The sequence below is a fragment of the Setaria viridis genome, chromosome 2 (genome assembly GCF_005286985.2).
Source record: "Setaria viridis chromosome 2, Setaria_viridis_v4.0, whole genome shotgun sequence".
NCBI classification, from domain to species: Eukaryota; Viridiplantae; Streptophyta; class Magnoliopsida; order Poales; family Poaceae; genus Setaria; species Setaria viridis.
This window is the reverse complement of record NC_048264.2, coordinates 19,539,657-19,611,745: the sequence shown is the minus strand read 5'-3', so window position 1 is coordinate 19,611,745 and position 72,089 is coordinate 19,539,657. Positions and strand designations below refer to the sequence as shown.

At 44.4% G+C, this 72,089-nt stretch overlaps 1 protein-coding gene across 1 annotated transcript; it reads left to right on the top strand.

The window, feature by feature from the left end:
* The first annotated feature begins 35,021 nt into the window (after window positions 1-35,021).
* LOC117843484 (auxin transport protein BIG) lies at window positions 35,022-57,075 on the top strand. The gene is made up of 14 exons (XM_034724089.2): window positions 35,022-35,422; window positions 39,041-39,147; window positions 39,352-39,517; window positions 39,594-45,619; window positions 45,729-46,340; window positions 46,444-46,624; window positions 47,183-47,417; window positions 47,524-52,071; window positions 52,177-52,399; window positions 52,520-52,918; window positions 53,405-53,548; window positions 53,723-54,748; window positions 54,896-55,399; window positions 56,104-57,075. Exons 1-14 carry the CDS (start codon window positions 35,206-35,208, stop codon window positions 56,914-56,916), a joined length of 15,201 nt encoding a protein of 5,066 aa, XP_034579980.1. The 5' UTR covers window positions 35,022-35,205; the 3' UTR covers window positions 56,917-57,075.
* The last annotated feature ends 15,014 nt before the right edge of the window (window positions 57,076-72,089 follow it).

The following is a 72,089-nucleotide window of genomic DNA, read 5'->3' as shown; positions in this document are numbered from 1 at the left end:
GCCGATGTCTTATCCAAAATGGGCTCAACTCATGCAGAAGTTCCAGCAGGAATTTTCGTCCATGAACTGCGCAAGCCGTCCATATCCGAACAAATCACAGCACCAGCAGTCCTGACTGCTGACGTCTCTCGTGAAGTCATGATGATAGAAGTCAACTGGAGGACGCCCTTCATTGACTACATCAAAGATCACCAGCTACCATCCGACAAAAATAAAGCTGAGCAAATCTCCCGGCGAGTAAAAAATTACGTTCTAGTCGGAGACAAGCTCTACAGGAAAGGTGCATCGTCTAGAGTACTCATGAAGTGTGTCACCAGAGAAGACAACCAAGAAATCCTAGAGGAAATTCACAGAGGAATCTGTGGCAACCATGCCTCCTCGAGGACACTAGTTGGCAAGGCTTTCAGAGTAGGCTTCTACTGGCCAATGGCTCTGGCAGACGCTAAACAACTAGTTTAGAAATACTAAGGTTGTCAATTCTTCACAAAACAGCAACATGTACCGGCCTACAAGCTAGTCACAATACCTCCAACATGGCCATTTGCCTGCTGGGGGCTCGACATGATAGGGCCGTTACCAACTGCGCCAGGAGGATTCAACCGAGTACTCGTGGCAATCGACAAATTCACGAGGTGGATCGAGGTCAAACCAGTCACTTGCCCCAAGGTAGACTGGGTCCTCGACTTCTTGGATGAAATCGTACATCGCTACGGTTTTCCCAACAGGATTATCACAGACCTAGGGTCAAACTTCAATAATCACGACTTTTGGGAATGTTGCGAGAATAGCGGCATCGACGTCCGCTATGTCTCAGTCTCTCATCCGCGAGCCAATGGACAAGTTGAGCGTGCTAATGGCATGATACTCGGTGCCTTGAAGAAAAGACTACATGACGTTGGCAACACCAAAGGCGGCAAATGGCTCAAAGAGTTACCCAATGTTTTGTGGGGCCTACGTACCCAACCGTACAAGACTACTGGGCTATCGCCCTATTTCCTCTTATATGGCTCGGAAGCCATCATACCCGTTGACATCATGTGGCAATCATCATCTGTTGAACAATATGACGAAGAACTGGCAAAAGAAACAAGGCGAACAGACATAGACAGTCTAGAAGAAACAAGATGCGCAGCACTAGTGCAATCTGCCAGATACCTTGACGGTTTAAGGCGTTACCACGACCGCAACGTCAAAGAAAGATCTTTCAACTCGGGCGATATGGTCCTTAAGCGTATCCAAGACACGTCAGGGTTGCATAAACTCAATTCACCATGGGAAGGTCCTTACATCGTATCAAAGGTTATGGGACCTGGATCTTACAGACTCCAAGAGCTTTCAGGAGAATAAGTACCAAACTCTTGGAATATAGAACATCTTTGTCGCTATTACCCATAGCAGCATCTGAGTAATCGCTTCAAGGCAATAACTCATGATGACTACTCGGGCTAACTGCCCGACTACCGAATTCAAGATACCTCAACTTTGACAAGAGTTATCAACTCAACAAGGATCACTGCCCTGGTACAAAATTTCCGTAAAGTATTTCTTTACTAAACTGAAGATACATCAGGTTACATATGAGTACAAGTACTCGGAATACACGAAGACTACAAGCAACTGCCTACTGGCTGGCTGCATTTAAGCCTTAGGCTTTTACTATATCACAAGGCCACTCAGGTCTGCCGACTACAATGGGAAGGGCCCACACGCAAGGAAGCTGCGCAAAACGCAGCCATATCCAGGTCCTCTACCCAAGGCAACACCTGGAACTCCAGCATTGCCACTGCCTTGACAGCGGCAACGATGAATCCGGCACGACGCGCCTAGAGGGAACCAAGGCTGCTTTTTTCCTAGCCTTGCGGAGCCAATCCACTCTACGGCCACACCTCCACCTCTAAGAGAGCGGGATAAAGACCGCGGCACTCATCACCCATCACCCGTGAGTTCCAGTGCGTACTCCACTGGATCACGAGCTGCAAGATGAGGCGTGCGACGAAACCTCCTACGAGGATTCTTCTAGCATCGCGGCTATCCCTACGAGCGTAGGAATCTGTGGAGGGAAGGTGGCCTCAATATACGAGGAATCTTCTAGCACCGGTGCACTCTTTGATGGCTCTCTGCACTCAAACAACAACAACCGAAGGCAATCCATTGTCACTCAGAAACTTGGTTTGGTTCGCTCTCCAACTGGCTCTATTTATAGCCAAAAGATACAACTACCACCTGCCCAAGAGTTACTATGCGCCCGTGATCAATGAGTTTGACGACTCCTGACTCTGCCCACGTGATGGTACTTATGCCACAAAGTACAAAAGAGTACAGTACACCTGTGCATCCACAAAGGACAAAGGAGTACAGTACACCCGTGTCCCTCAAAAGAAGAGTACTTGACAGCGTTACGACTACTCGACACTCGGAACTACTCCAAGCCAAGCACGGCCTACGCTCACACCATTATCTCGGGGGCTTGGACTACTCCGACCCTCTGCTCAGGGGTCGGGCGCACCCGATCCCGGGACTCAGGGTCGGGCGAGGCGGAGCTCCTCCCCCAAAGGGTCAGGCTTAGCCGACCCCAGGACTCAGAGTCGGGCGAGGTGGAGTTCCCCCCCCCCCAAAGGATCGGGCTCAGCCGACCCCAGGACTCAGAGTCGAGCGAGGTGGAGTCCCCCCCCCCAAAGGGTCGGGCTCAGCCGACCTCGGGATTTTGGGTCGGACAATGTCTGAGTAAACCTACTTTTCGCAAGATCATTCCAAGCAACAAAAGCAATGGGCAAGTATTCATTTATAAAAATATTGTTCCAAGTACTCGACACAGATTCAAGAGTACATACAAAACTCAAGGCTCTTCTAGAGAGACAAACTCCAACATCTTCGACGCAATAGGCTCCGCCTCCTCGAGTTACTGCGCATATGCTTCTTCTATGCAGTTGCGAGGCACGCCGTCACCAGCAACCGCCAAGTCTGCCCTTGGGTAGTAGGACTTCACGACTACAGGAACCTGTTTGCAGATAGCCTTGCAGAGTCCCGCCACTTTACTCGAGGCAGCCTTCAATCGCTCGACTAGTGATTGCGGCCCTGCGCCTTCTTCCACGGGGGCTATGGCGTTCACCAAGTCTTCAGCTGCTACAGTCAGCTCCTGGAGTTCACCTCGAAGTTTTCCCATGGTCTGGGCATGATCTCTGCATGCCACCATGGCCATGGCAAGCATCACGCCATTTTGCATCTTCCGGTCCCGCTGATGCTCACAAGCAGCCTGTGCTTCCGTCAGCGCGGCCTGAAGACGTTCAGCTTCATCCGCCACTTGGTCGTGCATGTTTCTCCAGTCAAGAACTTGGCTCCTTGCAGCCGCCTCTTGCTTCTTGAGCTCTACAAGACAAAACAAGTTCAACAACAGCCGGCTACAATTGGACATACTCGGAGTATGCAAAGTACTTACCTTGATACTTTTTGTTCAACGACTTGTAGCGGCTCTCCAGTTTTTGCTGCAGGACCGCGTGATCCGTACGTTCCACAGCAAAAGACTTCGCTCCAACCTCGTGAACCCTCAGAGCTTCTGTCAGTCGGGCACACTCCTGCTCCAGTTGATGACTTCGTTCCTGAAAAGGTCCGAGTATGCAATGGTGAATTAAAAGCCTCACAACTACTCGGTCCATGTGACAACTCAAAAAAGAAATTCACCTGGAAGCTCCAAAAAACATCGATGGCCTTCTAGATCTCCAAGTCAGATGGTAGGCTGATCACCGGTCTTCGAGTACTCTCTACAAGATGAGGAGCTATACCCAAAACGGCACCTACAACATTTATCATCGGTCAACTGCTTGCTACGACTACAATAACAAGACTACAGACACATACCTGGAGCAGTCACCTCTTTGGCTTTTTCAACACCTACTACGGCCAGAGATCCACCAGTGGATGTTGATAAGGCAGCATTTCCTGAACCCGATGCAGTGGCAGGAACTTCCACCGAACGGATGACATCTTGAAGCATCGACATTGTAGCTCCAAGACGACCGGCGTCAAATTTGGGTACCTCCTCAACAATTAAATCCTCAAAAGGAGCAGATAATGTAGCCGGGGGATCCGACCCTACCCCTGTCTCCACAGGGATAGTTTCCTCTGCATCCCTGCATCAAGAAAAGTCATTATACAACTTCAAGACAACTTAAAGATATACACTGGCTAAGCAAGCTCACCGAGTAGAGCGTGGCGGAAATCGCACACGTTTCTTCTCGACAACAAGTGGCCGAGTAATTGGCGCCGCAGGAACAGCCACCGGCACCATCTTCTTGCCAAGACCTGTAAAGCAAAGGTCAAGCCTACAATTCCACTCGGACTAACGAAACCAGCCGGGGTAGAACACTTACCACTGGCGATCACACTGGACAGCAAAGAACCAGTAGCGAGTACTGGCGACACTTCCTTTACAACACCCGCTGATCCAGCAGGCAACCCCAGGATCGCCTGGTCAGCAACGGGCGGCATGACAGCCGACGGAGCCGGCGCGGATAACTCGGGGGCTACTTCAGCTTCTGTTGATGGCACCTTCTCTGGCACCATGTCAACAGATACATTACCGACGTCCGGGTCAGTTACGACTACTTCTCCAGAAGCAGCCTCATCATCACCAAGGGCCACGTCGACAGCCTTTACGAACAGGACGAATCAACCATAACAATATCAAGTTCACAATTATCAGCTACAGATAAGTTCACGACTACACACCTTGGTTCCCCGAGGCTTCTCAGGGGTTGAAGCAGATTTAGCCGCAGACATCTTGCGGACTACTCTGCGCTTCTTGGCAGGAGGAGAGGGTTCATCCTCTGACTCCTTGACAACAGTTTCTGATTCTTCTTCCGACTGCGCCAAGTAGCCAGCAAGAACTCGAGACTACAAAAAAACAAGTCGATACTAACAGCAAATATCACACAAGTGAAAAAGTACAAGTGCAAAGACATACCACTTCTAGCTCGTACCAAGCGTCATACTGACGAAGAGCCACAAGGATTACTTGTACTCCCTGATAGTTCCTGAAGAACTTGGCCAGCAACACCTCGACATCATCATCGGATATATCCTCATCGGACATACGCGATGGATCCTTGAGACCTGTGTACTCACTTCCCAAGTGAGCACGTTGTTGAAGCGGCTGGACCCTTCTCTACAGAAAGCTGGCCGCCACATTGATTCCAGTCAAACCGAGTGCCTTCAACTCGGTAATCTGCTGCATCAGGAGATCGAGCTCGGGGGTGTCTTCGGGTTCGCTCACCCAATTTTCTGCGTGCTTGGGCGCGTGACCAGTCACCACAGGCAAGCGAGGATTATGGTTCCCAATGTAGAACCACCTTTTCTTCCACTCCCCATGGGAGTCAGTCAAGTTGTACTTGATGTATGCGCCTGAGTTCCTGAGTTGAAACCCGGCGCCTCCAAAGACTTCTGTTCTATGAGCACTTGGCTATGGCTTACAGCAGAACAGTTTCCTAAACAACTTGAGACTTGGACGAATTCCCAAATACACTTCGTAGAGGTGTACAAATATTGACATATGCAGTACACCATTGGGGTTCAAATGCACAAGTTGAAGCTTATAATAGTCGAGAATACCTCTAAAGAAGTCGGAGGTGGGCACTGCCAACCCCCTCTCCACAAAGTGCGCGAGCATCACGGTCTCGCCTAGATACTCCTAAAATTGCCACGCATTTGGAAATGCGGGGCGCCGCTCCAGAATCTCTTTCGGCTATAGAAGCTTCGCATCGACTAGTGCTTGCACGGCTTCCTCCTTCATCACTGAATGTTGCCACGTTGCCCCAGGTGGCGGTGGCGCAGTCTGGTTCGTTGGCCCCACCTTCGGCGCCGGCAGCACCAGCTCCTTCCCCTTCTTGGATTTTGCCTTGCCCGTCGCCGGAGCCTTGCCCTGGATCTTCTCGGGTTTCTTGCCCATCTTCTTGGTGCGCATTCGACGGACTCAACCTCAAGCTAGAATGGCACTCTCACTCGGATCTTTATCAAGGGGCAGCAATGGCGGCGGCGGCGCAAATGTGGAGCAGGAGGACGGAGGAGGCAGACAATCAGATCTGATTACCGTGCGGGGTAAAAACAACCAAAAGGGGGCCTTCCAGTTTTTTCTCCGCCAGCTCCGGTTTCCACGCGTCGGTTGCGCAACGGACAGATTAATTGCAGATTAATCGCCTTAAACACTCAACGGCTACTCTTTTCAACAGACTGCTGACCACTTCAACGACAGAGATCGCCTAAGTGCTCGGGGGCTGCGGGTACCGTACCCGTTGGCTGGTTTTTTCTTTTTCAAAGACTGCTGAGGGTAAAATAGACAAAAGATTGGTTTGACCCTAAGCCTGACTCTTCGACTCAACCTAAGGCTCGGGGGCTAATCCATATGGAGTGCGATTGACATCGCACTACCATATAAAATCTCAGAACAGAAGCAACTCGAAGCAACAAAAAGAGTACCTTCCAGCCACGTGACAGTACTCGAGCACTTCGGTCTGCAAACTCTATGACCAGTTACTCGGATAGTGCCCGCAGCGCCCAAGACTAAGGCGCACGACTACAAAGTACTCGGGGGCTTGTCGGGCATGCACCCCAGGCCCACGAGTAGACCTTGGACGGCCCACTCAGGGGCGTACTCGGACATGATCAGAACAAGGGATAGGCGTATCCCACTCGGACTAGTCAAAGTATGTTTATGGAAAACTACTCGGGCCTTACCGAGTAGAACTCTATAATAGTACCCGACTAGGACTCAAGACTTGTAAACCTGCCCTCCCGTGTATATAAGGGTGGGCAGGGACCCCCCCCCCTCAACAACAACTCCAGTTCATCAATACAAACCAACACACAGGACGTAGGGTATTACGCGATCTGGCGGCCCGAACCTGTCTAAATCGTGTTCCTTGCGTCACCATTGATTCCTTGATTCTCGACGGTCCTTACCGCACAAAAGACCTCCTAGGGTACCCCCTAGGCGGGTTGCCGGTCTAAAACACCGACAGCAGTAGCTTAATCATGGCAAGGTTAAGTTGATGGTAAAGTTTCAACTCCGTAGCTTGCTGTTTGAAGATTGAAATAAAATTTGGGAGATGAACCAAATTAAATGGAAGAAAGAACCTTATGTTAAGGTAATAGCCTTTTTTGAAAGAGGTACAAAAGAACATTCAGAAATAGGATAACTTTTCGATCTAAAGTTTAATAAAGTTAAGTATTTATATGTACACAATCACCATCAAGTCAACCCCGAGTTTTATACCATAACACACCATACCTTATGCAGATAAAGAAGGTATAGAACCTTGTCTAGGTGAATGTGGTCATGATGTAATTTATAATTTAGTGCTAATTCGTGTTTTGCATCCTATTAGAAAGCTTGGAAATTAAACTGGATGCATTTGCATTTCGTGTAGAGCTGAACCTTGCTGACGAAACGTACGAGCTTCACCCGGTGTCAGAAGAAGGAGCCGTAGCTGATCTGCAGCAAGTCGGAGCCCAGCCCATACCGGAGCAAGCCAAGGATCAGTTCGCTAACTTCCCATGTGAAGGCAAGCCCCGGAGCATAAATTCCTATATTTAACTACTTGCAATATATTTGGTTGCTTGATTGTGCATTGATGTTTTTAGGAATTGATTGAAACTGTAGATGCATGAATTAGTACCCTTTGATTTGAACACTAGTATGATAGGCCGAGTAGTTGCAATGCTTAATAGGACTCAATAAAAGTCGAGTGATTGACTGTCACTCGCGAGTTATAGGAGTTGTTTGCTTTCCTTTTGTTACAGCTATAAGGACGATGGACGGGGCAGGGCTCTGTGAACTATTTTGGTGGTCAGTGGATTGCCCCATCTGTCTACATAAAATTAGACTAAGGTCGAGATGTGATAGTGTTCATGATCAAGTGTTGAAAGTACTAATCTCATACCTAGTATGGGATGGGAAAGCCTAGTACCTGATTGAATCGGAACATGAGCGGATCGTTCCACTATCTCTGGAATGGAGTTCCCTTGCGGCTGCATGTGGGGACAAGTGCGGTCATAGAACGGCAGAGGTCAGGTCTATGGAGCCTTGTACCAAGGGAAGTGGGCCCGACACGGGTCTGGGAATTGATGGGGACGACTGACAAATGAAGCGACCCTTCGCGGTGCGCATATGTCGTGGGATTAGGTTCGTCATGCATGGTTAAGAAATTCGAATCGATTCGTCTGCCTCTCAAAGTTTGGGACTACTTGATCGCTATGCTACACTGAGTAAGAATGAAAGATGATGATGATCTAATATTGTTACCTATATTAATTGCTTGGAAAATATGCATGGTTTAGTATAAAAGCTAACTTAGAATGGTAAACAACAATAGAACCTGTGGCTAAAATGTTGAAAGTAAGGACCTACACTAGTCGCTTTTGGCAAAAACAAACCCCAGAGCCAAAAAGCTTGCATGTCTAGGTGTTGGTGGAGTAGTACCACTAGTCGGTTAAGTCTTGTTGAATGTAGTCACTCAGCCTTGTTGTGGCACATCCTTTTCAGGTGATGTTGATACCCCTGAGCTCGCTGCAAGTGGGACTTAGCCTCCCCAACTTCCTCCTAGTTGGACGGTTGAGTGGGATCCCTCCTCGGACGACGAGGACCGGGATCATTAATATCATGATCAGCTTTGTCATGATATCCTGCAATGATGTTTAGCTTCCGCTCAGTTATTTCTGTTATTTGAGAACTCTGCAAACTTGCTTGAATTTTGAGCTTGAGGTTGTAATAATTGGATGCACTTGTTTAATTGAGATGGACTATTGTAATCTCTGTAACCACTCGCCTTCATGCGAGTCTTGCTTTCTCCATCTTGAGATAAGTGGTTTATCGGATGAAATCCGACAGACGACCAAGTTGATTTCTTTAAAGTACATGATCGCATGTTAAGCGGTTTAAGTGTGCTTTAGCCAAGTTAATTTGGGCGGTTCCGCCATAGAAAAATCCCGCAAGAATATCCAGATTGTCCAAGAACAGAGTGAGGCTGCACGCCGTGCGGCACAGTTGGAGAAAGACATTACTGAGGAGCGCCGCCGCACTGCTGACTTTTTGAAGAAATATCAAGATGCCGTTGAGTCCTTTCAAATTGAAAGGCATGATTTTGAAGTGGAGTGGAGCCATCTGGTGACGCGCAATAAGTCCTTGCAGCAAAAACTGGAGGGTGAGTACTTGTACTCATATCTTGTTGATCATAATTGTGTATTCTATCGGTCTCTCTGACCGCATTGTCATTGTTCTTTATAGAGCTAAAGAGTCAAGAAGCCAAACTTAGCAATTAAGTGCTAGACTGGAGTTACTGTGTCCTTGAGTAGGACAAGTAGAGTTACTGTGTAATCACGGATGCGGTTGATGAGGACACCACGAGTACATCTACACCAGCAGCACCTCAGGCGCCTCCAGTTGCTCCTCCACCTCACGCGCCTACAGTTGATCATCCAGTTGGGCCAATCACTCGGGCCCATGCGAGAGAATTAAACTTCATCATGGTGTTAAGGAATGAAGGCCCAGCGGAATAAGAAGATGGCCCAATAGGGCAGCCTAGGTTAGAGTTGGGCGCGCGCGACCCCTCCGGACTCCAGGGGCTGCGCCCCCTTTATTTAGTCGAAGTCCCTTTTGTTTAAGACTTGAGTTTTGTTTACATCTAGCTTTAGCTACTCTCGAACACGCGCAAATACGCGCTGTCCTTGTGTGATTCAGAACTCCACCTTCGAGTGATATTTAGATTGCTCACCTCTTTTTCTTGTTCGTTCTTCGATTGCGGACAGGAATTGATCTTCGTGATCAGGCTGATCTTGCGCTAGCAAGGTTGGTAACCACAGGAAGTTGGTTCAGCGATTGCATTGGCGCTTCGGGTTCGCTCGTCGTAGTCGGATCGTGAGGGTCTACTTCCACCAAGTCGAATTTATCTCCACTCACCAAAAGATCGGGCACTCCGACTCTATCAAGTGGTATCAGGTTTCCAGGTTGATCGGTGAGTTTATCGAGTGTTTTTCCCCTTCCTATAGTCCACAAAAACCAAACAAAAATTTCTTTTCAGGTTAGATCTTTGTCCCAGCAACCCTTTTTGAGCCTTGCACCTTCTTTCAATACTTTGCATTGTTGAATTTGTGTGCCTACTCGTTCAATTCTTGCTGGTTACTTGTGTTTAATCTCTTGTTTCTCGTTTTTCTTCTAACCCTAGTTCTCGCTGCCGCCGTTCCGCTGCTCGCCAACCCTACCATGTCACGCCCACCGTCCCCCCCTCGCGACAACCGCGCCGCGCCATCCCACCCCTCCGATCGCCCCCTCCCCTGTCCAAAAAAAAAGATAGAAAGCAATCAAAAAAAAGGAAAGTGCAAAAAAAAAGGAAAGAAGCAAAAAAAATCCAATAGGGAGACGGAAGGTGATCCAGTTTTGTTTCGGTGGAAACTCCTTGCGCGCGCCGTGAACCCTCCTGGGTCACGACCCTCCGGGGCAACTCCGCACCCCCCCCCCACGCATACCGCGCCCTTCCCCACACATCCCGTGCCAGCTTTTCATATCCGTATCTCTCTTTCTTGGTACATTTTTCTGAGGTTCGCCTTACTCTAGAGAGAGAGAGAGAGAAAGTGTGTGCCGCAATTTGCTGTTTGAGATCCTCTATGTTCATATTATCCGTTTTGGGGCACCCTCTGTGAAAAAAAAATAGAAAAACAAAAGAGGTGCGCCCTCTCCACCTTGGCCGTTTCTTTACCTCTGTTCTTTCGGTTTCCCCTGTTACCAGCAACTCTTGTTACGTGTTTGGCACTATATTTCAACTTTGCATTATTGTTTGATTGTGCTAATCCTTCATTTGAGTGCAGCCTTCCCAAAACTCCACATAGTTCTACGACGAGCAGATTTTGTTTCTCCAGGCAATCGCTTCTCCAATCTTTCACGAGTTCCACCGGTTGGTTGCAGTTCACCCCTGTGTGCGTGGTAAGAACGGATAAGAATTTGATAACAGCACTAGTGTGAGCGCCTTGTGAGCCGTTGCACCCCTGTTTTGTCGTCGTTTTTGTTCTTGTCCTTGCGCTAACCATGGCAGATGATGTCGACGCGGGGACTAACCAGCTGCAGGGCATACGGGTACAAGTTGAAGGGCTTGTCACGGACATTTAGACGATTCATGAACGGCTGGACTCGACGACCGAGCGGTGCGATCAGCTAGACCTTGCACAGGCGGCCGCTAAGGCCACCCTCAACACAGTTGTGGCACGCCTCGATGCATTGCACACAACAGTCAAAGAGTTGCAGCAGGGTTATGGTGGTGACACGGACCAGGATGATGGCGACCGCCGAGGCCGTGCCCGCCGCATGCCACGCCGTCCCGGTAATGATTCCTTTTCCAAGATTAAATTTAAAATTCCACCTTTTAATGGCAAATATGATCCTGCTGCATATCTTGATTGGGAATTAGAAGTTGAACAGAAATTTTCATGACATGACATTCTTGCTAATTCTCAAGTTAAAGCTGCTATTAGTGAATTTACTGATTTTGCTTTAATTTGGTGGCGTGAATATAAACACAAACATCCCAATACCATTCCCACCACTTGGGATCAATTAAAAGCTGCTATGCGCCACAAATTTGTGCCTTCTTATTATGCCCGAGATTTGCTTAATAAAATGCAATGTTTTCAGCAAGGTTCCAAATTTGTTGAGGAATATTTCTAGGAATTACAAATAGGCATGATTCGTTGTGGGTTATTGGAGGAAAACGACGCTGCTATGGCACGTTTTCGTGGTGGTTTGAACCACGAAATTCAGGATATACTTGATTATAAGGACTACACAGATATGACAACATTATTTGAATATGCTTGCAAAGCTGAACGTGAAGTGCAGGGACGCCGCTCGAAGACATTTTCTAACTCTTTTGCAGGAAAGACCAGAGCCATTTTTTCACTAAGATTGATTTGCGTAGTGGCTACCATCAGATTCGCATGAAATTAGGTGATGAATGGAAAACGGCTTTTAAAACGAAATTTGGGTTATATGAATGGTTGGTTATGCCGTTTGGTTTGACAAATGCTCCCAGCACATTTATGCGTTTGATGAATGAAGTTCTGAGGCCCTTCATAGGATTGTTTGTAGTTGTCTATTTTGATGATATCCTCATTTACAGCAAGTCTATGGAAGAGCATTTAGATCATTTGCGTGCTGTTTTTGATGCATTGCGTGCGGCCCATTTATTTGCTAACCTCGAAAAATGCATGTTTTGCACACAACGTGTCTCGTTTCTTGGCTATGTTGTTACTCCACAGGGCATTGAGGTGGATAGCAACAAGATCGATGCCATTCGGGTGTGGCCTACACCGACGACGGTCACACAAATTCGAAGCTTTCTTGGTCTTGCAGGTTTCTACCGCCGGTTTGTTCGTGATTTTAGCTCCATTGTAGCGCCTCTACATGAGCTTACAAAGAAGGATGTTCCCTTTGCTTGGAGTGATTCGCAAGAGGTTGCGTTCAGCACCTTGAAAGATAAGTTAACCGATGCTCCTATCTTGCAATTGCCTGATTTTACTAAAGTGTTTGAGCTTGAATGCGATGCTAGTGGTATTGGGCTAGGTGTTGTTTTATTACAAGAAGGAAAACCGGTTGCTTACTTTAGCGAGAAATTAAGTGGTGCTAGCTTGAATTATTCTACTTATGATAAGGAGCTTTATGCTTTAGTGCGCACTTTGCATACTTGGCAGCACTACCTTTGGCATCACGAGTTTATAATTCATTCTGATCATGAGGCTTTAAAACATATTCGTACCCAAACAAACCTGAACCGTCGTCATGCTAAATGGGTAGAATTCATTGAGTCTTTCCCTTACATTATTAAACACAAGAGCGGGAAGGAAAATGTCATTACTGATGCTTTGTCTCATCGCTATACCATGCTGTTACAGGACGGGTTCCTGTTTCACGCTAACAAGCTGTGTGTTCCAGCTAGCTCGGTTCGTCATTTGTTGTTACAGGAAGCGCATGGAGGTGGTCTCATGGGGCACTTTAGCATCTACAAGACGCATGAAGTGCTGGCTGCCCACTTCTTTTGGCCCCGGATGCGCGTTGATGTTGAGCGCCTTGTTGCACGCTGCACTACTTGCCAGAAAGCTAAGTCACGATTGAACAACCATGGTTTGTACATGCCTTTGCCTGTTCCTACTTCCCCTTGGCTTGATATTTCTATGGACTTTGTTTTGGGATTGCCTAGAACAAAGAAGGGGAGGGACAGTATTTTTGTGGTTGTTGATCGTTTCTCCAAAATGGCTCATTTTATACCTTGTCATAAGACTGATGATGCTAGCAATGTTGCTGAATTGTTCTTTCGTGAGATTATTCGTTTGCATGGTATTCCAAATACAATAGTCTCTGATCGTGATGCTAAGTTTCTCAGTCATTTTTGGAGATCACTGTGGAATAAAATGGGAACTAAATTGCTGTTTAGCACCACTTGTCACCCTTAGACTGATGGACAAACTGAGGTGGTTAATCGAACCTTGTCCACTATGCTTAGGGCTGTTTTAGATACACACTTGAAACGTTGGGAAGATTGCTTGCCTCATGTTGAGTTTGCTTATAATCATGCAACGCATTCTTCTACAAAGATGTGTCCTTTTCAGATTGTTTATGGTTATATTCCTCGGGCGCCTATTGATTTGTTTGCACTTGATGCTGAGGACGCCCCACACATAGATGCCGCTGCACATGTTGATCAAATGATTAGCTTGCATGAGCAAACTCAACAAAACATTGCTACTGCTAATGCTAAATATCAGGTTGCGGGTAGTAAAGGGAGAAAACATGTTACTTTTGCACCGGGTGATCTGGTTTGGTTGCATTTGAGAAAGGATCGTTTTCCTACTTTACGTCGTTCTAAATTGATGCCACGTGCTGCTGGTCCTTTTAAAGTGCTAACCAAGATTAATGATAATGCTTATATCCTTGACCTACCTGCGGAGTTTGGTGTTTCCACGAGTTTTAATGTTGCAGATTTGAAACCGTATGTGGGCGAAGATGAGGAGTTGCCATCGAGGACGACTTCAGTTCAAGAAGGGGAGGATGATGAGGACACCACGAGTACATCTACACCAGCAGCACCTCAGGCGCCTCCAGTTGCTCCTCCACCTCACGCGCCTACAATTGATCATACAGTTGGGCCAATCACTCGGGCCCATGCGAGAGAATTAAACTTCATCATGGTGTTAAGGAACGAAGGCCCAGCGGAATAAGAAGATGGCCCAATAGGGCAACCTAGGTGGGGCGCCTAGGGTTGGGCGCGCGCGACCCCTCCGGACTCCAGGGGCTGCGCCCCCTTTATTTAGTCGGAGTCCCTTTTGTTTACGACTTGAGTTTTGCTTACATCTAGCTTTAGCTACTCTCGAACACGCGCAAATACGCGTTGTCCTTGTGTGATTCAGAACTCCACCTTCGAGTGATATTTAGATTGCTCGCCTCTTTTTCTTGTTCGTTCTTCGATTACGGACAGGAATTGATCTTCGTGATTAGGCTGATCTTGCGCTAGCAAGGTTGGTAACCACAGGAAGTTGGTTCAGCGATTGCATTGGCGCTTCGGGTTCGCTCGTCGTAGTCGGATCATGAGGGTCTACTTCCACCAAGTCGAATTTATCTCCACTCACCGAAAGATCGGGCACTCCGACTCTATCAGCGGTATTCTTCTTGGCCTTCCGACTATAAGTAGTCCCCCCAGTTGCCGTTGCTGAGACATGGATCCGATTATAGCGATGGTTGGCCTTAGGTTGCTTCTCTTTAACAATAGCAAATTTCCAATGAGCGCCCCTGTGCTAGAAGATTCCTCATAGTGAGTTTCCACATTCCCTCCACAAATCTCCTCGCTAGGAGAGATAACTGTGATGCTAGAAGAATCCTCATAGGAGGATTTGCCGTGTGCTCGATCTTTTCCCCTGCTCTCTAGTAGTAACCATGCTGGAGCTCGTGAGTGAAGGATGATGAGTTTTACGGTCTTTATCCAGTTGTCTGGTCGAGGATGGAGGCGTGGTGCCAACTGCTCACTCTCTCTATGTACTTGAAGTCCAGTTTCGAGTACTTGCAGGAGGGAGAGCGTGTTGATGGAGGGCAGCAGATCTGGAGTACGTGGAGCCCCAGTCTCCACCTATGCCACCGCTGAGGAGAGGAGAAGGGCACAACTACCTAGAGCGCAACTTCCTTGCGTGCATTTCCCGCCACTTGGCGGTTGTTCCTCCTGAACTGCAAGTAGTCACCAAGTTCAAGTGTATCCTTGTGATATGATAAAAGCCTGGGACTTCTGTTGTAACTACCAGTAGGCAGTTGCTTGCAGTCGTTGTTGTGCACTTATGTTGTACTCTGAACACTCCGACTTCTTAGAGTGGAGTTATCTGTTGTAATCCTGCAAAATTTCGTTAATATGAAAGTTCATGTAACAAATGAGATGAGTAGTTTTGTGTACTCTTTAACTGTCTGTTGTGACAAGCTGATGCTTATGGAACTAAGTAGTTCATGAAAACTTGTTAGCCAAGAAATAGCTCAAATTGCGGCTATAAGCCACTGTATGAATTGTAGAGAACTCGTATAGACTTATGTTGACGAGTCAGAAACAGAGCGCTGGGGCTCATAGAGCTGAATAGCTCAAGTTGCAGCTGACTCGTCTTTGCGAGCCACTAGACTTGTTGAAACAAGTTGAAGTCAGAGTGTAGAGGCTCATTGAGTTGAATAGCTTAAGTTACAGCTGACCCACTTTTGCGAGCCACTAGACTTGTTGAAAACAAGTTGAAGTCAGAGCACAGAGGCTCGTAGGGCTGAGTATCTCAAGTTGCAGCTGACTCGCCTATGCGAGCCGCAAGTCTTGTTGAATCAAGTTGAAGTCAGAGCACAGAGGCTCATAGAGTTGAGTAGCTCAAGTTGCAGCTGACCCACCTTTGCGAGCCGCTAGACTTGTTGAAAGCAAGTCGAAGTCAGAGCGCAGAGGCTCATAGAGCTGAATAGCTCAAGTTGCAACTGACTCGCCTTTGAGAGCCACTAGATATAGGCAAAGATGAGTAATCATTGGTTGCCGATAGGAAATTTATTAATCAGAAATGAAAGATTGAGGCCGGTGGCCTGAGTACAGTGCTGTTTAGTCTGCTGACTATGGGTAGTAGCAACATAGGTGCTCAAAGTTCCATGAGTTTGCGATTTTTTCACCAGAGAGTTGTTGTAGCCTGTACGATCCTGGTCCTGTGACTTTGGACACAATGTAAGGCCCTTCCTATGGTGAGTTGAGTTTGTGTAGCCCTGTTGTGTCTTGAATGTGCTTGAGGACCATGTCGCTAATGTTGAAAGAACGCTATTTGATGTTGTGATCATGATAATGACGTAGTCCTTAAAGGTATCTTGCTGACTGTACGAGTGATGCACAGTGTGATTCTTCCAAGCTATCGAGGTCTAAGCACCAAGTTTCCTCTGCTGCCCCTTCGTCGTATTGCTTGACCGCAGGGGATCTCCACATGATGTCAGCAGGAAGTATGGCTTCTAACCCATAGACAAGGAAGTAGGGCGACTACCTAGTAGGCTTGCACGGTTGAGTACGTAGCCCCTAGAGAACGTTGGGTAGTTTTTTGAGCCACTTGCCTCCTTTGGTGTTACTAATGTCGTGCAGCCTTTTCTTGAGAGCTTCAAGTAACATGCCGTTGGCATGCTCAACCTGGTCATTGCCTCTTCGGTGAGCGACGGAGACACATCGAACGTCGATTCCGCTATTCTCGCAGTACTCCCAGAATTCGTGATTATTGAAATTTGAGCCAAGGTCTGTGATAATCCTATTTGGAAAACCATAGCGGTGAACTATTTCATCCAGGAAGTCGAAAACCCTGTCAGCCTTGGAGCAGGTGACTAGTTTCACCTCGATCCATTTGGTGAATTTATCAATGGCAACGAGTACTCGATTGAATCCTCCTAGGGTTGTTGGGAGCAGACCAATCATGTCAAGCCCCCAGCATGAGAAAGGCCATGTTGGAGGTATGGTGATGAGTTTGTAGGTAAGGACATGTTGTTGTTGGCAAAAAACTAGCAGCCTTGACATCTGCGGACAAGTTCCGCTACATCTGCTAGTGCAGTTGGCAAATAAGATTCTGCTCAAAAAGCTTTGCCTACTATTGTTCTTGAGGATGCGTGATTCCTACCGATTCCTTTATGTATTTCCTCCAAGATGTCCTTGCCGTCTTCGCGAGTGACACACTTCATGAATACTCCCGATGATGCTCCTCTTCTGTAGAGTTTGTCGCCGACTAGAACGTAGCTTTTTTCTTGCTGTGAGACTTGTTCTGCCTGCATCTTGTTGGAAGGTACCTTGTGCTCTTTAATGAAGTCGATAAAAGGAGTCCTCTAGTCTACCTCGATCATCATGATCTCCCGGTCAGGTTCTAGTGGACCCTTACTGGTGGTTGCTAGATTTATTTGTTCTGTTATAGATGGCTTGCAAAGTTCGTGAACAAAGATGTCTGCTAGGACCTCAGCGCGTGTTGAACCCATTTTGGATAAAACATCGGTAGCAACATTGTTGTTGCGGACCACATGGTGAAACTCGAGCCCTGAAAACTTGTTCTCTAGTTTGCAGACTTCCCTGCAGTATGCGTCCATATTTTCCTTATTGCGGTCCCATTCATCATTCACTTGATTGATGACTACTAATGAATCACCATATACTAGTAATCTTTTGATGCCTAGTGAAATTGCTAAGCGAAGACCGTGTAGAAGTGCTTCATACTCAGCTTCGTTATTTGACGTTTCCCAAAAGATTGAAGAACATACTTGAGATGTTCGCCTTTTGGGGATATTAAGAATACTCCCGTACCGGCTCCTTCAAGCTTGAGTGATCCATCAAAATACATGACCCAATGTTCAAGGCGTTCAACTGGTGTAGGTAATTGGTTTTCCCTCCACTCAGCCATGAAGTCGACTAAAGCTTGGGACTTAATTGTTGTTCTAGGTTGAAACTTTAAGGATAATGCTCCAAGTTCTACTACCCATTTTGAGATTCTTCCCATGGCGTCCCGATTGTGGGGGATCTCGCCAAGTGGGAAATCCGTGATGATGGATATGCTGTGTTCCTGGAAGTAGTGTTGAAATTTCCGCGAAGTGAGTAGTATGGCGTATAGTAGCTTCTGAACCGGCGGGTACTGTGTCTTGGAGTTCGAGAGTACTTCACTGACAAAATATACGGGTCTCTGGACTTTGTAGACGTGGCCTGGTTAAGATCTTTGGACTACTATTGTTGTGCTGACAACATGAGTAGTTGCAGCGATGTACAAGAGAAAGTCTTCATTTGGTGTTGGAGCTGTGCGGATCGGTGGCTTTGACAGAAAGTCTTTCAGCTATAACAGAGCCTTGTCCGCCTCCTCTGTCCATTGAAACTTGTCTTGTCATTTGAATAATTTGAATAAAGGTGGACCCCATTCTCCAAGTCTTGATATGAATCTGTTTAGGGCCGCCATGCAGCCTGTGAGCTTCTGCACATCTTTTACGCTAGATGGGGCTTGCATATTAGTAATGGCCCAGATTTTCTCAGGATTTGCTTTGATGCCCCGATGGCTGATGATGAACCCAAGTAGTTTCCCTGATGGTACGCCTAAAACGCATTTGGTAGGATTGAGTTTCCATCGGAATGCTTGCAGGCTTGTGAAAGTTTCTTTCAAGTCTGCGATCAGATCATCTGGATTTCTAGTTTTGACTACTACATCGTCCACGTAGGCTTCTACGTTGCAGTGTAGTTGTTTCTTAAAGCACATTTGAATTGTGCGTTGATACGTCACACCTGTTGTAACGACCTTGGTTAATCAGCCAAGTTAATCATAGACGAGTCCCTAATCTAGCTAACTCAGCTTTTCCTGAGCTCGAGCGCCTAGCGTCCGGTTCTCAGCCCCAACCCCTAAAAACCCAACCACAACTGCCGGTTCTTTCTCAGTCCCAAAGACAACGTTCCTTCCAATCTTAGAGCTGTGAAGAACCCAAGACTGAATGGTGGACCACGATCTTTTTCCCCGGTTCTCGCGAGACCAACGCGCCTGAGCAGCATGCACCTGCTTCAGAGCTCCCCCGCCGCGTAGCTCAACTTCTCCGCCGCCCGCCGCCTCGCCCAATCGCCAGCCGCGACAGGATGGATCAGCGCGCCCTCCTCCCCAATCGCAGCGGAAGCCCCCTGCAACCCTTTCTGCCTCGCCTCGTCTCGCTCGCGCCCTCGCCGACCGCGCCAAGGTGCCCCGTCGCCGCCGTGGCAGAGTTTTTGCCGCTGCTGCGTCAGACCGCCTCGCGACCCTCACACATCATCTCGCCCGGATCCCCGGCTGCAAGCCCTGATGCCTTCCGGTTTTTCCGCCTCTCCAAAGTCGCGCCACCCACGAGCTCGCTCCACGACGATACCGCCCTAGCCAACCACGACTCCGGCAAAGACAACTCCTTTTTCCGCCTCGCCAGTAATGTGCCCCGGCAAGCCGTTGTTTTGCGCTCGCTCACACCGCTGCTCGCCCTGTCACCTCGCTTGCAGCGCCTGCCTTCCTGTCACACGCCCATCAAGTCGCCGCCCACAATCCGCCGCACGATGCGACCAGACCATGCTCACCTTCGCCAAATCTAAATCCCGGCAAAGCCGCGCCTGCGCCGGCCTTGTCTCCAGTGCCCAATGACCAAAGACCCTGTCTCCGAAGCTCTGTTCCGCCACCCATCGCTGCTCAATCGCTGCCAAGGCAGCGCACTCCATCCCTTTTCTTCCCGGTCTTCGTGCTGCTCAAACTCTCTCTCTCTTCCGCGCAGCTATAAAAAGGAGTACCAGAGTCCCACCGGAGTTTCCTTCGCCATCGCTGTTTCGTCGCCCCATACTCTGCTCGCACTTGAGCACTGCCGCTTGAGCTCTTGAGAAGTTCCCCTCTCCGCTCAAACCCGCTTCTCCCCAACTCACCAGCCGCTTGTTCCTCCGTGCTGTGCTAGAGCTTTCTTGTTGTCCACAAGAAGCACCGCCTCCGCCGGAGTACCGCTGAACCTCGTCGCTGCTCAAGCCTTAGCGCTTTAATCTTTCCGCCCAAGTCTATTCCTTCCCGACCCCAAAACTTCACCAGTAGACCTGAAGGTAAGCTGCCGACCCCTTCCCGGTTCGCCCGACCCCTTTTTCCGTCTCGCCCGACGCTGTCTGCTCCGCCGACCCTTATCCACCTCGCCCGAGGGCTCGGCTGTATCTTTTTCCTTGACCTGAGGGTATCTGTGTAAAATATCGGGGACTTCTCTGTGTTAAGTCTGAGGACCCCGGCACAATTATTCCTTAAGTTTAAGGGTCAGATCATAAGTTTATCCCCATCCGACCCTTTTATCCTGTTCTCCACCGACTGAAGTTGAACTTCCCCCACCTTTCCTATAGCTTTGCTACAAGTGTATGAGCCAAAACTTACAAGTGTTGTTGGAATAACCGTCTAAATGCTAACCCCTGCATTGCATTCGTGTAGAGTTACATCTCGCTGACAGCACCTACAAGTTACATCCGGCGCCTGAAGACGGAGCAGTAGCAGAGCCGTCGATCACAGAAGCCAAAGCAGAACCCGCTGAGGACCAGTTCACCTCCACCCCGCTTGAAGGCAAGCCCCGGAGCATGAACCCAACTTTCTAAACTTGCCCATGCCATCCTTCTTATGAATGTGCATTTACGTATAGGAGTTATTTGCAACCATAGATGCATGACTAGTTCCTTTTATCTGAACACTAGTCTGTTGGGTTCGAGTAGTTGCAATGCTTAATAGGACTCGGTAAAAGTCGAGTGATTTCCTGTCACTCATGAGTTATAGGAATTGGTTGTTTTTCTTCTGTTTACAACTATAAGGACGATGGACGGGGCAGGGTTTTGATGAAATCCTTTGGTGGTCGGCTGATCGCCCCGTCTGTTTACTGAATCTGTTAAGGCCCAACAGTGGTGGTGTTCGTGATCAAGTTTTTGAAAGTACTAATCTCATACCCATTATGGGATGGGGAAGCGTAGTACCTGATTGAACCTAGACGTGAGCGGTTTGATCCACTGTCTCTGGAATGAAGTTCCCCTACGGCCGCATGTGGTGGCAAGTGTGGTCACAGAACGGCAGAGGCCGGGTCTGTGGAACCTTGCACCAAGGGAAGTGGGCCCGACACGGGTTAGGGAATTGATGGGGATGGCTAACACAGGAAGCGACCATCAGTGGTGCGTGGATGTCGTGAGGTTAGGTTCACCATGCATGGTTAAACAACTCAAATCAATTCGTCTGTCTCTCACAGTTTGAGACTGCTTGATCGCTATGCTACACAGAGTAAAGAAGGAGTCTGATGATGACATGGTCTTGATGTTAAGATTATATACATAATGTTGGATCTACGCTTGCTTAGTGTAAGTTGCCAATGTAGACTAGTTAATGAACTTAGAATCTGAGCTAAAACTTTGAAAGTAAGGACCTAACATAGTTGCTTTTGGCAAACAAAACCCCTCAGCCAAAGAGCCTTGCATGTCTAGAAGTGGTGAAGTAGTTTTTCACCGGTCGGTTAAGTCTTGTTGAGCTTAGAAGCTCAGCCTTGTTTGTGGCGTCTCTTTTCAGGTGAAGTGGAAACTTCCGAGCTTGCTGCTGGCACTTGGCCACCCTAGCTCCCTCCTGGGTGGACGGTCGAGTGGGATCCTTCCTCGGACGGTGGGGAATGGGATCATTGATGTCCTGTCTGGCCTCACCAGGGACATCCGACCCCGACGCTAGCTTCCGCTATGTTTTTGCCTTCCGTTGTTTCTTTCGGACCCTGTAAAACTCTGATTTCAACCAGTGTGTAATGAATTGTTAATCTAATGGTGGATCTGTTGTATTCTCTGGAACCACTCACCTTCGTGTGAGCTATGCTAACTCGGTCCTGTTAAGTGGTTAAATCGAATGAGATCCGACGGATCGTCGAGTTAACTTAATTAAAGCATGAGATTCGCGTGTTAAGCGACTTAACCGTGCTTTAATCAAGTAAATCTGAGGTGTTCCTCCACAGCTGCGTTCTTCAACCCAAAGGACATTGTCTTGTAGCAAAATGCTCCGAAAGGGGTGATGAACGCGGTCTTGGCTTGATCTTCTTCCTTGAGTGCTATCTGGTGATATCTCAAGTAACAATCAAGGAAACACAGTAGTGCGCATCCGGTTGTGGAGTCGACTACTTGGTCCATTCTAGGAAGTCCAAAGAGATCTTTGAGGCAATATTTGTTGAGTTCTGTGTAGTCGACACACATCCTCCACTCGTTGTTCTTCTTTCGAACTAAAACTGGGTTGGCTAGCCAATCAGGGTGAAAAACTTCCTTTATGAAGCCTGCCGCAAGTAATTTGGCTATCTCTTTTTCAATTGCGTCTCTTCTGTCTTGAGCGAATCTTTGTAGTCACTACCTTTTTGGAGTAGCTTTAGGATCGATGTTGAGTGAGTGCTCGATCAGTTCCTTGGGCACACCTAGCATGTCGGCTGGTTTCCACGCGAAGATGTCTCAGATTGGCCGAAGGAAACCGATGAGCGCACTTTCCTATTTAGGATCGAGCCCTATTCCGATCAGGGCTGTTTTGGATGAGACGCCAGTCTCGAGGTCAATGGTTTTGAAATCCTTGTTGTTTGCTGGCCTGACTTTAGTAGCTCCCGACTTATTCTCTGGAATTTCTAGTTCTGCCGGGGTAACCTTCTTTAACGCGGTCAACACCTGTTGCACGTGTTGGGATACGAGTTAGACTACGCTAGCACAAAAAAAAAATTTCTACCATGTAAACTAGGAAAACTGTCGTATATGGATCACAGGATTACCACTCGACGCACTAGTGCGGAAGATGTAGAATTGCGTCGGGGCAGCGAAGTCGATCAGCGTAGTCGAACACGTAGTCGATCACATCGACGTCGAGCAGCTCCTCAGCAGCTCGTCCACGTACAGCGAGGTCATCCTCGTGCCGCGGCTCGTCGTGGCTCGTCGAAGTGCTACAAGTGCAACACCACCAAGGTATCCACATGTGCAGGGAGGAACCGTTGCAAGCCGGACTGCTACGTCCGCGAGTTGCAACAGGCGAGGGCGTGGGAGGCGCGGCAGCTGTGGTTCGGCCAAAAGGATTAGACCCTAGGGTGCCCCCACCCCTCTATTTATAGATGTTCCTAACAGGCCTCTGGGTCCGAGGCCCGTTAGTATTTCTAAACCTGATCCAATTCAGATCACATTCGAATTGGGCTTCCAACCCCTTAAGTGTGTGACCCTATGGGTTTGGATACATATAGACATGGCCCGAGTACTCCTACCCAGCCTAATAATTGGTAGTGGCCTCTAGCAAGACGTGCCAACTCCTATACGCACACGAAGATCATATCAGACGAACCGTCACAACATCACGTACATGCTATTCCCTCTGCCTCACAATATTTGGTCTAGCTCCAAGCCGACCGCTCTTTCTCGATCCTGTGATTCGGAATCCCTCTGTAGGTTAACTCTTAACCATACGTAGCATGGCCATGCATTTCCGGATCCGATCACTTTGGGGCCCAGAGATATCACTCTCAATCAAAGAGGGGCAAATCCCATCTTGATCGACCATGCCTCACAGCATGCTTCTTGACAAACCCGAAAGCTACCTTTTTAACCACCCTGTTATGGTGTAGCGTTTGATAGCCATTAAGTAAGTCGATCCACATCTTGAGTACATGCGACAATCTCAGGTCTAGGGACAAAGCGTACACGTTGTGTAAAGAGAGAACCACTTCTCGTGTTGGGTCAGTCCTAGCACATGTCTCTACATACACCTACATTATTAGTTTGACATCTCCATATCCATGACTTGTGAAACATAGTCATCAACTAATACATGTACTAGTCTAATATTCATGTGTGTCCTCACATGAACTCCGACTAGGGACAACTTTAGAATAATCATACAAGTAAAGAGTTTCACATACAATTCACATAACTACAAATCAATTCAAGTAGCCTTTAATGGAACATCATTATCTCTATGATTGCTTCTAGGGCATACCTCCAACAGTCTCCCACTTGCACTAGAGTCAATCTAGAAGGTATCTAATACCCATAGCTCTTACATGCGCATCATGCTTAGCTTGCGGGAGAGGTTTTGTCAAAGGATCGGAAATATTTAGATCCGTGTGTATTTTGCATATCTTGATCTCACCCCGATTAACGAATTCTCGAATGAGATGAAATTGCCGCATTACGTGTTTGTTCTTCTCGTGGTTCCTTGGCTCCTTTGCTTGCGCAATTGCCCTATTATTATCACAGTAGAGATTCAATGGGCTGGACGCATTCGGGAACACACCAAGCTCAATAAGGAAATTCCTTATCCAAACACCCTCCTCTGCGGCTTCCGAAGCCGTGATGTACTCGACTTCTATCGTAGAATCGGCCACCGTCTCCTGCTTGGAACTCTTCCAACTAACAGCACCACCGTTTAGTGTAAACACAAATCCTGATTGTGACTTTGAATCATCTCTATCGGTTTGGAAACTAGCATCGGTGTAACCTGTTATAACGAGCTCCTCCTCACCTCCATAGATGAGGAACATATCTTTAGTCCTTCTTAAGTACTTAAGAATGTTTTTCACCGCTGTCCAGTGACTCTCACCTGGATCAGACTGGGGTCTGCTTGTCATACTTAGTGCATATGAAACATCTGGGTGAATACTTATCATTGCATACATGATAGATCTAATAGCCGAAGCATATGGCACTCTACTCATGCGATCCCGCTCATTAGCAATTGAAGGACACTGAGTCTTGCTGAGATGTATGCCCTGTGACATAAGCAAGAACCCTTTCTTCACCTCTTCCATGCTGAACCGCTTCAACACTTTGTCAATGTACATACCTTGGCTTAATCCTATAAGCCTTCTTGATCTATCTCTATAGATCTTAATGCCCAAAATATATGCCGCTTCCCCTAAGTCCTTCATCGAAAAACTATTTTTCATTGAAGTCTTTACGGACTCAAGAATAGGAATGTTATTTCCAATCAGCAATATGTCATCCACATATAAAATTAGAAATACTATAGAGCTCCCACTTTCTTTCTTGTAAACACAAGACTCTTCTTCGTTCTTGGTGAAGCCAAACCCTTTGACCACTTCATCAAAACGAATGTTCCAACTCCTAGATGCTTCCTTCAATCCATAAATGGATCTCTGAAGCTTGCATACCTTTCAAGCATTTTTCGGATCAACAGAACCCTCGGGCTGTATCATGTACACGTCCTCAGTTAGGTTTCCATTCAGGAAAGCTGTCTTGACATCCATCTGCCATATCTCATAATCAAAATATGCAGCTATAGCTAGAATAATTCGAATGGACTTAAGCATCACTACGGGCGAGAAGGTCTTGTCGTAATCAACTCCTTGAACTTGTTGAAAACATTTTGCGATAAGTCGTGCTTTATGAATGTGAACATTTCCATCCATGTTCTTTTTCTTCTTATAGATCCACTTACACTCTATGGCTTTAACACCATCAGGCGGGTCAACCAAGTTTCAAACTTAATTGTCTCCCATGGACTCTATTTCGGATTGCATGGCACTCTGCTATTTTTCAGAGTCTAGGTCCATCATTGCTTCTGCATATGTCGCAGGCTCATCATTGTCCAACAATAATATTTTCTGCATTTCGTGGAGCCTTGCCGACCTTCGTGGTTGTGGCGGTGCTTCTCTTGCCATGGGTATATCAACTTGTTCTGCTACGTTAGCATCACTCATAGATTCTTGCCCGATCGGCTCATCTCAAATTTCTTCAAGATGCACTGTCTTTCCACTATTTTCTCCTTTGAGAAACTCTTTATCTAGGAAAACCTCGTTCCGAGCGACAAACACTTTGCCCTCTGACCGGTTGTAGAAATAATATCCTAAAGTTTCCTTTGGATATCCCACGAAAATGTACTTATCCGACTTGGGTGTGATCTTATCCGACTGAAGTCGCTTGACAAACACTTCACATCCCCAAATCTATAGAAAAGACAAACTGGGAACTTTTCCAGTCCACATCTCATATGGTGTCTTAACTACGGATTTAGACAATACCCTATTAAGTGTGAAAGCTGCTGTTTCCAGAGCGTATCCCCAAAACGATAACGGTAGGTCCGACTAGCTCATCATTGATCGAACCATGTCTAACAAAGTTCGATTACGTTGCTCGGATACACCGTTTCTCTAAGGTGTTCCAGGCGGCATAAGCTGTGGAACAGTTCCACAGCTCTTTAGATGATTGCTAAACTCGTGGCTCAAATACTCACCTCCGCGATCAGATCGTAAGGCCTTAATTTTCTTGCCACGCTAATTTTCAACTTCATTCTGAAATTCCTTGAACTTTTCAAAGGTTTCAGACTTGTGCCTTATCAAGTAGACGTAGCCATATCTACTAAAATCATCAGTGAAAGTTATGAAGTATTGGAATCCTCCTCTAGCCATCGTGCTCATTGGTCCACATACATCGCTATGTATAAGTTCCAACAAGTCTACTGCTCTCTCAGGAAAACCTATGAAAGATGTCTTGGTCATTTTGCCTAGCAAGCAAGCCTCACATGTCTTGTATGATTCAAAATAAAACAAAGTTAAAAGTCCATCAAAATGGAGCTTCTTCATGCGCTTTTCACTTATATGACCCAAACGACAATGCCACAAGTAGGTACGACTCAAATCATTAGGCCGAGGCCTTTTAGCACTTACGTTACAGACAAGTGAACCATTAAGATTTAAAAACAAACAATCCATTCACAATGGGTGCAAAAGCCATAAACATATCATTCTTAGAGATCACAAAACCATTGTTTTCACTCGCAAATGAATAACCATCCTTCATCAAGCATGAAGGAGACATAACGTTTCGACTTAAACTAGGAACGAAATAAGAATTATTCAACTCCATAATAAATCCTGACGGGAAGTGGAGTTGCATCATCCCAACGATCAACCCCACGCGGAAATCAACCTCTCCTCTTTCCACGCTTCTACTTCTTATCATTCCCTGCATCGAATTGCAAATATGAGCAACCGATCCGATATCAAATACCCAAGGATTAATAATTGTATCAGCGAGAAATATGTTGTCTATAACATTAATAACAAGCGTACCTGAGGTGGAAGTACTCTTACTTCCGCCATTCTTCAACGAAGCTAGGTACTGCTTACAATTTCTCTTCCAGTGACCAAGTCTATGACAATAAAAGCACTCTTTGTCTAGAGCAGGTCTAGGTCCAGCTTTAACCTTGGGCGCTAGATTTGGCTTGGACATTCCAGCCTTGCCCTTCTTCTTCCAAGAATTGCCCTTCTTCTTAAAGCTAGCCTTGTTCTATATAGCCATCAGATGGCTACTACTAGCGTTTTTCTTAATGTCAGCCTCTGCTGTTTTAAGCATACCACACAGTTCATTCAGACCCTTCTCCATCCCATGCATATGGTAGTTCGAGATGAAGTTCCCATAGCTGGACGGAAGAGATAAAAGAATGAAATCAGTGGTCAACTCTTGGCCCAGTGGGAAGCCCAGCTTCTCTAACCGTTGAGTGTAACCAACCATCTTGATTACGTGTGGTCCTACTGCTGCCCCTTCTGCTAGTTTGCTCTCCACAAAGGCCTTAGACACATTGAACCTTTCAGTCCTAGCATGTTTTTGAAACATGTCTCTAAGCGCCACAATCATATCGTGCGCCTTATAGTTTGTTTCGAACTGCATCTGCAGCTCAGGTTCCATGCAAGCAAGCATAAGGCAGCTTACTTCAAGGTTAGCATCACATGCTTTCCTGTAAGCATTCTTAATAGCAGCAGGTGCATCATCCGCAGGTTCTTCTGGTAATGGGTTGTCTAGAACATCTTCCTTTTTCTCAGCCCTAAGAACAATTCTCAAGTTACGGATCCAATCCGAGTAGTTTGTTCCATTCAACTTGTCCTTCTCAAGGACCGAACGCAAAGCAAATGGTGTGGTGCTGCTAGGTGTCATTTAATCTACAACAAAAGTAATGCAAAATACACTAAGACAAACGTATCCATGAAAGAGCAAATCACATTAAACTATTTAACACAATCTACTCCCACTAAAATCAATATCCCTCTATTGACACTTAGTGATTCAGCATCCACAACTAACAAGTCTACTAATGAGCTTTAGCATCACCGCTAGCAAACAAGGTAGATCGGTGAGCAACTTCTTGCTAATCATATCACATATGACTCCTGTTGTTGGGTGACATCTCCATATGTCGGCGTCCAACCTTTATGCCCAAAGATTCTTAACCGTTAAGGTAATCTTGTTAAGCAAACCAACCCCTATGCATGTAAGTGTCCAACACAAACCCGTCTAGTCAAAACTAGTGGCACCCTAATTTCATAGACCCACCACCAATTGTACAAGACATGGGACAGTGCAAGTTTTAGTTGGGAGGGCATACTAACTTAAACTTTGGTAGGGATCGTTCTACTTCTAACATCACAGCATGCAAGAAGTAAAATATAAAGATTAACATGCACACAGTTGTGACACAGTATGGCCCGTTTTCTTATGGTGATCTCCATCTCCATCGAACCTATTTACCATGGTGATCTCTATCTTCATGTTCCATGTGCGCCATCCTCTTGGTGATGAGTCCTCCAATAACTAGAACATGCTATTGCATCTAATAGTTAGTAATGAAGATTACATAGTTGTTTGGATCATCACAGATTGGTACGCAGACCATTAAATACATTAAAGTGACAACACATATGGTTCCAGCCGTGTTGCCGTACGCGCGACACGCAAGTCACGAATGAGTTACACACATGCATCACACACACAAGGGGGCCATACTAATCACAAGATCCATACATCCTGCAAAACAGAGTTAGACGTTCTAACATTCCAAACTTCAAAGGCCCATAACTCCATCTTCCAAGCCGAATTTGGGAAATCTAATTTCGTCAAAAACGGCGAAGCGGTTGAATTTCATGTGTAACTTTTTTTAGATCAATTTTCATATAAAATTCGTCCCGATCCGAGATCATACCGAAAAGTTACGGCTATTTTAGCGAAGCACACGCATATGGCAAAATTCCGACCCGGTAGTAGATCCAATCTACTATTGCACATCTCATGCGCCTGGCGTATGAACTTGGATTTCGATTCGACCAATCATATTGATCTTTGCTCGCTGCAATTGGCATTACGTGTATCACTTAACTCCGATGGCAGAAATCCGACCGGTAGGAGTATGTCGTTACACGACCATTGCAGCAAGAACACGAAAACAGGCCATAGATCAATCTGAAAACTCGCATATCTCCTTATACACACATCCCTAATCCAAAACAAAACAGCTACGGCTCTGATACCACTGTACGGATACAAGGTAGGGTACGCTAGCGCAAATCAAAATTTTTCTACCGCGTAAACCAAGAAAACTGCCATATATGGATCACGGGATTACCACTCCACGCACTAGTGCGGAAGATGTAGAATCGCGTCGGGGCAGTGAAGTCGATCAGCGTAGTCAAACACATGGTCGATTACGTCGACGTCGAGCAGCACCTCAGCAGCTCGTCCACGTGCAGCAAGGTCGTCCTCGTGCCGCGGCTTGTCATCGGCTCGTCGCGGCTCGTTTTGCTAAAACTAAATTTACCATGATTCCTTTTGCTGGTAATGCTGATCCTGAGGCTTATTTAGATTGGGAACTTGCTGTTGAACAAAAATTTAATTCTCATTTAGTTCCTGCTGAGCATACAGTTAGGCTTGCTACTAGTGAATTTACTGGTTTTGCTCTCTTTTGGTGAAATGATCTTTGCAATAATAATAATGCCAATGATGTACCTTAGACTTGGAATGTTTTAAAACAACGTATGAAATCTCGTTTTGTTCCTCCTTCTTACCAACATGATTTGCGTATGAAACTGCAAACTTTAAAATAAGGTGAAAAAGGAGTAGAAAAATATTATCAGGAATTGCTCATTGGTCTAGCACATTGTGATATACATAAGGATGATGAAGAACTTGTGCTAGATTCTTTGGTGGTTTGAATCGTGATATACAGGATATTCTTGATTACAAAGATTGGAACATGTTCAACCAATTGTATCATCTTGGTCTTAAAGCTGAAAGAGAAGTACAGGGACGTCGTCAACAACACACTTTTAGGTCCAACCCTGTAAGATCTTTTCCGCAACAATGTTCCGACGTCGACAAGCCTAAGGCTTCTGTTGCCCAGCTGCCATCGACACCATTTGCTACTACACATGCTTCCGAGGTGAGCAATTTGTCTCCCGTGTCGTTCCAACCGCAGAAGAAAGCTATGGCCCCTGGTGTTGTAGGGATACGAGGTAGGCTACGCTAGCGCAAATCAAAAAAAATTTACCGCGTAAACCAGGAAAACTACCGTATATGGATCACGGGATTACCACTCGACGTACTGGTGCGGAAGATGTAGAATCGCGTCGGGGCAGTGAAGTCGATCAGCGTAGTCAAACACGTAGTCGACGTCGAGCAGCACCTCAGCAGCTTGTCAACGTGCAACAAGGTCGTCCTCGTGCCGTGTCTCGTCGTTTGCTCGTTAGCGGCTCGTCGTGGCGCGTCGACGGCTCGTCCAAGTGCTGCAGGTGCAACACCTCCAAGGTATCCACACGTGCAGGGAGGAAGCGTCGCAAGCCGGACTGCTAGGTCCGCGAGTTGCAACAGGCGAGGGCGGGGGAGGCACGGTAGATGTGTTTCAGCCAAAAGGTGTAAACCCTAGGGCGCCCCCACCCCTCTATTTATAGAGGTTCCTGACGGGCCTCTGGGTCCGAGGCCCATTAGTACTTCTAAACCTAATCCAACTCGGATCACATCCGAATTGGGCTTCCAGCCCCTTAAGTGTGTCACCATATGGGTTCGGATACGTATAGACATGGTCCGAGTACTCCTACTCGGCCCAATAGTCGGTAGCGGCCTCTAGCAAGACGTGCCAACTCCTATACGCACAAGAAGATCATATCAGACGAACCATCACAACATTATGTACATGTTATTCCCTTTGCCTCACGATATTTGGTCTAGCTTCAAGTCGACCGCTCTTTCTCGATCCTGTGATTCGGAATCCCTTTGTAGGTTAACTCTTAACCATACGTAGCATGGCCATGCATTTTCAAATCCGATCACTCGAGGGGCCTAGAGATATCACTCTCAATTAGAGAGGGACAAATCCCATCTTGATTGACCATGTCTCACAGCATGCTTCTTTACAAACTCGAAAGCTACCTTTTTAACTACCCTGTCACGGTGTAGCGTTTGATAGCCCCTAAGTAAGTCGATCCACATCTTGAGTATATGCGACAATCTCAGGTCTAAGGACAAAGCGTACACGTTGTGTAAAGAGAGAACTACTTCTCGTGTTGGGTCAGTCCTAGCACATGTCTCCACATGTGCCCATATTATTAGTTTAACATCTCCATGTCCATGACCTGTGAAACATAATCATCAACTAATACATGTGCTAGTCTAATATTCATGTGTGTCCTCACATGAACTCCGACTAGGGACAACTTTTAGAATAACCATACAAGTAAAGAGTTTCAAATACAATTCACATAATTGCAGATCAAGACAAGTAGCCTTTAATGGATATTTAATGAACACAATATAAATCATGGATACAAATAGAATATCATCATCTCTATGATTACCTCTAGGGCATACCTTCAACAGTTTATACATGCCTCTTCCTATTCCAAGTGCACCTTAGGAAGATATTTCTATGGACTTTGTTTTAGGACTGCCTAAAACAACGAATGGGAGAGATAGTGTCTTTGTTGTAGTGGACATATTTTCTAAGATGGCTCATTTCATACCATGCCATAAGAGTGATGATGCTACACATGTTGCTGATTTGTTCTTTCGTGAGATTGTTCGCTTGCATGGTGTGCCAAATACCATTATTTCTAATCATGATGCAAAATTTCTTAGCCATTTTTGGAGAACTTTGTGGGCTAAGTTGAGTACTAAGCTTTTATTTTCCACTACATGTCATCCACAAACTATTTGGCAAACTGAAGTTGTGAATAAAACTTTATCTAACATGCTTAGGGCTGTTTTAAAAAAGAACATAAAAATGTTGGAAGAGTGCTTGCCTCATGTTGATTTTGCTTACAATCGTTCACAACATTCTACTACCAAGAAAGGCCCTTTTGAGATTGTTTACGAGCTTTTGCCTCGTGCTCCTATTGATATGTTGCCTCTTCCAACCTCAGAGCAAGTGAATTTTGATGCACAAAAATGTGCAAAACTGATCTTAAAATTGCATGAAACTACTAAAGAGAATATAGAGTGCATGAATGCAAAGTACAAACTTGCTGGTAGCGAAGGAAAGAAACATGTTATTTTTGAACCTGGTGATCTAGTTTGGCTACATTTGTGAAAGGATAGGTTCCCTGATTTGAGAAAATCTAAGATGCTACCTAGACCTGATGGTCCTTTCAAAGTGTTGGAAAGGATTAATGATAATGCATATAAACTTGAGCTACCTGCAGATTTTGGGATTAGTCCCACATTTAACATTGCAGATTTGAAGTCATATTTGGGAGTCGATGATGAAGCCATTGACAGCTCCACGCATCTGCATGTTCATGCACCTTGGGAGATGATGCAGACATCCCTTCCACTGATACAACCATGCCTATTTCACAGCAAAGATCAATGACTCGAGCTCATGCATGACAACTCAACTATTAGGTAAAGTCGTTTCTCGCTGTCCAAACAAGTTATCCTCTCAATGGGGTGCTACTAAAGACTTGTGATGATTTTCTTATGCTTAGAAACTTGGGACATGAACAGGAGAAGAGGAGGAGCAGCCACAACAACCAAGAACGTCCACAGGCACTCCGTTTGGAGATGTTCGGACCTTCCAGCACAAACACTATGGACCACTCCGTTTTGAGACGTTCGGACCTCCCGAGACAGCGCTAGATTCAATCCACCATATCTTCTTAAGGGTGTTTGAGGCCCATGAGTACTTGTTGGAAAGCTCCTGAAGTCTACTTTCAGATGTATCAAGGAACACCATTAGATTCAATCGGAGTCACCCAGAAAATATAGAGAGACGTTCGGACCTCTAATCATGGGTTGACAGTCTTGTATCAAGTTAAGCCCACTAGGGGCCCATTCTATGTTAGGGTTTACACCCTCCCACGCCTCCTGGCTGTCTCCCATGTATAAATACATGTTCCAGCTGCTAGGAGAAGTTGGATTTTGTTTAGATTTGAGTTAGCTTCTTGCAACTAGTCTGTAAAACGCGTGTGTCGGCTAGACCACCCAATTTGCTTGATTCGAGGACCCAAACTTGTGATTCGGATCCAACCTTTCGGCTTCTATTTCGTGAGTATTTGCTTGTCATTTGTTCTTGCTTGTTCTCGGTTGCTAGCAGGTTGAGAGGTGTTCTTGGCACGGCAAGAACATCCCAATTGGAGACGGTGTACCTGTTGCTAAGGCGTAGCCCCTTGTGGTTTTGTAGTCGGACAGCCAACATCGAATCCACCCCTAAATCGAAGTTATCCCTCCTATCATCAAAGATCAGGAACTAACCCCAGTGGGTTCTATCAGGAGATTTAGATGCAGGCTGAGAAGCTAAGATGAGGACGAGCTCAGTAGTAGCCGAGTGGAGATGACCAACACTGTTAGCATCAATTGCATACTTTTGGATCCAACAAGGAGACGCCAATGAAGCTCATGAACCTACAACTGCAAGATGCAATTGTGATGTCCTCGACAAATCTTGTGAAGATGCACAATCAAACTCCCGCTGCCAAATTCGAGCGGCACCGGCGGGCGAGTAGTGATGAGCGAGCAGTAGCGGCAACATGTGGCAGAGTGGCGGTCGATGAGGTGTGGGCGCAGACAAGCTCATCGACCGTGGCACGAGGGTGCTCACGCGCTGGTGAAGCATGCAGTGGGCCACACAGAAGTTGATGGGGCAGGATTGGAGGAAGACTTGAAGAGGCACATTGGGAGCTCGTCGGGCTAGCAGACACATGCAACGAGGAAGAAAAGTGCTATCGTCGGAGGGGATCTCGACGGCACGAAGGAGAGCGCCGGGTGAGCACACATGACATAGGTGTGGGTGTGGGAGAGGAGCGAGCGGCGACGGCGCGGGTGAGCAGCGAGCTGCGTTGGCGCAAGTAGATGGTCGTGTCTCGCACGGGAGAGGGGCGATGGCCCGATAGTTGTCGTTTTGTTTTCAAACCTCCTCATCTAATTATTTTTTTTACAACGGTATTGGACCAAACCGTTTGTAATTTTAGTGTGCTAACCACTTATCAAACAAATTTTTAGCTCACCGGTGGAAAATAATTAGAGTGTATTTTACCTGTGTTTAAGCTCTAAAACCTGCCATCCAAACAGCCCCTTAGTGTAGTTTTTTTTTTACTTCATGACTTGCGAATTACTATGGTACACACGTCTTCTTCTATTTCATGTCATCTTCTTTGTTCCAACTGGTAGCACAACTTACGACTAAATAACAGGATATGAACCGGTGGTGTGAGAAGATGATCATGTAGCCATGTAACCCAAATTGTCCACTAGCCTTCAATTGTGATTTATATTTTTGAAGGAATGTATAAGCAAATCATTTAAGACTTCGGGAGAATTTCTGGAACATGAATCAAAATTAGTACAAAACAACTTCTTGCTCTTGTGAGGAAAAAAAAGAAATTTCAAAAAAACATCAACATCTACAGTTTAAATATAAAAGAATGTATTTATATTTTATAATATATCAAATATTCATTTTTTTTTTTCTGAAAAATGATTTTCCTGAAACACAAAGTGTCCTTAGGTATATAGAGAAATAACGTGTTTAATAGGGACGATATAGCAAAATTCGAAAAAAAAGATCGCCACGAACCGACTTATCACGAAGAGCCACTAATCACACGTAGATCGATCCAAATCAAACCCGAGTCCTTACTCCTAAAGGAAGACAAAGCTGAAAAAACCAGTGCAATAAATAAAATACATAAAAGCACCTCGCAGCATCGCCTTCCTTCCCACGCTCATCCTCTCTCAGTCTCTCTCTTCCCCCTCCCCCTTCTCTCTCTTCTTTCTCTCTCAAAAACGACAACACATGTAGCACAAAACCCTCCCTCCTGACCTCCTCATCACAAGGTTCGAGGGCGATCGATCCGACGACCGCTCCTCTCTAGGCACCCCCGCCGATCGGAGATCCCTCGCCATGGCGGCGGCGGCGGAGATCTCGGCGATGCTAAACCACCTCGCCGCCTCTGCGGAGCGGGACCCGCCGGCGCGCCGCCTCCGCTCGCCCACGGCACGCCCCGGGCTCGAGGCCCTTGCGGGGGCCCTCGCGGCCGGTCCGCCGACAGACCCAGCCGCCGCCCGCGCTGTCCTTTCTGCCGCCCGGGCCGTGGTGTCCGCAGTCCTACCCACCTCAGGTGAGCTCCTCCGATCCCGCCTCTCCCGTCTTGGATGGTCCCCCATGGGCCATGAGTGTTCGCGTTGCTGTATTATCGCGGGTTGTGATCTTGTATTTTTATAAGCTAGGGCTGCTAGATGTGCTGCTGCTGGTGGCTTGTGTTGTCTGATCCTAAGATTGCTGCTTGTTAGAGAGTAAGATAGGTATCACCTTGCCTTGTGGCAGTAGTTCCTCTACAGGGACGGTTACAGCTACGGCAAAGAATCAGACCGTTTGATTGGTGTCTGATAGCTTCCATAGTTCCATGTCTCATAACCTTTGTCAAAGTTGCCGCTATAGCTTCCATAGTTCCATCTTCCATGTCTCATCACCTTGTTCAAGTTGCTGTGTTCATGTGGCTTTAGGTGTTTTGTTTCCCTTCCATATTTTGTGCACTGGATTGTTAGATCTATATATACAATTGTTTGAGAGTTTCCCTTATAGCTCTGGCTTTTGTTTACTTAATTGTTGCATCAATCTTCAGTCTGGGTCAGCAAGGTTTATCCATCCTGAACATCATCCCTGTTTCATGTACCAGGCTGTGCTCCACTCTGCATTCTGTTTCAGTCCATTATGTTTGTGATGCGAGGTTTATAGGTTTTCTTGTTCTTTTGGTCCTACTATGGTTATCTTGTTGCCACGAGGTCATGAACGTTTGTGCTTTCTCTGTGCATTTTTGAGTTGGTTTAGCTAGTTTAGGCACCGGAGAATTTTATATACACTTCTGCACTTCAAATTCATGCACTCATGTATGGATTGGGTTCACTGCTTCACTATATACTTCATTCCCTGTGGCTAATGATGTATCGTTATTTTCTTTTATCTAATGTTGGACTGATTGCTGCTTTGTTACCAGTATCGGTTCTCAGTGGTATCATGTCTGAATTGCATGATAGGATGATTGGTAGTCCATGGGATTGACAACAGATTTTCTTCACTGATCTTAATAATTTGGTAGAAGATGCAATGGTGATTTGTAGTTCCCATTTCCTGCCAAATATGGATCTAGGTGTCTGTATTTTGGAACAATGTGGAAACAAGAGTATGTAAGAATCATATATGAATGGATGTTCCCTGCACATGCACACTACCTATTTACTAGTTCTGGCTAACAGCTGTAATTTTCTGGTTGCTGTTTGGTTTCAGAATGATACTCTTAATTCTACATTTCACTTTCAATGTGTTTGTAATTTATAGGAATGAGCAAAGCAATAAGTTTCCCTGTTGTCTGGGTTAAGTTCCTTCTTCCTTGTAGTGCTGTGTGTTAGGTGATAGTTTTCTTCAGACTGAAATATTGTTCTTAGGGAGTAAGGTGGTCCCAACAACCAGTGTATCTGTTATATGTCAAACAAGAGCATGGTTCGTAAGGCATCGCCTAGGCGATGAGGCGCTCACTGGGGGCAAGGTGTCCCTGACGCCTAGCCAAAATAGGGAAGAAGAGAGGGAAGAGGGGGGCACGGAGAAGAAAGGAAGAGCAAGGAGGTGAACTGGTGGGCGGCACGGCTCTCGTTCCTCCTTCCCCATCCTCGCCAGTTCAGGCGCCATCGCTGCCACAGCTCCGCCCACTGATTCCAGAGCAATTGCTGGCGCAGATCTGCCCCTGCTCAGCTGCGGTGGTTGCGATCTGGAAGGGGGTGGCAGTGGGGCTCCGTTTTAGTAGGGGGAAGAGGCTGATTCATGGCCATGCTCGTCGCTACTTCTGTGGGGTTGTAATGTTCGGGGACGGGGTGCAGACAGAAGATTGAGAGGATAGGGTACTGGAGGTGGGAGGGGAAAGGTTGTTTATGGGCTGTTGTCTTGAGTTGGGCTTTAGTAGACTAGTGGGCTCATCTATTGTTGTGGTTATGGCCTATTAATAGACTTATTTTTCCTTTTATTCTCTAATTTATCTATGAGTATGGCGTTCGGCCGTCTGCCTTGCCCGCCTTACCGCCTCGCCTTAAGCACCGAGGTAATAAGAGGGTGGTGGGTTGCCACGGCTCGCCTTAACGCTTTAAGAACCATGAACAAGAGTAATGAATTAGTTTATCAGGTTTCTCTTGTCCCAATGTGATCTCGATCATCTAGAAACCCTAGTCCTTCAAACATTCTCATTCATCCACTTATCTAATTAGGAGAAAACTTTTGAGATTTGAATTGAACCTGGCATTTGCCTTGTTTACTTAGTGGGTTTCCTTCTCTTTCTGCTAGATTTTCCTTTAGTGAGAGGGGGGGGGGGGGGTCTGGGTTTTGTGTTTTAGATATTTCTCTGCCCCTCCTGAGAACACATGCTGATTTATTGCATTCCTTTACCTTATTTTGAGCGTCTGGATAGGTGCGTTCTTAATTCGGTGCTCTTCAGCATAAAGTATCTTGCTGCTTCTGGAGGCCTTGTTTTTGTTGTCTGTGTTGCACTTAGTATTTACTGTGACCTTAGACAGGGTTTCTTATGGAGATCTTGGTGCACTCCCTCAAGATACTACCTCCGTCCCAAATTACTATTCGTTTTGGCTGTTAGGTGCATAGCTTTTGACATGCACCTAGATATATACTTATGTCTAGATACATAGCAAAAGTTATGTATCTAGAGAAGCCAAAACGAATAGTATTTTGGGATGGAGGGAGTAGGAAGCAATTTCTATTGCATTCCATGTCACTCCATTGGTACTAAGCATGCCCATAGTGACCTCCTCAATGGCACTGAAAGCATTAGCTTCAACTCCTTCGTGATGCATGTGTTGAATAAATAAAATGGTAGAACTTGTCATGCCTTTGATGTAAAGTTGATGAGGGACATCAAATATAACCAAATGGTTCATGAACATTCAAGTGTGTCAAAATCCAAACTGAATTTTGCTATCAAGAATTAGAAGACAAGTCCCACCCTTCTACTATGAAAAGATACACTCATCTCTAGACACTTCAAGAATTAGTTGCAAATTTGGTTTTCACTACTACTACACTAGTGTGATCAAGAAGTATCTTGAAGCTTAATTGTCTATTAGCTATACATGAGTTGTTACCTAGTTGTCATATGTGAGTTGTTATCTAGTTGTCATATTAATTGTGTAAGGCTTATGAGCCTATAAATAGAGGCAAGTCTCAAGTTTGTAAGGTGGTTTTGATGTACCCACTATAGTTATGAATAGAACATGTTGTTCTACCCTTTAGATCTTGGACTAGATCTTGTACCCTAAGGGCTTTGGATTAAGCTCTTGCTATCTGTGGATTCGGATTCGACCTTTTGGTCTATTTGTCTCTGGAATGATATCTAGCTCAGCACGTTGAAGTGGTTCCTTCAATACTTTGTGCTGTTTCTACCTATTAGCACATTGGAGAGGTTCCTCCAATACTTGTGCTGTATCTATCTATTCGTAGCAGCAATGTGGAGCTGTTCCTCCACATTAGTGTGCTGCATCAAAAGTTGTCTCTAAGAAATCTTTTTTTCTTGCCTATTTGGAGTACTCATTTACACTTCAATAGATAATAACTAATAGATTTTCTACAATATTATGCCCCCCTTTCCTTTAACTATTAGAAGGAGGTCTAGTGTAGCTCTAAAATAAAAGGGTTATGTTGAGGAAATTAGGATTTGATCTGTTTCTCTTTTTCTTATCAGTGGAAGAAGTGGAGTCAATAGCTGTGGAGATTGTGGAGAGATCTTTGGAATTCTGTCTCTTGCATCTAGAAAAATCGTCATATGCGTGTGATGACTTTAGCTTAGTGGTAAGTTCTCCTCACTTGGTTTTAATTTGTGGGGGGTGATCATTTGGAGTTTCTGACTTATCAAAGTTTACTAGATGTTTTCCTAAGATGATCTTATATGTTGTCACCGTTGTGTTTCCATCTTGGTTGAGCCAGCGTTCTGCAAAGATACTTGCACGTCACGTAGCATTCTTTATTTGTTAATTTGGTTTTGCATATTTGCAGAATGAAGTTGCCTGTTTTGTGGAATTTATTCTGCTTAAAGGTACTCACAATAAGGCATACTCATTGGAACCCTGCGTTATAAATGACATCATTGAGCAGTGGACATCTGTCCAAGTTGAAGCTGAGCGCTTGAGCCCACAAGAGAAATATTTCTGCTATCTAAAAGGTAAACTCCTGGGGCCTTTGCTATGCGAAAAGAATCAATGTTTTATGTCCATTTGACGACTTATCTCTATTACCAGGATTCAACTGCTCGAAAAGTGGAGATGATCTTAAACGGTTTCGTTTAGCCTTGTTACCAGAATACTTGCGGCAAGATTACGTTATTTCAGAGAATACCCAATCATGCAGTGTGGTATCTCCAAATAGCATGGTGCCATTAGCGCAGCATTTTGCAGCTGTTCATTTATGTTGTATACCACGCCTTCTTACACTAGTGGGGAAGCTATGCCAGTCTCCTGCTTTGGAAATGGTTGAAGATGTAAACATTAACTTGAGGTTGTCTTTTACCCAAAGAATTTTGAAGTTAGTCTGTGGTCTCACTATGGAGTTTCCCCCTGATGCTTCTGATGCCATGATGTTATCATCAGTAGCAAGATGTGCTGATAGTCTTCCAGCCTTGTTCAGACTGAAGTTCAAGTTCTCAAATCATGACAGAGTCTTCTGTGTAGATGGTGTTGGCACTATCTTGCTGCAGATACTTGAAGAATTTCTACAGCTAATGCAAATTATCGTTTGCAACAGTGATATCTGTTGTACAGTTCAAGTATGCGTACTTTCATCCATGCTGGAAATCTTCAGTCCTAATATATGGAGATATGAAAGATCTGGTACTTGCTTGGTGCCTCCTTTAGCTTACTCTCCTCGTGTCGTTCAATTTGTGCTGAAACTTCTTAAAGACACCAAACGATGGACAAGGCGTGTTGACAGGGACAAACCTGAAAAAGATGCTTTCTATTATTCATTCAATCATGAGTTAAATGATCTGTCTTGTCATGTCCGTTCAGAGGAGGTACCATTGCTGAAGAAATATACATGTGAGGAGTATCTACAATTTATCTTCCCTTCAGGAGAACAATGGTTGAATGGTTTAGTTCATCTGACTTTTTTCCTCCACGATGAAGGAGTGAAATCAGTGACAAGTGAGAAGCCACAGCTGAGTTGCACAAAACAACCTATTGTTTCAGAATTGGAATCTGTGGCTAGTCACGAGGAAGAAGCACTTTTTGGGAATCTTTTTGCTGAAGTACGTCCTGCAGGAATAACCGAAAGTGTTGAGCAGCCAACATCTCTAGGGAGCGATCTATCAAACAGCCAGCAGGGGCCTATTCAGTTAGCTGCCGACCTGATATGCTTTATGAAAGCATCCATATTCTCTCCAGAATGGTCCAGGGCTATATACATGGATGCTTGCAGAAAATTTAACACCTGTCACCTAGATCAATTTCTTTCAATACTGAAGTGCCAAGCTTGTTTCCCTGACGAAAGCAGCACTGGAAATACGATGTCTTCTGAAAATAAATTACTGCACATCAATGCAGCTTGTTTTGAACTCCTACAAATGTTTCTTGTTTGTGATGAATGTCCTGCTTCCTTAAGGGAAGACCTTGTGGAGAAAGTGTTTAATGTTGACAATGGGAAGTACACCTATAACCACTATGCACTTGCTTTAGTTGCGCATGCTATGACTTATGCAGCAAACTCAGGATTTAGTCTGGGAAGAAAGATTTTTGTTCAGTATGTTACTTATCTTTTGGAGAAGGCAAATGATACATCATCCAGCTCATTAAATGTTAGTGATTTCTGTGCAAGTCTCCCTTGTGCTTTTCATCTTGAAATTCTTTTGGCAACATTTCATTTAACGACAGAGTCAGAAAAGGCTGATTTGGTCAAAATTGTACTCTCTTCCCTAGAGAAAATGAAAAAGCCTCCATCTGGAGTATCTGTGACTGGACTGACAAGATGGGCATTGCTCCTATCAAGACTTTTGCTTGTTCTGCGACATATGTTGCTGTACCCGTTAACACATCCATCATGGCTGTTTATGAGGATGAGATCCAGATTGAGGGATATCCAGTTGAATCAGGGCCAGTCACATTCCATGAATGATTGCTTGCCATCCCTTGCCACTGTTATTGTGGAGGAAATGCTTGATGATTCTGTCAAAAAGAGTGCTATGGCCAGTGATTTGCTCCCTCACTTAATTGATATGACTCCAACTCATGCTGACTCCTATTTTGATAAGGCTGCTGTTGAAACTTTGGGCTTGAGCTTGGCTGATTTGGGTGCAACTATGTCACAAATCCTTAATTCTTGGAATGGTAGGAGCGCTGAAGTTGCTGATGATCTCATTGTGGAAAGATATATATTTTTTATTTGCTGGAATACTCTATCTGTTACAGGCTGTCACGGCAATGGTTCTCTTCTGAATGATTATTACTTGAAGCCTGAACTTGGCAATGTCAACGTCTTCCTAGCATTTGCTCTCAGTATCAGCAATGGTGCTTCATCTCATGCTGGTATCGATCTGCCTGCATTAATATTTGAACTCCTAGAGTTGTTGCACTCTGATATTCTTGGTTCTAGTAAGCTGGAGAGTTGGGATTTCCCAAGGAAAGGAGCTTGGCTTTCTTTTATTCTCTCACTCATTAATGCGGATCTTCAGAGGCAGCAGGTAGGTGCAGAAACTGAGGTGGATTCACATAGAAAACATGAGGTTCAGGGTGAGGAGCTATTTACTCATGGAAATAGTTTGTCTATATACCTAACCAAGAACATTGGACGCTGTTTGGATACCTTGTCTTCTCTTTTGGAGGTCTACCTTCATACTTTTAAGAAAGCATACCTGTCATTTCTTTACAGTGGAAAGCCTTCCTTGGATAATTCTTACCCTTCCCTGCTGCTCAAGCATTCTGTCTTTGACAAATCCAAGCACCACCTTCTTTTTGAGAAATCTGGTTCATATTTGGAAATGCTGGAACCCATATACCAGCTTTCATCAAGAATAGATGGAGTCACCACAAAGCTAGGTGAAGGTCAGGAAAATTATTTTTCCCTTAAGTGCTTGTTGCATGGATTTCCATCAGCTTACCCTTCTAGCAACAGTGCCCTCCTTTCTTGCATTCTGGTGATAAATGAGATCATGCAGACCTTTAATGGTTATACAAAGGTTGCGCTACCAGGAGACAGAGACAGAGTTGATGAGGGTATTATTTCCAAACTGCTTAGTATGGTGATGGCTGTTAGATCAGATCAAACATTCAAACCTATTCATGGAGAGTGTGATAATATATTTATGAGTCTAATTAACAACAGGGATGATCTTGCTAAGTACAGCGATCTGTTTGTTCTGAAGCAGCTAGAAGGATTCCTGGCTGACATAAACTCGAATGAGAGCATGGATAGCAGGATGAAAGAGATTTTAGTTTCTACAATTGTTGATCTAGTGGAAGACCTTAGATCTAAAAGAGAGGTGTTTAAATTCTTCCTTGGTGATGATGCAGAAGGAGCTCCTGATGAAGCAAGCCGTATTTTTGCATCTGAGCATGCTGATATGTCAGTCTTTCTTGATGTTTTGGATTGCAAATCTGAGCAGGTTAATTTGAAGATTCTGCATTTGTTGACTGATATATTGCGCAATGGTTGCTGTCCTGGTCTTAAGCAGAAGTTGCAAAACAAATTTATTGGAATGGATGTGCCCTGCTTTTCGTCATGGTTAGAATTTGTAATATTGGGACCTTCTGTAAAAGTTGAAAGCACAAATGGCACTGCTGGTCCTGCAACCCGAGAACTAGCAGTGGATTTTTTTACGAATCTCATCTGTCCTTCACCTGAAGCAGTGACCAAAGAACTTCAACATCACCTATTCAACTCTATGCTACTGTTACTTGATAGAGCATTTTTGTCACATGACCTCCAGACTGCTAAAGCATATTTCCATTTTCTTGTTCAACTATCAAGTGAGGAATCACACTTCAAGCACTTGTTTGAAAACACTCTGATACTGATGGAGACAATGGTTGAGGACAAGGGTAAGCTGCACACTTTGAAGTTTCTGTTTTCTTTTGTGGAGGCAGTGTTCGGCGATACTGGACTAAATAGAAGTGCTCTTAAGAGACTTTCATCAAAAACTTCTGGCAGCAGTTTTGGATCAGGATCTCTCATCCCAAAGCAGTTGAAAAATTCAGAAAACCTTGTTATCCGCACGAATCAAGTAAGTAATCCTGCTGTAGATTGTGATGCTAGCTCTGGTGAGGAAGATGAAGATGATGCTACTTCTGATGGGGAATTAGGGAGTATTGATAGAGATGAGGAAGATGACGGAGACAGTGATAGAGCTCTAGCGTCAAAAGTGTGCACATTTACATCCAGTGGCAGTAATTTCATGGAACAGCATTGGTACTTCTGCTATACTTGTGACCTGACAGTTTCGAAAGGCTGCTGTTCTGTTTGTGCCAAGGTGTGTCATCGAGGGCATCGTGTTGTTTACTCTAGATCAAGCCGTTTCTTCTGTGACTGTGGAGCTGGAGGTGTGAGAGGAAGCAGCTGTCAGTGTTTGAAACCTCGGAAATTTACTGGCAGCTCAACTGTACCACCAGCAGCTAGCAGCTTCCACCCCATACTAGCTTATCATGAGGATGTGGAGCAGGTTGCAGATAGCAGCTCTGATTTTGAAGATGATATCTCTACTGATGCTGATAGTTCCATGAAGCTATCTGTGCCTAATGAATTCAGCAGTGGGCTTCCTTTATTTCTTAAAAATCTGGATATTGAGGTTAAGGTGCTTGAAATCTGCAAAAAATTGCTGCCTGCTATACTTGACCGAAGGGAGTTGAATCTTTCAAAAGACAGAAAGGTTTTGTTGGGAGGTGATGTGCTGGTGTCACATTCCTCTGACATCTTCCAACTAAAGAAAGCTTTTAAAAGTGGATCACTTGACCTGAAGATAAAAGCCGATTATCCAAACTCTAGGGAGCTTAAGTCACATCTTGCTAATGGTTCGCTTGCTAAATTATTGCTCAGTATCAGCACTAGAGGTAAGCTTGCTGTTGGAGAAGGTGATAAAGTTGCTATATTTGACGTGGGACAAATTATTGGACAGCCTACTGCATCACCTATTACAGCAGACAAAACCAATGTGAAGCCCCTCTCCAGAAACATTGTTCGCTTTGAAATTGTCCATTTAGTTTTCAATCCATTGGTGGACCATTACCTTGCCGTTTCTGGATATGAGGACTGCCAAGTGCTAACATTAAATAGTCGTGGTGAAGTAACTGACCGCCTTGCCATAGAACTTGCTCTGCAAGGAGCATATATTCGACGTGTGGAGTGGGTTCCGGGTTCTCAAGTACAACTCATGGTAGTAACAAATTTGTTTGTGAAGATATATGATCTCTCACAAGACAACATCAGCCCCATGCATTATTTTACTGTAGCTGATGATATAATAGTTGATGCGACCCTTGTCCCCTCCTCGATGGGGAAATTGGTGCTGCTTGTTCTTTCTGAAGGGGGCCTTTTGTATAGGCTGAATGTTACATTGGAGGGTGATGTTGGTGCAAAAATATTGGCTGAAACAGTCTTGGTCAAAGATGCCGTATCCATGCATAAAGGTTTGTCATTGTACTTCTCATCAACGTACAGGCTTCTATTTGTATCTCATCAAGATGGTACAACCTTCATGGGCTGCTTGAATGCTGATTCTTCGTCGATAACGGAATTGTCATATATATGTGAGGAAGATCATGATGGTAAATCCAAGCCAGCCGGGCTCTACCGTTGGAGAGAGCTATTAGCTGGCAGTGGAATCCTTACCTGCCTATCAAAATCTAAATCAAATGCTCCTTTTGCGGTGTCGTTGGGTCCTCATGAATTGGTTGCACAAAATATGAGGCACGGTATTGGTACAAATTCCTCAGTGGTTGGTGTTGCTGCCTATAAGCCTTTGTCTAAAGATAAAACACATTGCCTTATTTTGTATGATGATGGCAGCCTTCATATTTACTCTCATACACCTAATGGAGGTGAAAGTTCGACAATCCTTGCAGCAGAGCAAACAAAGAAGTTGGGCAGCAGCATCCTCAGCAGTAGAGCTTACACTGGCATAAAACCAGAATTTCCACTTGATTTCTTTGAGAAGACAACTTGCATTACAAGTGATGTTAAATATAATAGCGAAACAACCAAGAGTGGCGATTCTGAAAGCATTAAGCAAAGATTGACATCAGATGATGGGTATTTAGAGAGTCTGACATCTGCTGGCTTCAAGGTAGGGTGTTCTGTTTTGTTCATACTGTGATTTTTTCCATCATCCATGTAGTGTCCCTAAACCAATTGATGTTGAATGACTTATATGCACTCCATTTTTTTTGTTGTAGGTGACTATTTCAAATCCTAACCCAGATATAGTCATGGTTGGTTGCCGGATCCATGTGGGCAATACATCTGCTAGCAACATTCCTTCTGAGATCACAATTTTTCATAGAGTCATTAAGCTGGATGAAGGCATGAGATCATGGTATGATATTCCATTTACTACTGCTGAATCACTTTTGGCAGATGAAGAATTCACAATTTCTGTTGGGCGGACGTTCGATGGTTCATCTATACCTAGGATAGATTCTATTGAAGTTTATGGTCGAGCTAAAGATGAATTTGGATGGAAAGAGAAAATGGATGCTGCGCTTGATATGGAAGCACTGGGTGGTAGTTCTACTGGTGGAAGATCAGGAAAGAGACCCCAAATTGTGCAGGCTGCTCCTATCCAAGAGCAAGTTTTGGCAGATGCCCTCAGGATTCTCTCACGCATATACCTGCTATGCCCACCAAGTTGCTTTACTGACATGGCTGATGCAGGCATGGAACTTAATAATCTAAAATGCAGAGCTTTATTGGAAACCATCTTTCAAAGTGACAGGGAACCTCTGCTACATTCTGCTGCATGCCGTGTCCTTCAGGCTGTGTTCCCAAAGAAGGACATGTACTATCATGTAATACCAATTTTCATTGCCTACTGATCTTAACACTTATGGGTCAATGGTTTCCTTCTGCTCCACTATTTTTTGGATGACCCTATGGCTTCTGTTTATACAGGTTAAGGACATGATGCGCCTTCTAGGGGTAATAAAATCACTCCCAGCAATTACTTCAAGAATTGGAGTTGGAGGTGCTGCATCTAGCTGGGTGATAAAAGAATTTATAGCCCAGATCCATACAGTTTCCAAAGTTGCATTACACAGGAAATCAAACCTGGCCTCTTTTCTCGAAACTCATGGTATTAATTATACTTTTGACTCGTTGAACCAAATGTATCGTTTGACTCTTACATGTTGACTTTTAGAAGGATTGAATATTCAATTGCTGACTGGGCCGTTGATTTCTCTCACCTTTTGAATGGTGCCTCAAGGAGTGGATATTGTACTCCCCCCGTCCTGAAATCTAAGGCATTTTGGTTCGTCCTAAGTCAAACTTCGCTAAGTTTGACCAAATTTATAGAAAAAGGCAATGATATTTATGATGTCAAATGAGCATAATTAGATCCATTATGAAATACACTTTCATAATTTACTTATTTGATGTGTTAGATGTTAATACTCTTTTCAATAAGCTTGGTCAAAGTTAGGCTAGTTTGACTTGGGACGTACTTGCCTTGTATTTCAGAACAAAGGAAGTATTACTTTCCTTGCATAAGTTGCATTATGTGGGCCGTACATTCACATAAAACAACATGCTAGAATGTAGTGATATTCCCCAATCTGTCAATTATTACAGTTGCTAATTTAAAATATTCTCAACCTACAAATATTTATTATAATAACCGCATTTTTTGCAGGTACAGAACTAGTTGATGGTCTTATGCAAGTTTTCTGGGGTATATTAGATTTAGACAGACCAGATACACAGACAATAAATAGTCTTGTTGTACCCTGTGTGGAATTTATTTATAGCTATGCTGAATGCCTGGCTCTGCATTCCAATGAAAATTCTGGAGTTTCAGTGGGACCTGCAGTTGCGCTACTGAAGAAGCTACTCTTTGCACCATATGAAGCAGTGCAGACTTCTAGCAGGTGATCCTCTTCCATTGTTTATCAATCAATTCGTGTGCCACTATTAACATTTGCTAGTTTTCATTTGTTACCATTTTCTCAATTACTTTTTCTTTCTGGTTTTCAGTTTAGCTATTTCATCCCGGTTTCTCCAAGTTCCTTTCCCGAAGCAGACAATGATAGCTAATGATGATGCTCCTGAAAACCATGCAAAACCGAGTGCATCTGCTATGGGTTCCAGCAGTGGAAATGCTCAGGTTATGATTGAAGAAGATCCTGCAGCATCATCAGTGCAATACTGTTGTGATGGCTGTTCCACTGTTCCAATACTTAGGCGAAGGTGGCACTGTAACATATGTCCAGATTTTGACCTATGTGAAACTTGCTATGAGATACTTGATGCAGATCGCCTACCGGTACCGCATTCAAAAGATCATCCCATGTCAGCAATACCAATTGAACTTGATACATTTGGAGGCGAAGGCAATGAAATCCATTTCTCTATTGATGAGCTAACAGATTCTGGTGTTCTTCATCCTCCTGCTGATAGAAGTGTTCAGACCTCCCCATCATCGATTCATGTTTTCGATGCAAGTGAGTCTGCAGACTTCCCTGAGACTATTGCAGGCCAAACAACTGTTTCAATTTCTGCATCGAAACGTGCCATTAATTCCCTGCTACTTAGCCATCTAATTGAAGAGCTTAGAGGTTGGATGGGGACCACAGCTGGTACTCGTGCCATACCTTTAATGCAGTTATTCTACAGGCTTTCATCTGCAGTTGGTGGTCCTTTCATGGATAGTTCAAAGCCAGAAAATTTGGATTTGGAAAAGTTTGTGAAGTGGCTCATGGATGAAATCAACATAAACAAACCATTCCCTGCCAAAACGCGATGCACTTTTGGAGAAGTTTCGATCCTTGTTTTCATGTTCTTCACACTTATGTTCCGTAACTGGCATCAGCCTGGGAGTGATAGTTCTCATTCAAAGTCAAGTGGGAGCTCAGATTTGACAGAGAAAGGTCCTGTTCAGGTTCCGGCGTCAACCACAGTTGCTCTTCCATCATCCCGTGGTGACCAGGATAAAAATGAGTTTACTTCTCAGTTAGTTCGTGCCTGTTCTGCCCTCAGGCAGCAGTCGTTTTTGAATTATCTTATGGATATTCTGCAGCAACTTGTTCATACTTTCAAGTCATCATCCATAAATGGAGAAGCTGGTTCTTCTGGTTCAGGCTGCGGATCCCTATTGACAGTAAGGAGAGAGCTACCAGCTGGAAACTTCTCTCCATTTTTTTCAGATTCATATGCTAAATCTCATCCAACTGATCTGTTCACGGATTACTACAAATTGTTGTTGGAAAATACTTTCCGGCTTGTATATAGCATGGTTCGACCAGAAAAGGAGAAGTCTGCTGAGAAGGATAGAAGCTACAAGGTTCCCAACACAAAGGATCTAAAGTTGGATGGATATCAAGACGTGCTTTGCAGTTATATTAGCAATCCTCATACTTCATTTGTTCGGAGGTATGCAAGGAGGCTCTTCCTTCATTTATGCGGCAGCAAGACTCACTATTATAGTGTGAGGGATTCATGGCAGTATTCCCATGAAGTCAAGAAACTTCATAAAATCGTAAACAAGTCTGGAGGTTTCCGAAATCCTGTGCCTTATGAGAGAAGTGTTAAGCTCATAAAATGTTTGTCTATTCTTTGTGATGTGGCTGCAGCAAGGCCAAAAAATTGGCAAAAGTTCTGCTTGAAGCACATGGATCTTCTTCCATTTCTCGTGGACAATTTTTACCATTTCAGTGAAGAGTGTATTATTCAGACTCTCAAGCTTCTAAATTTGGCTTTCTATTCAGGAAAAGATGCCAATCATAATGCGCAAAAACCAGAGTGTGCTGATTTAGGAGGTTCTACAAGAACTAGCTCACAGTCTTCAGACTCGAAAAAGAAGCGGAAGGTCGATGATGGTTCTGAAGGTTCCTCAGAAAAATCGTGCATGGACATGGAACAAGTTGTAGAAATGTTCAATGATAAGGAAGGTGACTTGTTGAAGCGGTTTATCGATATATTCTTGCTAGAGTGGAATTCAGCAGGTGTCCGCCATGAAGCTAAATGTGTTTTATTTGGGGTGTGGTACCATGCAAAAAACCCACTTAGGGAGACTATGCTAACAATTCTGCTGCAGAAGGTGACACATCTTCCCATGTATGGACAAAATATTGTTGAGTACACTGACCTTATGATCAGTTTACTCGGGAAAGTGAATGACTCCAGTGCAAAGCAGAATGACTCTGAACTTGTGAATAAGTGTTTGGCACCTGAGGTAATAAGCTGCATTTTTGACACGCTCCACTCTCAGAATGAGCTATTGGCAAATCATCCAAATTCCCGTATTTACAACACGCTGAGTTGCTTAGTGGAGTTTGATGGCTATTACTTAGAGAGTGAGCCTTGTGTTACCTGCAGCTGCCCAGATGTTCCGTATTCAAGGATGAAGCTTGAAACCCTCAAGTCCGAGACCAAATTTACTGACAACAGAATAATTATAAAATGCACTGGAAGCTTTACTATACAGTCAGTTACAATGAATGTTTATGATGCTCGCAAGTCTAAGTCGGTGAAAGTACTCAATTTGTATTATAATAACAGGCCTGTGACTGACTTGTCAGAATTGAAGAATAATTGGACTCTTTGGAAGCGTGCTAAGAGCTGCCATCTTACATTTAATCAGACCGAATTGAAGGTTGAATTCCCCATCCCAATTACAGCGTGCAATTTTATGATTGAGCTTGATTCATTTTATGAAAATCTTCAAGCTTCTTCTCTTGAGTCATTGCAATGCCCACGGTGTAGCAGGTCTGTCACTGATAAGCATGGCATATGTAGTAACTGCCATGAAAATGCATACCAGTGCCGACAATGTAGAAACATTAACTATGAAAATCTTGACTCTTTCCTCTGCAATGAGTGTGGATACAGCAAATATGGTCGTTTTGAATTCCACTTCATGGCAAAACCCAGTTTTTCATTTGACAACATGGAAAATGATGATGACATGAGAAAAGGATTGGCAGCAATTGAGTCAGAGTCAGAAAATGCACATAGGCGGTACCAGCAACTGATGGGATTTAAAAAGCCTCTCATTAAACTTGTGTCGAGCATAGGTGAACAGGAGATAGACTCGCAGCAGAAGGATGCTGTCCAGCAGATGATGGTGTCCTTGCCTGGGCCAACATGCAAGGTAAACCGCAAGATTGCACTTCTTGGTGTTCTGTATGGTGAAAAATGCAAAGCAGCTTTTGATTCTGTGAGCAAAAGTGTTCAGACATTACAAGGGCTGCGTCGTGTTTTAATGACATATCTTCATCAGAAAAGTTCTAGTGATACCAATGCATTACCAGCTTTTTCAATACCAAGGTCTCCAAGTAGTTGCTATGGGTGTAGTACCACATTTGTTACACAATGCTTGGAGTTACTACAAGTGCTGTCCAAACATGCAAACTGCAGGAAGCAACTTGTAAGTTCTGGAATTTTATCGGAGTTATTTGAAAACAACATTCATCAGGGCCCTAGGACTGCACGCACTCTTGCTAGGGCTGTGCTATCTTCTTTCTCTGAAAGTGATGCAGATGCAGTTCAGGAATTGAACAGTTTGATTCAGAAGAAGGTGATGTATTGTCTTGAGCACCATCGTTCCATGGACATTGCACAATCAACACGAGAAGAGTTACTGCTGCTATCAGAGACCTGTGCCCTTGTAGATGAGTTTTGGGAGGCAAGACTACGTGTCGCCTTTCAACTGTTGTTCTCTTCTATTAAGGTTGGAGCAAAACATCCTGCAATTTCAGAACATATTATTCTTCCTTGTTTGAGAATAATTTCTCAGGCTTGCACGCCTCCAAAATCAGACGGGGATAAGGAGTCAGGCTTGGGAATATCTAGCTTGGCACTGCAATCTAAGAATGATGATACAACTGGCAACACAACCACTAATAACCCCAGTGCTAAGATTCAACCAGATATATCTGGAAAAGTTCATGATGGAAGTCAAAGAGGCCAGGACATTCCACTTCTGAGCTACTCTGAATGGGAGGGTGGTGCATCATATTTAGATTTTGTCCGGAGGCAGTACAAAGTATCACAGGCAGTGAAAGGATCTATTCAGAAGACACGCCATGATTCACACAAGCCCGACTATCTGGTTCTCAAATATGGACTCAGATGGAAGCGTCGTGCGTGTCGGAAATCAAGTAAGAGTGACTTCTCAAAATTTGCCTTGGGTTCCTGGGTATCAGACTTGATTTTAAGTTCGTGTTCCCAGTCAATAAGATCCGAGATATGCACTCTCATAAGCTTGCTATGCCCATCAAACTCTCCCAGACAGTTTCAGTTACTGAACTTGCTCATGTCTTTACTTCCTCGAACACTCTCAGCTGGTGAAAGTGCAGCAGAGTACTTTGAGTTACTTGGGATCATGATTGATTCAGAGGCTTCACGTCTTTTCCTAACTGTTCGTGGTTGTTTGACATCATTATGTTCTTTGATAACAAAAGAAGTGTCCAATGTTGAATCACAGGAGAGAAGCCTAAGCATTGATATATCACAAGGGTTCATTCTTCATAAGCTTGTTGAGCTCCTGAACAAGTTTCTTGAAATTCCCAATATCAGAGCAAGGTAAAGCTGTCTGTGCTCCTGAATAAGCTTCTCTGTTTGCACATAAGCTACCAATGCATCTGGTTGCTTTTCGATGTCCTTACCTTTTTCCCCCTCATACTACAGGTTCATGAGTGATAGGTTACTATCCGAGGTCTTGGAAGCTTTTCTGGTGATCCGTGGGCTTGTTGTGCAAAAGACAAAGTTAATTAATGACTGTAACCGTCTTTTGAAAGACCTTCTTGATAGCTTGCTCCTTGAGAGTACTGAAAATAAACGTCAATTTATTCGTGCTTGCATCTCTGGATTGCAGAAGCATGTGAAGGAAAAAAAGAGACGGACATCTTTGGTAGAGCACCTATTTTTTTCTTTATTTTGATACTGTGCTTATAGTTCAATTGCAACTCTTGTGAACATAAAATGTAACTTTTTCTTGCCCTGTTCACTTATCTGGAATTTTATTTTGCAGTTTATATTGGAGCAACTCTGCAATCTGATTTGTCCAGTGAAACCAGAGCCTGTTTATCTTCTGATACTGAACAAGGCACATACACAAGAAGAGTTCATCAGGGGTTCTATGACAAAGAATCCATACTCCAGTGTGGATGTTGGCCCTCTAATGAGAGATGTGAAAAACAAAATATGTAACCAGCTTGATCTGATTGGACTTTTGGAGGATGATTATGGTATGGAATTATTAGTTGGTGGAAACATAATCTCACTTGATCTGAGCATTTCCCAAGTCTATGAGCAAGTATGGAGGAAGCACCATGGTCAAACTCAACATTCTTTGTCAAATGCCAACTCACTAACTGCTGCATCATCCATTAGAGATTGCCCGCCGATGACAGTGACCTACAGACTGCAGGTTAGGGTCAAGGTTTCCTTTTTGTCCTTCAATTTTTCATTTTATATTAGCACCTATTTAGTTGTAAGGGATCTTAATAATTTTTTATAAGAACTGCTCATTAGCTGCTAACATACTAAGTTGACCTGGTATATATGTCCACTAATATTTGGAATTGCTGTGACACTTTATTTGCTAATATATTTATGTGGTTCTATGATATGCCCCCTTTTTATATCATAAGACCTTGATTTCTTCTGGGCACTGCATATGGATGCTAAATTCCAGATGCAACTTTTCTTGTTAAAATGCAATTATTGTACAATAATGAACTAATCTGGAGGGCGTTCTTGTTTCTGTTAATATAATTGTGCATGATATGATTCTTTGCTTCTCTTGGTTAGGACTTTTAGATATTTCTTGATGGATTCATAGATAGTAGATAGTCTGATTTTCTTAACATTATTTCAATGTTATGTTCAAAAGACATGATTATTTTCTGATCAGGGTTTAGATGGTGAAGCTACTGAGCCTATGATTAAAGAACTGGAAGAGGAAAGGGAGGAATCACAGGATCCTGAAATTGAGTTTGCTATAGCAGGTGCTGTTAGGGAATGTGGAGGCCTTGAGATTATTTTGAGCATGATTCAGGTATGCCCTTCTAAATTTCAATTGAGTTGGTTACCGTCATCCCTCGTTCTCCCTCCAGTGTAGATTAATCAATCGAGCAGCTATCAACATGAACTTGAAAAAATATGTAAATTTTGTGTTCCAATCTTGTTAACGTGACCTATTTTGTATTGATGTTCTTATGTTGTTGGTCAGAGCCTGCGTGATGATGAGTTCAGATCTAATCAAGAAGAGTTGGCTTCTGTTCTTAACCTTCTAAAGTATTGTTGCAAAATCCGTGAAAATAGATGTGCCTTGTTACGTCTGGGTGCTTTGGGTTTGCTGCTTGACACAGCTAGGCGTGCATTTTCTGCGGATGCAATGGAACCAGCTGAAGGTATTCTACTAATTGTAGAAAGTCTTACTATGGAAGCTAATGAGAGTGACATAAGCATCGCCCAAAGTGTTTTTACAACTACTAATGAGGAGACTGGTGCTGGTGAGGAGGCAAGGAAAATTGTTCTCATGTTTTTGGAGAGATTATGTCATCCTTCAGGTGCCAAAAAATCCAACAAGCAACAAAGGAATGAGGAGATGGTGGCAAGGATCCTGCCTTACTTGACCTATGGGGAACCTGCAGCTATGGAAGCTCTTATTCAACATTTTGAGCCCTACCTTAGGGATTGGACTGAATTTGATCAGTTGCAGAAGCAACATGAGGAGAATCCAAAAGATGATAGTATAAGCCGAAACGCGTCGACGCAGCGATCTGCCGTTGACAACTTTGTTCGCGTATCAGAGTCACTTAAGACTAGTTCGTGTGGTGAGAGGCTAAAAGAGATTATTCTGGAGAAGGGCATTACGAAAGCTGCTGTTGAGCATGTGAAGCAAAGCTTTGCTTCTCCAGGACAGACTGGCTTTAGAACAAGTGCAGAATGGACATCTGGCTTGAAGCTACCATCTATTCCACCCATTCTGTCAATGTTGAAGGGGCTGGCCAAGGGCCATCTGCCTACACAGAAGTGCATTGATGAAGAAGGCATATTACAACTGCTTCACGCTTTGGAAGGGGTGCCTGGTGAAAATGAAATTGGTGCAAGAGCAGAAAATCTTTTGGATACGCTGGCCAACAAAGAAAATAATGGAGACGGCTTCCTAGGAGAGAAAATTCAAGAGCTGCGACATGCTACAAGGGATGAGATGCGTCGCCGTGCTCTTAAGAAAAGAGAGATGCTACTTCAGGTAACTCTTATAGTTTCATCAGCAGTTATGTGACCTGTTTTCTGAAGTTCTTTTCTGCAAATATTTCCAACAGTAATTGTTAGGTCCTGAATTCTACATGTACGCATGTTAATGGGCACTGCGTTTTCCCCTCCTTTTCTATTCCAGGGAATGGGAATGCGACAAGAATTTTCTTCCGATGGAGGTAGACGCATTGTTGTGTCTCAGCCCACTATTGAAGGTTTGGATGATGTGGAAGAAGAGGAGGATGGTTTAGCATGTATGGTTTGTAGAGAAGGGTATACTTTAAGGCCAACAGACATGTTGGGAGTCTATGCATTCAGTAAACGAGTGAACTTAGGTGCAACAAGTGCTGGTAGTGGCCGTGGGGACTGTGTTTACACCACTGTTAGCCACTTCAATATCATACACTACCAATGCCATCAGGAAGCTAAACGAGCTGATGCTGCACTGAAGACTCCTAAAAGGGAATGGGATGGTGCTACCTTGCGAAACAATGAGACATTGTGCAATTGTATCTTTCCATTGAGGGGGCCATCTGTTCCTCTTGGGCAGTACACTAGGTGTGTTGATCAGTACTGGGACCAATTGAATTCTCTTGGACGAGCAGATGGGAGTCGTCTCCGATTATTGACATATGACATTGTGCTGGTATGTGATCCTGACTTGGGTTACATATTCTTGTGCTAAAATGGTGCAAAAATTCCCAATCATACTTTTCACTGTAATTCAATTGGTATGAATGGCATTTTTATTATGGCTACATTTTGTTTTATTTTAGTTCTTGCCCAGGTTTGAATCCTCTTCCTGAAAGTTGAAATATACCATGAAACGACAGTCATGTTTTTTATTTGGCCCTGAGAAATGCATGATTGCATTGCCATGTATGGGTAGAAAACTTGTTTCTGAAGATTATTTCCATATTGATTATTCTTTGACATGCATATTGATTATTCTTGTTCTTATTATCTTACATGCTAAAAGTATGTTCTTTGACATTAATGATGCTGTTGTTCCATTCTATTCTAATATACTGTATCAGTTCATAAATCATTTACCACACTAAGTATTCAAATGTCACATAGAAATGGTGTCAGTGGTTTCGCATCACTCATCATAAGTAACCTCTATATCATTAATTTCATTACCTACTATGAAGTTACAAAATGCAGTGGTCAAGGTGTATTGAAAGCCATGCTGATGTCTGAAATATAACGAATGAGTTCAAATTGTAACTTTGATTGACAGATAGATGTACAGAAGATGTCATTGTGAATTGTTTGACAGTGATTTTGGCAATCATTTACCTGTTACACTTGACTGATCTCATAAAATGGTGCTTTTTTTTCCACTAGATGCTTGCGAGGTTTGCAACAGGCGCTTCTTTCAGTACGGATTGCAAAGGTGGGGGCAGGGAAAGCAACTCGCGATTTCTTCCATTCATGGTCCAGATGGCTTCGCATCTTGCAGATGGAAGTGCCAACCAGCAGCGTCATGCTATGGCCAAGGCTGTCACCACGTACCTGTCCAGCTCTCCATCAACACCGGAATCTCCTATTCGGCTTTCAGCATCCATCTCTGGGCCCCGTGGTAGTTCAGGTTCCTCCGAGGAGACTGTACAGTTCATGATGGTTTATTCCCTTCTGTCAGAGTCATACGAGAGCTGGCTCCAGCACCGACCAGCATTCCTGCAGAGGGGCATCTACCATGCATACATGCAACATAAGCATGGGCGATCAACCCTCAAGATGTCTTCTGACTCATCCTCCTCGGCAGTTCGGTCAGATGAAGGTTCATCCTCTGATATGAGTGAGAACAAGAAGCTATTTACCATCGTCCAGCCAATGCTGGTGTACACTGGCTTAATTGATCAGCTGCAACAGTTCTTCAAGAAGGGCAAATCATCCGGCATGGGCAAGTCAGGTGAGAGAGAAGAGTCTGGTGGTAGCCTCGAGAAATGGGAGATCCAAATGAATGAGAAGCTGAGCAATATGAAGGAGATGGTGGGGCTATCCAAGGACCTGCTCTCCTGGCTGGAAGACATGACCTCGTCTGATGATCTGCAGGAGGCCTTTGATGTCATGGGAGCGTTGACGGATGTATTCTCGAGTGGTCATGCGACATGCGAAGATTTTGTCCGGGCGGCCATACATGCCGGCAGGAGCTGAGCATTAAGAACGGAATGGTTCCTCGGTGTGTTGTGTGTTGATATATGTGCCATGTGCCTAGCTGTTTTGTATGAGTAAGCAGCTATAAACATTATAGCCTTGTTAGATCAACTGGTTCAGAACTGTACTTCTATTTCTTGGTCTCGGCCATTCTCGTCATGATAGCTCCATTCAGCCCCGATGTTTCCGGTTGCAGCAACGTGGCATCCTTTGCCGTATCGTTAATCTGACACTGGCTCACGTTACGGTTGACTCTTTTTTTTCCTTGCCAATGTTTGGACATCGTATTTCATTAGGAGAGACAGTAGGCCATTTGAATGATAGCAGCATTCAACCACCAACAAACGAGTCCCCCGACCACCCATCAAATGGCCACCTAGAAACAAATTGAAATGGTTTGCAAGCACATCAAAACCAAAAATTAATCTCGTGGATATATAATTTGGAGAATAAAATACACTGGTAGTCCTTAAATTAAATAGTCCTTAAATTAAATAAAGTACCATCTGAGTCCATAAACTCTTAAAAGTGCCATCCATCCGGGTTCCTAAACTCTCAAAATACATTTTTCAAATCTTAAAACTTGTTACATGTCGCTGATAACAATGCTCCCTCCTCGCTCCTTACCTTCACAACCACCTTATGCTAGTGATCACACAACGCATGTGTTGCTTGGTGCTTGGAGGACCTTAAAATGCACTCGGAGAGTTTAAGGATTCGGATGACGTCATGAGACAGGTTGGGAGACCTGAAAATATGTTTTTGAGGGTTTAGAGGTCCGGATGACATCTTGTCATGGATCTGAAAATGCATTTTGAGAGCTTAGACACCCCATGACAAGTTCAGATACCGCCCATGTATTTTACTCTAATTCGGAAAAATAGGTGAGCGATTCATACACATCATCCCTTTCTTTTATCAAGGGTTCTAGCAATTGGTATCCTTTCACAAATAATTAAAATGCAATTCGTGATCTGAATCTTTAATTGTGGAAAATTTTCAAGTTCTTTTGCCAATCCCTCGAATTGGATCTGACTAAATTCGGGCATTATGGACATTCCCTCGTTTCCATTCCGGAGCATTTTAATCTTAAGTTTCCTATCCTATTTATCGAAAAAAGATTCCATTATCAGCACACTCTTCATCAATTCCTACAGATAAATCTACCAACCATGGAATCTATATTCTGTTTACTGACACTATTAGAGAACTGGGTATTAGTAACTGGGTATTAGTACCGATTCGTATGGTGCATATCTCTCGAAAATGCATCCGGGATTAACCCGTCGAGATAAAAGGGGGCAGTCTTTTATCATGGGTCCTAAATCGGGATATAAGATCATCTTTTAGTCCTAGTTTGTAAAACCAACCGGGACTAACCGGGCTGCCACGCCAAGCGCTGGACAGACCCCTTTTTTTCCGGTTTGTAAAACAAACCGGGACTAATGTGCGTGTATACAACGCCATGCAGGCGTCTGCATGGCGCCTATAATTTCGTGCATCACATACCCCTTTAGTTAGTTGAGAGTTTTTTTTATAATTAATGAAATCAATCAAACTATATATAGTATTTAAACGAATCAATTTAACTATTACATACTTATATAGACAATTCTTATACAATTAGCTAGTATATGTACAATTCTTGATTAGTATATATATACAGTACAATTAATTCCTAGCTAGCTAGCTAGCTATATAGCTCTAGGATCTTTGTTGAGGTCTTCCCGTTGAGGTGTTGCTTGGTGCTTCTTAATTTCATCCACCGTAATGAAATTCTCCTTGTGGATTTATCACCTCATCCAGCAGGAATCCTACGAGACTTTCGCATATTCTGTCTATTCTTTTCTTCTCCAAGATCTTGTCTCGAATATTATGCATATGTAATTTGGAAGTGAATAATGTTACATGGACAATTAAATATAAGGAGATAGAAAACAATTAACTATTAATAGTATTATTTATATTACATACTTCCTGTTTTTCCTGCGGCATCAACTTGGCCTGGTGTGATAGAAAACTTTGCATGTTCTCACAGACATAGTACCCACATAGATTAGTCCCTTGTTCCTATCTTAAGCACTTCAGTGGAAAAAAACAAGTTATAAAATATTCGTCATATAGAATGTACAAAATATGCAAACTTCATACGTACCGGGAAGTCTGTGTCCCATGTAAGTTTTTCTTGGAATACACCTTGGCGTCATTTTTTGATGAATTATTTTCATGCCCTACAGATTTAAATAATGAATGATATAGTGTTAGGTGAAAATTTAGGAAATACACTTTTGTATTGAGATAAAGGTCCATAATTATTAATTATAAGTGTAGAATGTCTTGAATCTCTTGGTACTCCGCTAGTGGTTTCCTCAAGGAATCGAGGACGGTAACTCGGCTTCTATCAGGCTCAATTACTATTAGGATCCAGTGGTAACTGTGTATGTAAATATTCATTAGTCAGATAAGGAAAAGAATACTAAGATAGACGGTATACGTACGTGCAAACACTTACTTGAAGTTGTATGGAAGTAGTATGTAGCTCTTGCCACCTTGATGGTCCAGCATATTGAAACATTCCACCAACATTTTATCTGTAAAATCTTGTAGTTGGGTTTGGTTAACTACGAATGGATCCATGAAGCCAACATGCAAGTATCCTTCTTGTCGGCACTTCTGAATTAGCCGCCTACATAAAAAGGAAGACAAAGTTAGTAGGGAGACGCATGCATAAAAATAATGACGAAGATAAACGGATACTTACAGAGCCCAGGCGCTGATGAGAGAGACGTCTAGAGCATCTTGATGGTACACTTCGTATATATCTTTGAATTCTAGCCAGAGGAATTTCTCGCCTTCGTCGTAAAAATCTATCGGTTTTACCTTAAGGGTGAACATGGAAGTCTGGTCGGCGGACGTCTTCATGTACCATTCATGGAATTCGTACATCTTCGGTGATAGGCTCCCTACCAACTCCGGCCTTACCAGACTTTCCTAGCTCAAACGTCCATCTTGGTTGAAATGGCTGTGAAGTTGCTGGCTCGTGACCACCTAGCTCTATACATTGATCAAGTCCCACTTCAAATTCTTCCATGAATTGCAATACTTGATCTTGTTGAGACTTGGGCATTACTGCTATCCTTCTAGCGTCTCCTTCTGGTAGATGACGAAGGCGGCGATCAACAACAGTTGAAGATGACTTTCCTTTTCTTTTTTTCCCTATATTCATCACCTCCTTGTTTGAATGTGACATCTTCTGAAAAAATTGTAATTAGTTGGATCAATTGTTGGTTGTGGCTCCATCTCCCTTGCTTTTTTTTTGTTCAGCCCTTTTCCTGAACAAGTCCTTGCATTCTGCTTGGATTTCGGACCAGCGTTCCTCTTGAGTCATTGCATTCCAGCGTTCTTCAGGAGTCAATTCAGGCTCCTTATTTGTTTTCCTCTTTTTATGTGCTGGCCTGGGAGCCGTTGGTCGCGACTTCATAATCGGGTCTCCAGCAGGTTCCTTTTTTGGGGCTGCAGGTACCTTGCTTAGGACTGCTCTTATTCCCCGCGTCGTCGGTGAGCAAGGAGCAGTATTGTTGTCTTCGTCGTTGCCAGCTGGATGTGGAGATGGAGACTTTGCTCGAGCATGCATCAACGACGGTCCTGGCACTGAATGTCCTAGTGCTGATGGTCCTGGTGATGATGGTCCTGGAATCAACCGTGGTGGAGAAGTCGGTCTTGCCATTTGAGGAGATGGTTGTGGCTTGGGTTCTTCCGGAAGGGGTGCTGCCTCCATACCCAGGATGATGATGTAGCATTTGGGCCATAGAATGATACCTTCTTGAACTGCATCTCCTAATGTCCTCTGATGAGGACACCACCTGCTCGAATACAACCACATTAGTAACTTTTGATTCATAGGTGAAACAATTCTTTACCATGATTGTATTTGATACATTTGATGAATTGATGTTGCACCATGATGTGTGTTCATTGTCAATTTCAGAAATACATACGTGGATCAAAAATAGTGTTAAACACACATGGAAGGCATGGAGGACCAAAGAAGTAGATTGGGGACCAAGTCCAAGCATTCCCCACATCCTCCACCAGGCCACCACGTCACTTTTAGCCCAAGGAAAGAAAGAGTTCCAATCCAACACGTTTTGGGCTGGATTCGGACTGCAGCTCTATGCCAACTTGCAACGGCCGTCATGACCTCATCCAGACTCCGTTTTAAATGTTCAAGTACTCCTTGGAATCCGTAGAAAGTCTATTTTGATATGGATCTGGACTCATATTGATATCTATTCTGAGTCGGTCGCAATCACCGAAATACTACTGAGAGGTTTTCTGTCTAGAGGTGCTACATCGCCTTATTTTGGCCCAATGGGCCGGGTATCAAGTTGGGTCCATTAGGGACATGTCCTAGGGTTGGAGCACGACCCCAACACCCCCCTGGTCATCCTCCTAGGTATTAATAAGGATTAGAGCTGCCACAAACAGATTGGATTTTGTTTTGTTGAAAGTTTAGCCACTGCTAGTTCCTTGTAGACGTGTGTGTCGACTAGACCATCCGTTCTACTTGATTCAGAACCCCAACTTTGTGATTTCAGATTGGTTTTCATCTCCATATTTGCAATTGAGTTGCTTGTTCTACTTGTTCTTGCTTGTTCTTCGATTGCTTGCAGGACGAGTGCCCTAGTGGCCGGGTGACGTGCTCCACAAGATCGCGGCAGCCATTGGAGGTGCTGTATTGGTTGCTAAGGCGCAGCTTGGAAGGCTGTAGTCGGGCCGTGAACGTCGTCTCTATCCACCAATCGAGTTATCCATGCCTCTCTCATCGAAAGATCGGGAATCAACCCTAGCGGGTTCAAATCAGTTGGTAATCAGAGCAAGGTTTATCGGTGAGAGACTTCCAATCCTTCACTATTTTACTTTCCCATACTCCAGAAAAGGCCAAAAAAAATTAGTAGATTAGTTTACCCGCAATCCTATAAACCCTTTGAGCCTTTGCTAGCACTACTTAGTTAGGGCTTGTTGAGTTTTTGATTGAATCAGTTGTGTCGAGTTGCTGGTCTTAGTGTCTTTTCCTTTAGAGTTTTTAGTTCTATCACGTTTTAGTCACCACGACATCGACCATCACCATATACATCGTTCCTACGTTTCTGCCACCACGGATCCATATGATGTTCGATTTGGGAGATTAAATACAATCTAGAAAGCTGAAGTTGTCTTCTTTCCAACGGATCTCACCTTGTAGCAAAATTCATTCCGAGCGCTCCGCAATCTTCCTAGAGATTTTCGTATCTGTTGTATTAACAAGAGTGGTTAAATCTAAATTCAAAGGGGTTGTGTGTGATAGCCTTATTGTTTTGGTTGTTATAGTACCACACAAAAGTTTTAGGCTCCTGCAAAAATAAAAGGAAAAAGAAAGAAGAAAAAAAAGAAAGAAAAAGGACAAGAGAAGGAGAAGAAAGAAGGGCCTGAATCTGTGAATCTATTATTTTTCTTCATGTTGTGCTAGTTGCTCTTTTTCAGTGACTACCTTTATGCCTAGGCTCACGTCTCTAGCATGGTTTAGCCTAGGACCAGCACAGTATCGCCGTTGAATGATTACTCAACTTGCTTTTGTGACTAACGTGGTGCTAGTATATTTCCTTTCTTAAGCCCACCTACAGCTCCATATATTCGAGTACAGCTTGACAGGTTTTTTTTGTTGCTGCGGCACTGATACACTTCACTCCACAGTTGTAGACTTGTTGGTTGCCATCACCTCCTGTTTTGCTTGGTAAGAACTTGTAAGGGATTGTTTTTATAAGTTGAGTTTGAGAGAATTACAACCGACACATCCTAGTAGTTGACAGGAGGATACATATTATTTTTGTGTTTCTTGTTTTCTACTAATCATGGAAGGTGATTTGGAGATGTTTGAGCTGTTGAAACTAGATTCTCATATTCAAGATGTCATTTAACACTTTTCGTTATATGATGGTAAGTTTGATCCTAAACCTTACATTGATTGGTAGCTAAAAGTAGATAATGAATTTGATGAGCATGACCTGTCCGAGAAACAAAAGATTTATATTGCCTCTAATGTTTTGACTGGATTTGCTTTGCTAGAATGGAAACACATTTGTAGGCACAACAAAGTTCTAGAATCTTGGGAAGACTTCAAATTTTTTTTAGAGATGCATTCATTCCTGAATATTATGCTAATTATTTGCTTGCAAAATTAGACAACTTGAGGCAAGGTAGTAGGACTGTGAAAGAATACTTCCATAATTTTAAAATTTGTATCATGTTTGGTGGATTAGATGAGTGCATGGAAGATGTTATATGTAGGTTCATGAGAGGGCTCAATTCTGAAATTCAAACCTTGTTGATTAGCAAATCATACAGACATATTGGTCAATTGTTTTGTCTTGCTCTCAATGTTGAAAAGGAGATTCTATTATCTATGAATACTTGCAAAAATGATGTGACCCATTATATCCAAAATTTGACCACTCTCCATGCTAATGAAAAGCGACAAATAGTGGAACCCATTGCTGATTTTCCTTTGTCACAAAATGAATTCCTTGCTGTTCCTTGTGATAAAGAGGACTTGTGTGCTGATGATAAGCTTTTTCATACAAATAGCGAATAAGTGTGATACTTTTGGTTTGGAATTAGACAAATGTGCTGAAGATAAGCTTTTTCATCCTATTACTTGTGCACAAGATGAACTGAATTTGCTATCCTCTTTAAATACTTTGGGTTATATTGAATTTGATATTCTGTAATCTAAATTGTCTAAAAGAGAAACTTAAATTTTCTTCTGGTTTGCCAAGTTTTAATCATTGTTTGCTTTATCCAATTGGCAAATATGACAGCAAAGGAGAATATTTGGTGCATAAAATTTATATTTGCTCTAGTCAGAAATATCCTTTGGGGCAACAATACCATGATCAAATAGAGGGATGCACTAACACTAATAATATCTTGCAAAGTTTTTCTAGTTTTTCCCATATGCAACAGGATAAGGCCAAAGAAAGGGAGCATTACTGGTTGTGGCCATACAGCATGGCTGTCGCTCCATGCTCCAACATCAAAACAAGCACCTTAGAATGCCATTGGAGCAAGTCGAGGACGACTTGCAGCCAAGAAGGGGAGAATGATGAGGACATCACCTGCTCGGATACAACCACATTAGTAACTTTTGATTCTCAGGTGAAACAATTCTTTACCATTATTGTATTTGATACATTTGATGAATTGATGCTGCTCTACCGAGACACTAGCATAGCCAGGTGGAATCTCCATGCCATGGCTCGCCTGCATTGCCCAGCTTGGTAAGGCACTCGCGTACGTTACCTCTACATATAGCAGAAATAAAGATGTTATTAATCCTGAGGCGTGGTGGATCGATGGTTTGAGAAGATTATTGCATAAATATTAATTATGTATAAGAGTATACCTTAACAGTTAGGTTGCTGACCGGTACATGCAGCTCACAGGAGATGCGTTGCCTGATGAAATCAACAACGAACTATTGGTCCTGTGGATCGGGCTGTGCTTCTGATTGTGAAAGGGCCACTGGACGATTGACTTTGTCATGCATTCTTTATTCCATAGATTGCACTTGAGATTCTAGGTTGCGCCCTCAGCCTGATCCTTTCTTCGCTTGCGGCTTTTGTAGGAGTCTCTGTCTTCTTTGAAACTGTACTTCCATGGAACGATCCCAAACCCGCGGACATGTCCTGGGTGCTCAGGATTCCCGAGAGCCAATGTGAGCTCATCCATTTCTCGATCCACCACCAACCTCCTAGCCTTAACATCTTCAATGTTCTTGGCAAGTTATTCGCCCTTGAGACGTATTTCCTCAGTTAAGATCAACATCCCATCTTCTGGGTTTAGTTTGCCTCCATGAGTGAAAAACCAATTTTTAGCTCTTTGGCTCGATTGATGAGTTGCTGGTATGATACCCCGTTCGAGCAGGTCTTGTTCCATCTTCTGAAATTTGGGCACTGCTGTTTTGTAACCACCTTGCCCTAGCTTATGGTGCTCTCTCTTACGACTAGCATTTTCAACGTTGGTGTTGAGTTTTTGCTGACTGTCGTGGCTCCTCTTGTACTCGACAAATGCCTCCCAGTGGCTGTTCAACTTTGGAAATTCGTTGAAATCTGGAGTTTTGTCCTCCTTAATGTACTTTGAAACTAGAAATTTCTTGAATGTTTGAAATTGTGTGGCAATCTTCTTCAGCATCCACGCTTTCACATCCTTTTCAATATATCCAGTAGGAAATATGAAATGTTGCTTGACCTGTTCCCACAGCATATCCTTTTCTGTTTGCGGCAACACGTTTGGATCATTGCTTTTTCCTCTCCATTTCTTGAAGCTGATGGGCACATTGTCCCTTACAATAGCCACGAGCTGAGTCACGTACTTGTTTGCCACATCGACGGGAGCAACCGGCCTGCCGTCTTCTGACACTTCTATCATCTTTAGCTTTTGCGTTCCATCCATCACCATGCTTCGACCGCGTGTCTTCTTAGGGTTCACCGATCCATACAGCTAATAGTTCAAGATTCGTTAATTAGTACATAATAACAAATAAAAATACATTCTTCTTGGGGTACAACATTATTAATGACATATACCTTGGCAGTATCTTCCGCCGCAGCAAGGTTTTGCTCGGGCTCTTCATTGCCATTGGCGGATATGTTGAGGTATGTGTCCGCCTGGTTACTCTCTTCTTTGGTGTATGTTACGTTATGATCTCTACCAGCAATAATGTCCTCCAGCATGAACCTTGCATTCTCGTCATCCGCCATCTCAACTACTCCAAACACAATTGAAATCATAATTACATGTACGTTAAGGTATATAAATAAAATCATAGAAACATACACATGAAACCGTACAAAAAATTAAACTTACATGAAAACTTCTTAATTACATGAAAACTTACATGAAAAAATACACAAAAAATCTTGAATGAAACTTAATTACATGAAATGTCTTTAATGTATTGCAAGTTAATGTACATACATGCACTCATAGAAGAACAACGTGAAACCATACTAATTTATACTACTTTCTAATGAATTCTATCAAAATTGAAGCGTAATTTATTTATAGAGATTTCTACTAATTTATTGGAATTTTTCTAAAATTTGTACTAATTAGTACAATTTCTAAGAATTTCTACCTAATTTTATAACTAGAAAATTTTATAACTACCAAATTCTAACTTCCTATACAATTTTACCAATCCAAAATTTTCTATTAATTTTATAACTATAAACAAATAAATATAAAAGACTTGCATCACTGCCAAATTTATTCTAACTTCCTATACAATTTTAACAATCCAAAATTTTCTATTAAATTTATAACTAGAAAAAGTAAATAAAAAAGGCTTGCATCACTGCTAAATTCATTCTAACTTCCTATACAATTTTACTAATCCATAATTTTCGATCATTTATATAACTAGCAAAAAGTAACAAAAAAAAGGCTTGAATCATCACTGCCTGCATCACTGCCTTGCAGTATCACTGCCAAATGTATTAACGCTACTAGAGCGGCGGGTGCCGGGGTTCTACGCGTGCGGGCGCGGCGGGGGATCGACGAGGTGCGAGGGTGGCCGTGGCGGCAATGCGCGCGAGGCGGATCGGAGCTCGAGGCACAGACGGAGGTGTGGCGGATCCACTTTGGATTTGCTTGATTAAACATGATTAAGCCGCCTGATATGCGACACTCATGCCTTAACCAAGTAAATACGAAGTGCCGTCGGATTTCATCCGATTTAACCACTTGAACAGGACCGAATAGCAAACTCACACGAAGGTGAGCGGTTCCAGAGAATACAACAAGTCCACTGAGTTAACAAATTAACCACTTAGTTTGGCCATAAAACAACATCAGAGTTTACAAGGTTCAGAAGAAAAGAACAGAAGGTAAAACAACGAGCGGAAGCTACTTCGTCGGGGTCGGACATCCCTGGTGAGGCCAACCGGGACGTCAGTGATCCCTTTCCTCGCCGTCCGAGGAGGGATCCCACTCAACCGTCCAACCCGGAGGGAGTTGGGGCGGCCAAGTGCCAACAGAGGAGGGCTCAGGGGCAGCAACTTCACCTGAAAAAGAAGAGCCACCACAAGGCTGAGCTACTAAGCTCAACAAGACTTAACCGACAGGGAGTACGCTACTCCACCACTTCTAGACATGCAAGGCTTTTTGGCTGAGGGGTTTGTTTGCCAAAAGCGCTAGGCGTATCCCTACTTTCAAGTTTTAGCTCAAGTTCTAAGTTCATTACCCGATCTAAGTTAGCAACTTACTCTAAGCAAACATAGAACCAACCAAGGTATATATATATATATATATATATATATATATATATATATATATATATATATATATATATTCATCAAGACCATGCTCTTATCAGATTCCTTTGTTACTCAGGGTGACATAGTGATCAAGCAGTCTCAAACTGTGAGAGGCAGACGAATCGATTCGGGTTTCTTAACCATGCATGGCGAACCTAATCTCATGACATCCGCGCATCACCAGGGTCGCTTCCTGTGTCGGCCGTCCCCGTCAATTCCCAGGCGCGCGTCAGGTCCAAACTTCCCTTGGCATGCAATGCTCCACAGTCCCAGTCTCTACCGTACTGTGACCGCACTTGCACCCACATGATGCACCATGGGAACCTCGTTCCAGGGACAGCAGGGGTATAAGCCACGCCCTAGTTCAATCAGGTACTAGGCTTCCCCATCCCATACTAGGTATGAGATTAGTACTTTCAAGCACTTGATCATGAACACCACCACTGTCGGGCCTTAGCAAGTTTCATAGATAGATGGGGCGATCAACCGACCACCAAAGAGTTAACCAGAACCCTGCCCCGTCCATCGTCCTTATAGTTGTAACAGAAGGAAAACAACCAACTCCTACAACTCACGAGTGACAGGACATCACTCGGCTTTTACCGCTTCCTATTAAGCATGGCATCTACTCGGTCCAACAGCTAGTGATCAGATCAAGGGATCTAAGTCATGCATCTATGGTCCCAAACAACTCCTATACGTAAATGCACAAGCATGATAAGGAAGGCATGCACAAGTTTGGTAAAACACAGGGGGATTCATGCATCCGGGGCTTGCCTTCGATCAAGGAGAAGGGAAGTTGTTCTTCTGCTTGGACGGCTTCGGCTTCTGGAGGCGGGAGCTCTGTTGCAGCTTCGTCCTCTAGCGCCGGGCATAGTTTGTAGAAGCCGTCGGCGAGACCCAGCTCTACACGAATGCAATGCATGGGTTAGCATTTAGACGGTTATTTCAACAGCAACACTTGCAAGTTTGAGCCCAGAAACTTGCGGCAAGTTACGGGAGGGTGGGGAGGTTCACTTGAGTTGGTGGAGATCAAGATATAAGGGTCGGATGGGAAGGAACTTATGATCAGACCCTTAATCTAGAGGAATAGATGTGCTAGGGGTCCTCAGATTTAACGCTGAGAAGTCCCCAAGTTTTACACATATACCCTCAGTTCAAGGAAAAAGATACAGTCGAGCCCTCGGGCGAGGCGGAGAAAGGTCGGCGGAACAGACAGGGTCGGGCGAGACGGAACCGGGGTCGGGCGGATAGGAGGGGTCGGACAAGACGAACAAAGGGTCGGCAGCTTACCTTCATCTTACAGATGAAGCTTGGGGTCGGGAAAGAACAGGCTTGGGCGGAAAGACTATGGCTTGGGCAGCGGCGATGATGCCCGGTGGTACTCCGGCGGCGGCGGTGCTTCTTGGGGACCACAAGCAAGTTCTTGTGCAGCGCGGGGAGCAAGAGGCTGGGCGGATTGAGAGAGCGGTGTGGAGCGAAGAGGAGAGTTCCTCAGAACTTAGGCGGTGGCGCTGTGAGCACGAACAGGGAGCAAAGCGGGAGGGCAGCGATGGCGAAGGGGAACTCTGGTGGGGCTCCGGCATTTCCTTTTATAGCTGCGCGGAAGAGAGAAGGTTGGAGCGGTGCAAGGACCGGGGAAGAAACGATGGAGTGCGTTGCCGGGGCGGCGATTGAGCGACGAGGGCGGTGGAGCAGGACTTCGGGGATGACACCGGCGGTCATTGGGCACCGATGACAGGGCGGCGCAGGTGCGGTTTTGCCGGTGGTTGAGATTTGGCGAAGGCGGGCGTCGTCGTGCGGTGGATCTGATGGAAGAAACGAGGGCGCACAGGTGAGAAGACAGGCGGCTGCAGTCGCGCGGGCGAGCGCGGAGCAATAGATTGTTGGGGCGGAGCTCTGACAGGGCGGGAAAGGAGCTGTCGCGGCCGTGGTCTAGGTTGGCGGAGGAGGAATCGTCGCGTAGCGAGGACCGGGGCGGCGCGACTGTGGAGGGGCGACGGAAAAGACGGGCGGCATCGGGCTCTGCAGCCGGGGTCTGGCGAGGTGATGATGGGCGCGGGCGGCGAGGTGCTGCAGAAAGGGTAGCAGAGGAGCTTCCGCTGCGATTGGGGAAGGGGGCGCGAGAATCCATCCGGTCGTGGCCGGCGACGAGGCGGAGTGGCGGGCGTCGGAGAAGTTGAGCCACGCGGCAAGGGGACTCTGAAGCGGGCATGCAACTCGAGTGCGTCTGTCGCGGGAGATCTGGGAGAAAGATCTTGTGGGTCCACCGGTCAGTCTCGATGGTCCACTGCTTAGATTGAAGGGAGGCGTTGTGGGAGGACTTAGAAAGATCCGGCGGGTGAGTTGGGGTCGGCGGGGTCGGAACTGGGGAAAACGGCGAGGGGTCGGATAACAGGGGTCGGGACCGAACTGGAGGTTGAGCACTTAGACTTGGTAAAACTGAGACAGGGGATCAGGGACTCGGCTTAAGATTACCGTGAAGGATTTTTAATCGAGGTCGTTACAGGAGGACGACGCGTGGATGGAGGAGGAAGGACGGGGTGCTGGACGGAGGACGAGGGAAGACGGGCGCTGGACGGAGGAGGGAAGGATGGGACGGCGGATGGAGGAGGGAGGATGGGGTGCGCGGATGGAGGAGCGAGGACGGGGCGTCGGACGGAGGAGAAAGGATGACGGGGCACCGGACGGAGGAGACGGCTCGCGGACGATGACGAACGGTGGCGCGGATGGAGGTGGAGGACGACGACGCGGATGGAGTGGAGGCAGCGACGGGGACAGAGGCGGCAGTGTGACGCTCACGAGCCGGTGACGGATACAATGCGGAGGCTAGAGGAGTAAAAATTTCGCTAAGTTACCGGGTGCGAGGGGGGGGAGGGAGAGTAGAAATGCCAGTTACTTTTACCCCCCCTACCATTTATCTCGGTTTGTAAGAAGAACTGAGAGAAATAGGCTTTTAATCTCGGTTCTTCTTACAAACCGAGATAAATGGTCTGTCCTTTAATCTCGGTTTGTGAGAAACCGAGATAAAAGGCCTTCCCTTTAATCCCAGTTTTGACACACCCGAGATAAAAGGGCAACCCTTTATCTCGGTTCGTAAGTAGAACCGGGATAAAAGGTCACATCCAGGCAGGAATTGAAATTTACCCTTTTGTCTCGGTTCTAATTACGAACCGAGATAAAGAGCCTTACCAACCGGGATAAAATGTCCCTCTCCTATTTCTCATCTCCCTCTTCTTTTTTGGAAATAATTTTTTTTATGTTTTCGCTGGATTTCATGCAGCAAAAATTAAAACTTTACATATTTCGAACATGCAAAAATATATTTAATTAGCAATAATATTTACAATAAGTTTGAATGACTCATTAATTCTACACTACTTATATTACCTTCTTAAATAACTATTTTACTGCATCACTATCATTAAGAAATTATCAATTAAATAATTTATACGCGTGAAAACAACTAATTTAAGCACACATGAAATTATATCAAGTAGTACATAAAATTAATCATAAATGTGAAGCAAATTCAACGCATTAGAATGTAACATTAAAAAACTTCTTCTTCATGAATGGTCCTTGGTCATGATCACGGTGCAAGTACGGAGCCTCTTCTTTGGATAGCGCTAGGGTCAACTTCAACAACGAATGGAGGCATACCTACAAACTAATCATAATCATCTGATTGGTCTGTTTTGTCCTCGACTCCCATAATTTTTCTTTTACTTGGAAGGACTATGTGGCATTTTGGCTCCCATGGATCTTCTAGATTTCTCTTGGGTTTGCTAGACATGTCCTTCACATAGAAAACTTGATGCACATCATTGGCGAGTATGAATGGTTCATCACTGTATCCAGTCTTGCTAAGGTCCACTATTATCATTCCATACAGATCTTTGGTTACGCCATTTAGCTTCACCCATATCTCCTCTATGAAACCATAATAAGAGTCCATGCTACTATTTATGCCTATGGCATCTATGCGGACACCACTATTTTGGTTCGTGCTTTTCTGGTTTTGGGCTCTCGTGTAAAATGTATAACCATTTATCTCGTAGCCTTGGAATTTCACGATTGTGCTAGAAGGTCCCCTGGCTAACCAAGCAAGCTGTGGGTGAATCTCAGAGTTACCCATAAGTTGTTTGCGCAACCAGGAGGGAAAAGTTTCCACGTGGGTTCTTGTAAGCCAAGCATCGGATCTCGCAGGATTTTCGGAAACTAACATCTGCTTGTGCTGATCAATATACGGAGCTAAAAAGGTTGACTGTTGTAGAACAGTGTAGTGTGCCTTGTTGAACAAATCAGCATCATTGCTCAAACATACTTTCCTTCCAAGGGTGCCTATTCCCCGCAGCCTCCCCTCGTGGCGTGAAGTTGGAACCCCAATCGGGTCAATTGAGTCAATAAAATGAACACAAAACTCAATCACCTCCTCTGTTCTATAAACCTTGGCGATGCTTCCTTCTGGACGGGCACGATTAAGAACATAGTTTTTTACTAATATGATCCTCTCGAAAGGCCACATATTCTGCAGGTATACTGGTCCGAGAATATTAATCTCTTTTACTAGGTGAACCAGAAGGTGAGTCATAATATTGAAGAAAGATGGTAGAAATACCAACTCAAAGCTGACAAGACATTGCACCACATCGTTCTGTAGTTTTGTTAGCTTCGATGGATCAATTGCCTTCTGTGAAATCACATTGAGAAACACGCATAGCTTTACGAGCGGCAATCGAACATTCTCTGGTAGAACACCCCTCAGTACAACTGGAAGCAACTGGGTCATCAACATGTGGCAATCATGGGCCTTGA

Excerpts from the sequence above, each read along its gene's own strand:
- LOC117843484 (XM_034724089.2), top strand. The coding sequence starts at position 35,206 with ATGGCGGCGGCGGCGGAGATCTCGGCGATGCTAAACCACCTCGCCGCC. Across the intron at positions 35,423-39,040 it reads CGCAGTCCTACCCACCTCAG|TGGAAGAAGTGGAGTCAATA; the intron begins GTGAGCTCCTCC and ends TTTTCTTATCAG. Across the intron at positions 39,148-39,351 it reads GTGATGACTTTAGCTTAGTG|AATGAAGTTGCCTGTTTTGT; the intron begins GTAAGTTCTCCT and ends GCATATTTGCAG.